This window comes from Nicotiana sylvestris, chromosome 9 (assembly GCF_000393655.2).
Source record: "Nicotiana sylvestris chromosome 9, ASM39365v2, whole genome shotgun sequence".
Lineage (NCBI taxonomy): Eukaryota > Viridiplantae > Streptophyta > Magnoliopsida > Solanales > Solanaceae > Nicotiana > Nicotiana sylvestris.
The window spans coordinates 69,310,484-69,382,572 of record NC_091065.1 but is presented as its reverse complement, the minus strand read 5'-3'; the positions used below and the strand labels follow the sequence as shown (position 1 = coordinate 69,382,572).

The following is a 72,089-nucleotide window of genomic DNA, read 5'->3' as shown; positions in this document are numbered from 1 at the left end:
ACCCATTCGAGGAAGAATAAAGATAGCACCAGTCTCAAGGGAAGTGGTATTTGAACCAGTGTTGCCCCAACATAATAAGTTTAAATGGAGGAAGTATTCCCCAGCAGACAGAATAAAGGGATGACACTTGTGCTCAGAAAAGCAAAAAGCCATTATCATCCCCAGCAGCTTCCAGAAGAATGAAGCATCGACTTGAAGGGATAAAATTCCCCAGTAGCGTTATCCTCAACAACGTTATCCCGAGAAGATAACACTTTTATCTCCAGCAGTGTTGAAAAAAAAAACAAAAAAAAAGGAAAAAAAAAAAGAAAAAAAGAAAAAAATTGAATTTGAAGGAGGGGAAGAAGGGAGACTTCCCTAGTAGTATTATCCCCAGCAATCAGGCGTCCACCTGGAGAACAAGGAAGAGCAGTTGGAGTATTAGCAATCAGGCGTCCACCTGGAGAACAAGGAAGAGCAGTTGAAGTATCAGCAATCAGGAGCCCACCTGGAGAATAAGGGAATACAATGGAAGTATCAGCAATCAGGAGCCCACCTGGAGAATAAGGGAATACAATTCAAATTTTAAGTAATCAGGAGCCCCCCCTGAAAAATAGAATGGTGATTTGTTGGTTGAAGTTGGGAGCCTGCCCATATAACAGAGGAATACATTCAGTCTTTTCATTTAAAAAAAACGAAAAAAGAAAGAAAAAGGGGGAAGTAGTTTGCAGAGGAATGAAACATCCTACTCAAAAGGAAGTAATTTTGGAAGGAGTAAGATAACATATTTACTCAGCAGAGTTATCCACAGCAGTGTTATCCCCAGTGGATCATCGAGATGTAGAAGCATCCTCGACAGAGTTTCGGGCAACCCAGAGTGGGTAAGGAAGAAAAGGAAAAGTCATCCCCAGCAAAATAATCCCCAGCAGTTTCGAGGGAAGACAACACAGGTAAGTAAATAATTCAGGAAGAAGGAAATGGTTCACGCATAGGAGAGGCATTTCCTCCTAAGTCTAGTTTCACCCATAGGAGATGCATTTCCTCCTAAGTTTACTTTTACCCCATAGGAGATGCATTTCCTCCTAAGTTTAGTTTTTACCCATAGGAGATGCATTTCCTCCTAAGTTTGTTTTAGTTTCACCCATAGGAGATGCATTTCCTCCTAAGTTTGTTTTTACCCATAGGAGATGCATTTCCTCCTAAGTTTGTTTTAGTTTCACCCATAGGAGATGCATTTCCTCCTAAGTTTGTTTTTACCCATAGGAGAGACATTTCCTCCTAAGTTGTTGTTGAACCAATAGGAGACGCATTTCCTCCTAAGTTTAGTTTCACCCATAGGAGAGGCATTTCCTCCTAAGTTTAATTTTTACCCATAGGAGAGGCATTTCCTCCTAAGTTTAGTTTCACCCATAGGAGAGACATTTCCTCCTAAGTTGTTGTTGAACCAATAGGAGAGGCATTTCCTCCTAAGTTTAGTTTCACCCATAGGAGAGGCATTTCCTCCTAAGTTTGTTTTACCCATAGGAGAGGCATTTCCTCCTAAGTTTATTTTACCCATAGGAGATGCATTTCCTCCTAAGTTTCTTTTAGTTTCACCCCATAGGAGATGCATTTCCTCCTAAGTTTAGTCTTACCCATAGGAGAGGCATTTCCTCCTAAGTTTATTTTACCCATAGGAGAGGCATTTCCTCCTAAGTTGTTGTTGAAACAGGAGTCCGCCTGGAGAACAGAGACATACTTTTCAAGTTTGACGTCAGGAGCCCGCCTGAAGAGAGGAAAGGCGTTTTTAAAAGTTGTTGAAATCTTGCCAACCTAAAGAAAGGAATGGCGATGTATTGTTTGAAGTCAGGAGCCCGCCTGAAGAGAGGAATGGCGATTATTTTCAAAGTTGTTGTCAGGAGCCCGCCTGAAGAGAGGAAAGGCGTTTTTAAAAGTTGTTGAAATCTTGCCAACCTAAAGAAAGGAATGGCGATGTATTGTTTGAAGTCAGGAGCCCGCCTGAAGAGAGGAATGGCGATTTATTTTCAAAGTTGTTGTTGAAGTCAGGAGCCCGCCTGAAGAGAGGAAAGGCGTTTATTTTAAAAGTTGTGTATTTGAAGTCAGGAGCCCGCCTGAAGAGAGGAATGGCGCTTATTTTTAAAAGTTGTTGTTGATGTGGGGAGCTCGCCCAGATAACAGAGGAATACATTTCAGTCTTTTCATTTCAAGCATTGAAGTTGGGAGCCCGCCCAGATAACAGAGGAATACATTTCAGTCTTTTCATTTCAAGCATTGAAGTTGGGAGCCCGCCCAGATAACAGAGGCATACATTTCAGTCTTTACATTTCAAGCATTGAAGTTGGGAGCCCGCCCAGATAACAGAGGCATACATTTCAGTCTTTACATTTCAAGAGTTGAAGTTGGGAGCCCGCCCAGATAACAGAGGCATACATTCAGTCTTTAATTTCAAGTGTTGAAGTTGGGAGCCCGCCCATAGAACAAGAGGCATACATTTCAAGATCAAGTCAGAGGACAATAAAACAGAGGGTTACAATAGGAATCCCCAGCAGGAAACAATAAAATTCCCCGGCACCAGGAAACAGAAGGTTGCAACAAGAGGTCACAGTACAAACTCAAGTACATGTGTCAAAAGAAGAAAAACACCGGAAGAAATGCAAGCAGACAAGGAAGCAAGGCAACAAAAACAAATTGTACTCTAGCCTAGCTTCTTGTTTTCTTTTAAGCAAGGTGTAACAAGGAGATCGGTAAGCAGTAGTAATAGCATGCAACAATAGTAACATTGCAGTCTCACGGTATTCCCAGCTACCAAAATTTCCCGAACTACATTGACCTGATTCCTGTTTAGCCCAGGATATGTAGGAAACCTTTGAAGCAAAGGTTCGGTCAAATCTTTTTCAAAAAAATGCTTCACACGGAGTACTCGGAGGGGCAAAAATCGCTCGCTTTATCTTTGCACGAAAACCCTTCGTGTCTTCGGGCAAAGAGGGGCAGCTGTAAGCACGTGATTTTTGCCTATATGAGAATTACTCCCAAAAAATTCAAAAATAAAATGATTTTCTTTGGTGTGCAATTTTGTGATATTTTGTGATATTTTGAATAATTATTTGTATTTGTCTATGCGTGTTTATTTGCTAAATTAATAAAAAATACAAAAATATGTCGCATTTTGCATGTAGGATTTAATTCTACAATTGTTAGTAATTAAATTTGTTTTACAAAAATTAAAAAAAACTACAAAAATAGGCATCGTTTGCATTTTTAGCATTTAATGTCCAAATATACAATTTTATGCTTAATTATTACTTAATTGGGCGTTAATTGATATTGGGAGTTAATTTGCGCTTTTATAACTTAATTTAATTCTTAATAATAGTTTAAGTATTTTTATAATTTAGTTTTAGAGAAATAAAAGAAGAAAAGAGAGCGAAAATATAAAGAAAGTCGGAATTGGGCCTCTTCTTCAATTTCAAGCCACAGGCCCAAAAAATGGCCCAACCTTCCCTATGACCCAGTCCATTTCGAACTGGGTCGACCCAGTCCATAACCCAACACCCCTATTATATTATAAACAAAATAAAAAAAAGGAAGAAAAAACCCTAAAAAGACCTAAGTCATCCACCCCCCCCCCCACTTTTGCTTCTTCTTCTCCAAAGTTTCTCTTTAGCATCAATGGCTTCCCCCTCAAAGCTCAACCATGGCTGCCCTTTCCCCCTCACCCTCATGCCACACACACACGTCAACACATACACACACATATACAACGGAAAAAGCACACACGCAGCGGCTGCTCTTCTTCGTTCTTCACCCCAAACGACTATCGTCGTCATGCCACTGTTGCTTCGTTTTCTTCCAGATGCTACTGGCACGCGTCGACACTGCTGCTGCTCGACACCCCACTGCTGCTGTTGTTCAACGTCGACCAAACGCCATTGCTTCACCATAGTCCGTTGACAAAGCTCCTTCGTCGCCGCTGCTTCTCCTCCTTCCTCCGTCGCTGCTTCTGCTTCTCGATGTCGTGCTGCTGCTGCTCGTCGCAGCAGGTGTTGGACGGACTGCTGCTGCTGCTCGTCGCGGCAGTAGCTGCGGGCTGCTTCTACTTCTTCTTCGTCTTCGTCGTCCTTCGTTCGAGCTTTGGTCGAGGCTCGGACAGATTTGTTTACAATCAAAGTTCGTCGTTGTTCATCTTAGGTTAGTTGTTCTAAGTTTTATTTTTGTTCATATTTTTGTTGGATATTTTCCGGATCCAAAATCGTTAAATGATAATCCTTGTCTTGTTCGTTGATTCATCGTTGAAATAATTTTCTAGTGTGTTCATGTTGTTTTGTTAAATTAATTTTCAGATTTCAAAATAGAAGTTTAATTAGTTGTTTTCATATTCATTTCATGTTTGTATTATTGTTTAAGTGAATATTTGTTAGTTTGATGTTTGTTAGATTCAAATTGAAATTTAATTAACTATTTCTTCAATTTGTTTCATGAGTTTATGTATTGTTAGAAATTGTTAATATTGTTAAGTTCAAGCTTAAGTTCATAATTGTTTATTCGTCGATCTTGTTATTTGTCTAAAAGAATTTAGTTGTGTTAAAGGAAATATATTGATTTAATCGTTTAATCCGTCATGTTTGTTGTGTTAAAATAGATTCATTCATGTTCATACTTTGTTTGGATGGTCTTGAATCCAAATTTTGTATAGTTTGATTTCTTGTTTATCATTTATGATTATTTCTTGAATTTGTCTCATAATCTTGTTTAAGTTTAATATAGGAATTGTTTGTTGTAATGTTGTTAGAATTGATTTTAAGTTCAATATGATTGAAGTTAGAAATCTAAATATACTTGTTTGTTGTAGTTGTTGAATCCGAAAATAGGATTGTTTGTTGCTAAAATATTGTTCAATCAAATTTTAGTTGTTCTTTGTTGTTCAATTTGTGTTCATGTGATTTGTTGTTGAAATGTTGTTAAAATCGTGTTCATGTGATATTGTTGTTATGATGTTCATCCGTGTTCATATTGTTGTTTGAACATTGTTAGAAATTGATCATATTGTCTATATTTTGGTTAAGTTTGATTAATTGATGTGTTATAGCTGATGGGTAGTTTGGTAATTTATAGTACTTTCGGGGGTAAAATAGTAATTTGCAATAGGGTCAGAGGGGTAGTTTAGGAATTGTACATTTTGTAATTGTTTATATGAAGCATGGGGGACAAAATAAAATGGGGTGGGTTGTGATATGGTTATTTAATATAAAGGGGGGACAAGATTTAATTTAAAGGGGGAATCTTGCATTATTTTATGTTAGGCATGGGGGACAAAATGAAATGGGGTGGTGTGATATGTTTATTTAATGTAATGGGGATGAGTGGGAAGATAATGGGTTGGGTAGAGAAAAAGTGTTGATTTTAATTAATTGAAAGGTTTATGGGATGAGTTATAAGAAGAAGTCTTGAACACAAGACAAGAGAACAGAGAGAACAAATAAGAGAAAAATACACAGATACGAGAGAGAGAAACAAATCTGAAAATAAGAGAGAGAAAAGGGCTGAACATTTAAGAGATAAAAAATTCCGAAAAATATTTAAGCTTTAAAATAAAAAAAAACCTAAAAAAAAACATTCTGCTTTCTTTGTTTGAAATCATAATTAATTGTTGTTTCATCAAAGCTGGAAGCTTTTGTTTTTTTTTGGGATTACTACTCCACCGGTCTGTTACTGGGTTGTTACTGTTGCTGGGCTATTGTTGCTGTGTTGTACTGATTTTACTGCTGCTGCTGATTCTCATATTCATTTTCTTTTGCTTCCAATATCAGGTACACAACTGAAAAGCTGGTTATTGTAATCCGAAATATGAAGCGTGAATACATATGAAGAATGAAAATTTGAAGTTTTAATTTCGTTTTTTTTTCTTTGTTCCTTTTGTTGATTGTATTTAAGCTATTTCATGAATTACTAAATAATAACTGGAATAAGAAAATAATATCATAAGTTAGTCTGTAATAAATCGGTTCGGCAAAATAGGTTAATTCACTAGTTATGAAGGCTTCAAGATTATAGGTTGATCATGAACAAGTAGCTAAATTTAGCTAAGACACGATTTTAAATTAAACATCGTAAATTAGGCATTAAGGCATGACTTGAGCTTAAGCAATATTAGAAGAACGTTTAAGTCTAATAAACTTTCTAATAAGCTTTAGTAATTATGGTTAAATTTAGTTTCAAATGATTGTGAATAATTAATCTCAATAATATTTTTTTAAAAAATAACAATGCTGAGTTTTAATCTAGCTATATTTGTTTATTTTGAATATTAGTTGTTGAATTTTTATTTAATTTATAATTTTCGAAATTAAGAATAAAATTCCTTTTTCATCAATATTTGTATTAACCAAGCAATTAGCGTGTCATGTTTTCTTAAATAATAATAATAATAAAAAAACGTAATTAATTAGGATTTTCTTTATTCATTTTAGAGACTAATTTTAAATAGCAAAATGTAGTCGCTTTAAGATTTATCCATTTAGGAAAATAAATGAGATGAGCCTCGCTTAATAAAATGTATAGATTGCGGGGCCCTCAATAAATGTACATTTAATTGCTTAGAATTAAGGAGGAGTCGTTTTAGCAAATTTCACGGCCCTACCCCAAAGTAATAAATCGCTAATTGCTTTAGGCGCGATATAATAATAATACATTCTTAAACACGGGTATGCATTTATGCGACCCAAATCCAAATCCCAAAACATTGAATAAAAATACGTTCCGGATCGTGGATGCATTTTATGTGACCCAATCCAAAGACATGTTTTTAAACGATGTTCACATTCTTTAAAAAATATAATAATGTAAGCGGTAAAAAGATAAAACTTGCACATGAGTCCATATTTGTATAAAATCAGATAATCAAGCCAGATATAACAGTTGAGCGACCGTGCTAGAACCACGGAACTCGGGAATGGCTAACACCTTCTCCCGGGTTAACAGAATTCCTTATCCGGATTTCTGGTGCGCAGACTGTAATACAGAGTCATTCTTTTCCTCGATTCGGGATTAAAATAGGTGACTTGGGATACCCTAAATCTCCCAAGTGGCGACTCTGAAATAAAGAAATAAATCCCGTTTCGACTGTCCTTTAATTGGAAAAACTCCCACGCACCCTCGCGGGGGCGGAAAAAGGAGGTGTGACAGTTCTGGCGACTCTGCTGGGGACTTTTCTAAAAACCCAGAACCACTGGTTCAGGGTTAGAAATTCGAGCTTAGATAAATTGTTATATTTGGCTTTATCTGATTTTTACATGTTTGAGCCTAATGTGCTAAATGTTACTTTTACCGCTTTGATATTGTTTGACTGTATATACTGTGCCGACACCCTTCTCTCTTCACCTCCGGGGATGTGCTTACTGGTTGAGACTCCCTATTCTGTTAGTGTCATACCCTGAAATAAGAAAGAGGTCGGACAAGTTACGAAGCCGGATGGCCTTTTGGTTCCCGGTAAGTTGCCCCCTCCTCGACTCGAGTTGTCCACTCGGGTACATAGTCTAGTACACCCAAGTTTTGAATATAGAATAACGTGACTTCATGCCGGATCCCTAGTAGGAACGCTTATTTGCATCACGTTGCATTTGACTTAGGGGACTCAACACAGGGGTTGGATCCGTCTAGGACTAGCAACCTGAAATGAAAAGACCATTCTGATGCATCATACTTGCTCTGTACATATATTTGTTTCGAACTTGCATGTTGACCGGTTTTTGAATCTCGGGAATGTTAGAAAATTGAAAAAAAGAGAGAAATATCAGTTAGGGAGTTAATTGATTATCTTAGAAATAAAAAAAAATCAATGACCAATTACTAGCGAAACTCTGCCGGAATTTTGAAAAAAAGGAAAATGTTTTATTTTGTTTTACTAAAAAAAATCAAAGAAAATAGAAAAAGAGACTTTTATTTTTGGAAAGTTGGTTGTTGATAAAGAAAAGGATAAGAAAAGTTTTTGTTCTAGTTTGAAAAACATAAGTTGTTTCATTATTTGTTGAAAAAGGAAAGGAAAAAAAAGGGTCTTTTATTTTAGTTTGGAAAATAGGTTGTTTTATTATCTGTGAAAATAAAAAAAGTCTATTATTTTTAGCTTGGAAAAATAGGCTATTCTATTTGTTGAAAAGAAAAAAAAAGAGTCTTATTTCTAAAAAATAGTTTTATTCGCTTATGAAATGCCAAAAATAAAAATGGAAAAGAGTCATGTTTTAAAATAGTTCGGTTAATTTGCCCGAACTACGCGGGTTTGATTCTCACCGGATGTGAGATACGTAGGCAATCCTCATCGGGTCCAACCCCCTTTTTTGCTAAAATAGTCAAAAACCAAAAAATAAATAAAAAACGTGTCAAAATTTTTTATTTTGTCATAAATAAGTCTAGTAGTGTCCAACCTCCCCTTTTGCTAAAAATAGCCAATAAAAAACATGTCAAATTTTAATTTTGTCATAAAGAAGTCGGGTGACACTGTTTTATCAAGACATAGCCGAATGTTCCCGAAAGGGACGCCGGAAGGCTGACTTTGCATAAACAGCCACCTTTTGGGTCATGTTTAGGATTTTTGGTCTAGTTGACCCACACAGCCTTAAAAATCTTCGTCCCCGAGGTGCTGAAGGGCCGTGTTTACAACACCCGGTTTTTATTGTAATTTGAAAAAAAAAACAAAGAGTTAGCGGTTAGGTGAATACCATTTGAATTTTTGGTCAAAATAAAGCCGAGCCAGCTTCGGCCGCGTCTTAAAACCGTTCTTGCCGAAATAACCTTAGAGTATCTTTCAATCGTCAAAAGGTTATTTTTGTAAAAGAACGGACAAGTTTGTAAAGTGTCAAAATAATCCTCCCCGGTCTCAAAATTCATGTGAGATTTGGAAGGGGGCACATTTGCAAAAATATCCGTTTGGTTGCATTTGTCAAACGGGGAAAGGAAGCTGGCCTTTTTTTGAGGTTATAAATCTTTTGGCTAGAATATATGGGTTGTTTGATTTTTGAGTTTGTTGGTCATCTTTCAACCTTTGAAACCCAGTTTATTTTATTATGAAAATTGATAAAAAAAATGTGTCTCATTGTTGTTACCTTTCATTTGGTCCGAACTACGCAAGGTCTGATTCATGCGGGGTCATGATACGTAGGCAATCTCCATAAGATTCGACCACCACTGAAAAAGAAAAAAAAGGGAAGAAAGAAAAATAAAGGAAAGCGCAAGTGCATCGCATCTCTGATAGAACGGTTTAACTGCCTAGGTGCATTGCATCTCTAATATATGATTATCTGTCAAATGCCCTGACACTAACGTGATGGCTTCCCTTTGCTGTGTTCATATATAGAAAAGTGGTTGGTTGTGGTAACTCCTCCCTGCAAAGCAAATGACACAGAACCTCAGAACAGGGTGGGTCGGTACTGATGACCGACAACAATTGGTCGAACAGAACAACGGGTTGGTAGAAGAAGTGAAAATGCTGAGACAACATGTGGCAGACATGTATCAGGCATGGATAACTGGGAAAGCACCACCCCCACCACCGCCAAGCTTTTCAAACTCTGGCATTACCCATCCCCCATACTCTCCATCCCAACCCACTTATGACAGCTTTCCTAGCTACCCGAGTAGCTCCATCACTCGTCCACGCTACTCCCCTCCCCAATGCTACTTCTCTCCACGAGATTCCCAAAGACGGGCTTCACTTTCCAAATACCCAGCTCCACAGAAGGCCTATCCACCCTCACAAGCCTACCGGAAGCCCCCTGGATCAGGTTTCCGGCCCAATCAAGCATTTAGGAACGAAAGGTTGCTGAAACGAGAAAAGGCTCTCACCCCTATCGGAGTATCTTATGCAAGTCTGTTTGAAAGGCTAAAGCATGCTGGCTCGATTGAGCCACTCCCCGCATGTACTCCAAATCCACTTGCAAGGAGCTTTGATCCGGCAGCGCGATGCGCCTACCACTCCAATGTCATAGGGCACAACATTGAGAGTTGTCATAGTTGGAGAAGGGAAGTAGAGAAAATGATCCAAGAAGGGCGGGTTGTGATTAATAACAGTGACATGGTGCACTCGAGCCCCCTCGAGAACTTGCCAACGGATGTTGATGATATTGAAGCTGGTAATGGTCTTGACAGTATCGATGCAAAGCTCAGTGGCTAAGATGCCAGTCTTGATAAAGTGGAAGGACGCTCTGTTCCTTGGTTAACAAGAGAGAAGCTTGTGGTGGCTTATTTTGTTGACATTTATGTTGTTTGGATTATTAGGGTTATAAGTCGGATATTGTCTTGTCCAGTTTGTTTTAGGATTTTGTTCTGGATTGTTTTGTTTGTTTTGTTATTTAAACCATTTCACCGGTAGTCTAATACAAAATCCGGTCTTTCTTTATTTCCAGTCATCTCTTTGTTTGGTCCTTTTATCATTTTTGTTCAGTGCCGATTCTAGTGACATGACATGCGCACACAGTTTGGGCTTAACCTTAAAAGTTAATCGTAAAACCCTGGAAAGGCGATCAGACCATTTAAAGGAAATAAGAACGGTTTGGGATTATTTGAAGCCCGAGTCATGTGGAACTGGGGCAAATTAAACACAAAGAAAACCGTTAAAATCAAGATTCTCCAAATTGGCGTGAGGGTCATTCATGATAATGAGAGTGTCGCCCAACGATGTTTTAGAAATAACAAAGGGAAAAGCAAATGTTTAACATAATTGTCAAGCCCAGCACCGTCGGAAGAGACTATAAATCTATTGTTTGTTGTGTTGTTTGCATTTGGCATGTTTTGAAGACTGGAATGACGAAGGCATTTTGTTCTGCTACCTAAACACTTTATCCTTCGTTACCCCTCTTGAGCCTTACTTATTTTTCTTTCATACCCCTCGTTCGGAATCAGTAAAAACGACTAGAAAACGCGAGCATGGCATGAAAACATGAAAGAAAAAAAAAGAGAAGAAAAAAGAAAGAATAAAAAAAGAAGAAAAGAAAACAACAAAACGAAAAAGAAAAGAAAAGAAAAATGATAAAAAAAAAAGAAAGTCAAATGAAAAAAGAGGAATTGGGAACTACGTTTGACCTGATTTCTCAAAGAGGATACGTAGGCGCCTCACGGCTCGGTCATAGGGTGCATAGTGTGCATAGTGTGCATGGTGTGCATAGTGTAACAAAAAATTTAAAAAAATATATATAATAATAAATAATCCCCAAGCAAGAAACTGGGGCAAAGGTTGCGCTTGTTGTAAACAAATATGATTTCGAAGGTTGTAATTTTGAACCCCAAATTTGATTTGTTTTTGAGCCTTTAATACCCTTTCTTTCTAAGCCTATCCAAAAAACCCACATTACGGTCCAAAGAAAGACCTTCTGACCAGTCTGCAAAAGATGCCAAGTCAGACAAATGAGAGTCTTACCGGCGAACATAACATTCTGTCCCACAGCAGAAAGGACTCTAATCTCCAGCAGAGAGAGTCATACCGGCAACACTCCAAATCCCCAGCTGGAAAGTGATACAAATGAGAGAGTCTTATCGGTGAAAATCTTCACGGACACCATAAGGCGATGAAAGCTGAGAGAAAAACCAAAATGAGAGAGACTTGATAGTGAAAACCCTTCGGGCACTACAAGTCGAATAAGATTGAGAATCAGATGGGGAATTGCCAATTGAAGGTCTTGAAAGACGATTGACGACGGAAGATAGGCCACAAATGCATGCCATGACCATTAGAGTCGGTGTCTGCGTTTGATAGGTTTTTATTTATAGTTTCTTTTGTTACAGAGTCATCTTTTTCATTTGTCTTTTATTCTGTTCCTTTTTTTATCTTTTTCCTTTCATAGAAAAACTCCCCAATAGAGTCTGTCTGGTCAAAACAAGTGTGAATTGACTTCAAAATATGCCATCAGCTTTCCAATTATGCAAGATAAGATCTGACTAGTACATCCAAGTGGTATAGTCAGCGAGGAACAAACGCGAGGCCAGTGTCAAAAAAGATATCCCCAGCAAAAGGGAATTGACAAAAGGATTGACAAGTGTCAAGAGGGATACCCTTACCGAAATCAAATGTTATAAACCTCAAGGCCAAGGCCCATTGAACAAAGCAAGGAGAGCAGTGAGCATGATTTGGGGAAATTCATACTAGACTAAAAGGTCGGGGAAATGCCAGTTTCCGAGCTATGCCACAAAAGAAGAGGGATATCCCCAACAGAAAGGGATTATCCCCAGCAAATAATATCATCCCCAACAAGTTTCGGGCAACCCAGAGTGGGTAAGGAAGAAAAGGAAAAGTCATCCCCAGCAAAATAATCCCCAGCAGTTTCGAGGGAAGACAACACAGGTAAGTAAATAATTCAGGAAGAAGGAAATGGTTCACGCATAGGAGAGGCATTTCCTCCTAAGTCTAGTTTCACCCATAGGAGATGCATTTCCTCCTAAGTTTACTTTTACCCCATAGGAGATGCATTTCCTCCTAAGTTTAGTTTTTACCCATAGGAGATGCATTTCCTCCTAAGTTTGTTTTAGTTTCACCCATAGGAGATGCATTTCCTCCTAAGTTTGTTTTTACCCATAGGAGATGCATTTCCTCCTAAGTTTGTTTTAGTTTCACCCATAGGAGATGCATTTCCTCCTAAGTTTGTTTTTACCCATAGGAGAGACATTTCCTCCTAAGTTGTTGTTGAACCAATAGGAGACGCATTTCCTCCTAAGTTTAGTTTCACCCATAGGAGAGGCATTTCCTCCTAAGTTTAATTTTTACCCATAGGAGAGGCATTTCCTCCTAAGTTTAGTTTCACCCATAGGAGAGACATTTCCTCCTAAGTTGTTGTTGAACCAATAGGAGAGGCATTTCCTCCTAAGTTTAGTTTCACCCATAGGAGAGGCATTTCCTCCTAAGTTTGTTTTACCCATAGGAGAGGCATTTCCTCCTAAGTTTATTTTACCCATAGGAGATGCATTTCCTCCTAAGTTTCTTTTAGTTTCACCCCATAGGAGATGCATTTCCTCCTAAGTTTAGTCTTACCCATAGGAGAGGCATTTCCTCCTAAGTTTATTTTACCCATAGGAGAGGCATTTCCTCCTAAGTTGTTGTTGAAAAAGGAGTCCGCCTGGAGAACAGAGACATACTTTTCAAGTTTGACGTCAGGAGCCCGCCTGAAGAGAGGAAAGGCGTTTTTAAAAGTTGTTGAAATCTTGCCAACCTAAAGAAAGGAATGGCGATGTATTGTTTGAAGTCAGGAGCCCGCCTGAAGAGAGGAATGGCGATTATTTTCAAAGTTGTTGTCAGGAGCCCGCCTGAAGAGAGGAAAGGCGTTTTTAAAAGTTGTTGAAATCTTGCCAACCTAAAGAAAGGAATGGCGATGTATTGTTTGAAGTCAGGAGCCCGCCTGAAGAGAGGAATGGCGATTTATTTTCAAAGTTGTTGTTGAAGTCAGGAGCCCGCCTGAAGAGAGGAAAGGCGTTTATTTTAAAAGTTGTGTATTTGAAGTCAGGAGCCCGCCTGAAGAGAGGAATGGCGCTTATTTTTAAAAGTTGTTGTTGATGTGGGGAGCTCGCCCAGATAACAGAGGAATACATTTCAGTCTTTTCATTTCAAGCATTGAAGTTGGGAGCCCGCCCAGATAACAGAGGAATACATTTCAGTCTTTTCATTTCAAGCATTGAAGTTGGGAGCCCGCCCAGATAACAGAGGCATACATTTCAGTCTTTACATTTCAAGCATTGAAGTTGGGAGCCCGCCCAGATAACAGAGGCATACATTTCAGTCTTTACATTTCAAGAGTTGAAGTTGGGAGCCCGCCCAGATAACAGAGGCATACATTCAGTCTTTAATTTCAAGTGTTGAAGTTGGGAGCCCGCCCATAGAACAAGAGGCATACATTTCAAGATCAAGTCAGAGGACAATAAAACAGAGGGTTACAATAGGAATCCCCAGCAGGAAACAATAAAATTCCCCGGCACCAGGAAACAGAAGGTTGCAACAAGAGGTCACAGTACAAACTCAAGTACATGTGTCAAAAGAAGAAAAACACCGGAAGAAATGCAAGCAGACAAGGAAGCAAGGCAACAAAAACAAATTGTACTCTAGCCTAGCTTCTTGTTTTCTTTTAAGCATGGTGTAACAAGGAGATCGGTAAGCAGTAGTAATAGCATGCAACAACAGTAACATTGCAGTCTCACGGTATTCCCAGCTACCAAAATTTCCCGAACTACATTGACCTGATTCCTGTTTAGCCCAGGATATGTAGGAAACCTTTGAAGCAAAGGTTCGGTCAAATCTTTTTCAAAAAAATGCTTCACACGGAGTACTCGGAGGGGCAAAAATCGCTCGCTTTATCTTTGCACGAAAACCCTTCGTGTCTTCGGGCAAAGAGGGGCAGCTGTAAGCACGTGATTTTTGCCTATATGAGAATTACTCCCAAAAAATTCAAAAATAAAATGATTTTCTTTGGTGTGCAATTTTGTGATATTTTGTGATATTTTGAATAATTATTTGTATTTGTCTATGCGTGTTTATTTGCTAAATTAATAAAAAATACAAAAATATGTCGCATTTTGCATGTAGGATTTAATTCTACAATTGTTAGTAATTAAATTTGTTTTACAAAAATTAAAAAAAAACTACAAAAATAGGCATCGTTTGCATTTTTAGCATTTAATGTCCAAATATACAATTTTATGCTTAATTATTACTTAATTGGGCGTTAATTGATATTGGGAGTTAATTTGCGCTTTTATAACTTAATTTAATTCTTAATAATAGTTTAAGTATTTTTATAATTTAGTTTTAGAGAAATAAAAGAAGAAAAGAGAGCGAAAATATAAAGAAAGTCGGAATTGGGCCTCTTCTTCAATTTCAAGCCACAGGCCCAAAAAATGGCCCAACCTTCCCTATGACCCAGTCCATTTCGAACTGGGTCGACCCAGTCCATAACCCAACACCCCTATTATTTTATAAACAAAATAAAAAAAAGGAAGAAAAAACCCTAAAAAGACCTAAGTCATCCGCCCCCCCCCCCCCACTTTTGCTTCTTCTTCTCCAAAGTTTCTCTTTAGCATCAATGGCTTCCCCCTCAAAGCTCAATCATGGCTGCCCTTTCCCCCTCACCCTCATGCCACACACACACGTCAACACATACACACACATATACAACGGAAAAAGCACACACGCAGCGGCTGCTCTTCTTCGTTCTTCACTCCAAACGACTATCGTCGTCATGCCACTGTTGCTTCGTTTTCTTCCAGCTGCTACTGGCACGCGTCGACACTGCTGCTGCTCGACACCCCACTGCTGCTGTTGTTCAACATCGACCAAACTCCATTGCTTCACCATAGTCCGTTGACAAAGCTCCTTCGTCGCCGTTGCTTCTCCTCCTTCCTCCGCCGCTGCTTCTGCTTCTCGATGTCGTGCTGCTGCTGCTCGTTGCAGTAGGTGTTGGACGGACTGCTGCTGCTGCTCGTCGCGGCAGTAGCTGCGGGCTGCTTCTACTTCTTCTTCGTCTTCGTCGTCCTTCGTTCGAGCTTTGGTCGAGGCTCGGACAGATTTGTTTACAATCAAAGTTCGTCGTTGTTCATCTTAGGTTAGTTGTTCTAAGTTTTATTTTTGTTCATATTTTTGTTGGATATTTTCCGGATCCAAAATCGTTAAATGATAATCCTTGTCTTGTTCGTTGATTCATCGTTGAAATAATTTTCTAGTGTGTTCATGTTGTTTTGTTAAATTAATTTTCAGATTTCAAAATAGAAGTTTAATTAGTTGTTTTCATATTCATTTCATGTTTGTATTATTGTTTAAGTGAATATTTGTTAGTTTGATGTTTGTTAGATTCAAATTGAAATTTAATTAACTATTTCTTCAATTTGTTTCATGAGTTTATGTATTGTTAGAAATTGTTAATATTGTTAAGTTCAAGCTTAAGTTCATAATTGTTTATTCGTCGATCTTGTTATTTGTCTAAAAGAATTTAGTTGTGTTAAAGGAAATATATTGATTTAATCGTTTAATCCGTCATGTTTGTTGTGTTAAAATAGATTCATTCATGTTCATACTTTGTTTGGATGGTCTTGAATCCAAATTTTGTATAGTTTGATTTCTTGTTTATCATTTATGATTATTTCTTGAATTTGTCTCATAATCTTGTTTAAGTTTAATATAGGAATTGTTTGTTGTAATGTTGTTAGAATTGATTTTAAGTTCAATATGATTGAAGTTAGAAATCTAAATATACTTGTTTGTTGTAGTTGTTGAATCCGAAAATAGGATTGTTTGTTGCTAAAATATTGTTCAATCAAATTTTAGTTGTTCTTTGTTGTTCAATTTGTGTTCATGTGATTTGTTGTTGAAATGTTGTTAAAATCGTGTTCATGTGATATTGTTGTTATGATGTTCATCCGTGTTCATATTGTTGTTTGAACATTGTTAGAAATTGATCATATTGTCTATATTTTGGTTAAGTTTGATTAATTGATGTGTTATAGCTGATGGGTAGTTTGGTAATTTATAGTACTTTCGGGGGTAAAATAGTAATTTGCAATAGGGTCAGAGGGGTAGTTTAGGAATTGTACATTTTGTAATTGTTTATATGAAGCATGGGGGACAAAATAAAATGGGGTGGGTTGTGATATGGTTATTTAATATAAAGGGGGGACAAGATTTAATTTAAAGGGGGAATCTTGCATTATTTTATGTTAGGCATGGGGGACAAAATGAAATGGGGTGGTGTGATATGTTTATTTAATGTAATGGGGATGAGTGGGAAGATAATGGGTTGGGTAGAGAAAAAGTGTTGATTTTAATTAATTGAAAGGTTTATGGGATGAGTTATAAGAAGAAGTCTTGAACACAAGACAAGAGAACAGAGAGAACAAATAAGAGAAAAATACACAGATACGAGAGAGAGAAACAAATCTGAAAATAAGAGAGAGAAAAGGGCTGAACATTTAAGAGATAAAAAATTCCGAAAAATATTTAAGATTTAAAATAAAAAAAACCTAAAAAAAAACATTCTGCTTTCTTTGTTTGAAATCATAATTAATTGTTGTTTCATCAAAGCTGGAAGCTTTTTTTTTTTTTTGGGATTACTACTCCACCGGTCTGTTACTGGGTTGTTACTGTTGCTGGGCTATTGTTGCTGTGTTGTACTGATTTTACTGCTGCTGCTGATTCTCATATTCATTTTCTTTTGCTTCCAATATCAGGTACACAACTGAAAAGCTGGTTATTGTAATCCGAAATATGAAGCGTGAATACATATGAAGAATGAAAATTTGAAGTTTTAATTTCGTTTTTTTTCTTTGTTCCTTTTGTTGATTGTATTTAAGCTATTTCATGAATTACTAAATAATAACTGGAATAAGAAAATAATATCATAAGTTAGTCTGTAATAAATCGGTTCGGCAAAATAGGTTAATTCACTAGTTATGAAGGCTTCAAGATTATAGGTTGATCATGAACAAGTAGCTAAATTTAGCTAAGACACGATTTTAAATTAAACATCGTAAATTAGGCATTAAGGCATGACTTGAGCTTAAGCAATATTAGAAGAACGTTTAAGTCTAATAAACTTTCTAATAAGCTTTAGTAATTATGGTTAAATTTAGTTTCAAATGATTGTGAATAATTAATCTCAATAATATTTTTTTAAAAATAACAATGCTGAGTTTTAATCTAGCTATATTTGTTTATTTTGAATATTAGTTGTTGAATTTTTATTTAATTTATAATTTTCGAAATTAAGAATAAAATTCCTTTTTCATCAATATTTGTATTAACCAAGCAATTAGCGTGTCATGTTTTCTTAAATAATAATAATAATAAAAAAACGTAATTAATTAGGATTTTCTTTATTCATTTTAGAGACTAATTTTAAATAGCAAAATGTAGTCGCTTTAAGATTTATCCATTTAGGAAAATAAATGAGATGAGCCTCGCTTAATAAAATGTATAGATTGCGGGGCCCTCAATAAATGTACATTTAATTGCTTAGAATTAAGGAGGAGTCGTTTTAGCAAATTTCACGGCCCTACCCCAAAGTAATAAATCGCTAATTGCTTTAGGCGCGATATAATAATAATACATTCTTAAACACGGGTATGCATTTATGCGACCCAAATCCAAATCCCAAAACATTGAATAAAAATACGTTCCGGATCGTGGATGCATTTTATGTGACCCAATCCAAAGACATGTTTTTAAACGATGTTCACATTCTTTAAAAAATATAATAATGTAAGCGGTAAAAAGATAAAACTTGCACATGAGTCCATATTTGTATAAAATCAGATAATCAAGCCAGATATAACAGTTGAGCGACCGTGCTAGAACCACGGAACTCGGGAATGCCTAACACCTTCTCCCGGGTTAACAGAATTCCTTATCCGGATTTCTGGTGCGCAGACTGTAATACAGAGTCATTCTTTTCCTCGATTCGGGATTAAAATAGGTGACTTGGGACACCCTAAATCTCCCAAGTGGCGACTCTGAAATAAAGAAATAAATCCCGTTTCGACTGTCCTTTAATTGGAAAAAACTCCCACGCACCCTCGCGGGGGCGGAAAAAGGAGGTGTGACAGTTCTGGCGACTCTGCTGGGGACTTTTCTAAAAACCCAGAACCACTGGTTCAGGGTTAGAAATTTGAGCTTAGATAAATTGTTATATTTTAATTGTATCTGATTTTCCTACATGTTTTATGCTAAATGTGCTAAATGTTACCGCTTTTATATTATCTGAACTGTATATAAACTGTGCCGACACCCTTCTCTCTTCACCTCCGGGGATGTGCTTACTGGTTGAGACTCCCTATTCTGTTAGTGTCATACCCTGAAATAAGAAAGAGGTCGGACAAGTTACGAAGCCGGATGGCCTTTTGGTTCCCGGTAAGTTGCCCCCTCCTCGACTCGAGTTGTCCGCTCGGGTACATAGTCTAGTACACTGACCCAAGTTTTGAATATAGAATAACGTGACTTCATGCCGGATCCCTAGTAGGAACGCTTATTTGCATCACGTTGCATTTGACTTAGGGGACTCAACACAGGGGTTGGGTCCGTCTAGGACTAGCAACCTGAAATGAAAAGACCATTCTGATGCATCCTACTTGCTCTGTACATATATTTGTTTCGAACTTGCATGTTGACCGGTTTTTGAATCTCGGGAATGTTAGAAAATTGAAAAAAAAAGAGAAATATCAGTTAGGGAGTTAATTGATTATCTTAGAAATAAAAAAAATCAATGACCAATTACTAGCGAAACTCTGCCGGAATTTTGAAAAAAAGGAAAATGTTTTATTTTGTTTTACTAAAAAAAATCAAAGAAAATAGAAAAAGAGCCTTTTATTTTTGGAAAGTTGGTTGTTGATAAAGAAAAGGATAAGAAAAGTTTTTGTTCTAGTTTGAAAAACATAAGTTGTTTCATTATTTGTTGAAAAAGGAAAGGAAAAAAAAAGGGTCTTTTATTTTAGTTTGGAAAATAGGTTGTTTTATTATCTGTGAAAATAAAAAAAGTCTATTATTTTTAGCTTGGAAAAATAGGCTATTCTATTTGTTGAAAAGAAAAAAAAGAGTCTTATTTCTAAAAAATAGTTTTATTCGCTTATGAAATGCCAAAAATAAAAATGGAAAAGAGTCATGTTTTAAAATAGTTCGGTTAATTTGCCCGAACTACGCGGGTTTGATTCTCACCGGATGTGAGATACGTAGGCAATCCTCATCGGGTCCAACCCCCTTTTTTGCTAAAATAGTCAAAAACCAAAAAATAAATAAAAAACGTGTCAAAATTTTTTATTTTGTCATAAATAAGTCTAGTAGTGTCCAACCTCCCCTTTTGCTAAAAATAGCCAATAAAAAACATGTCAAATTTTAATTTTGTCATAAAGAAGTCGGGTGACACTGTTTTATCAAGACATAGCCGAATGTTCCCGAAAGGGACGCCGGAAGGCTGACTTTGCATAAACAGCCACCTTTTGGGTCATGTTTAGGATTTTTGGTCTAGTTGACCCACACAGCCTTAAAAATCTGCGTCCCCGAGGTGCTGAAGGGCCGTGTTTACAACACCCGGTTTTTATTGTAATTTGAAAAAAAAAACAAAGAGTCAGCGGTTAGGTGAATACCATTTGAATTTTTGGTCAAAATAAAGCCGAGCCAGCTTCGGACGCGTCTTAAAACCGTTCTTGCCGAAATAACCTTAGAGTATCTTTCAATCGTCAAAAGGTTATTTTTGTAAAAGAAGGGACAAGTTTGTAAAGTGTCAAAATAATCCTCCCCGGTCTCAAAATTCATGTGAGATTTGGAAGGGGGCACATTTGCAAAAATATCCGTTTGGTTGCATTTGTCAAACGGGGAAAGGAAGCTGGCCTTTTTTTGAGGTTATAAATCTTTTGGCTAGAATATATGGGTTGTTTGATTTTTGAGTTTGTTGGTCATCTTTCAACCTTTGAAACCCAGTTTATTTTATTATGAAAATTGATAAAAAAAATGTGTCTCATTGTTGTTACCTTTCATTTGGTCCGAACTACGCAAGGTCTGATTCATGCGGGGTCATGATACGTAGGCAATCTCCATAAGATTCGACCACCACTGAAAAAGAAAAAAAAGGGAAGAAAGAAAAATAAAGGAAAGCGCAAGTGCATCGCATCTCTGATAGAACGGTTTAACTGCCTAGGTGCATTGCATCTCTAATATATGATTATCTGTCAAATGCCCTGACACTAACGTGATGGCTTCCCTTTGCTGTGTTCATATATAGAAAAGTGGTTGGTTGTGGTAACTCCTCCCTGCAAAGCAAATGACACAGAACCTCAGAACAGGGTGGGTCGGTACTGATGACCGACAACAATTGGTCGAACAGAACAACGGGTTGGTAGAAGAAGTGAAAATGCTGAGACAACATGTGGCAGACATGTATCAGGCATGGATAACTGGGAAAGCACCACCCCCACCACCGCCAAGCTTTTCAAACTCTGGCATTACCCATCCCCCATACTCTCCATCCCAACCCACTTATGACAGCTTTCCTAGCTACCCGAGTAGCTCCATCACTCGTCCACGCTACTCCCCTCCCCAATGCTACTTCTCTCCACGAGATTCCCAAAGACGGGCTTCACTTTCCAAATACCCAGCTCCACAGAAGGCCTATCCACCCTCACAAGCCTACCGGAAGCCCCCTGGATCAGGTTTCCGGCCCAATCAAGCATTTAGGAACGAAAGGTTGCTGAAACGAGGAAAGGCTCTCACCCCTATCGGAGTATCTTATGCAAGTCTGTTTGAAAGGCTAAAGCATGCTGGCTCGATTGAGCCACTCCCCGCATGTACTCCAAATCCACTTGCAAGGAGCTTTGATCCGGCAGCGCGATGCGCCTACCACTCCAATGTCATAGGGCACAACATTGAGAGTTGTCATAGTTGGAGAAGGGAAGTAGAGAAAATGATCCAAGAAGGGCGGGTTGTGATTAATAACAGTGACATGGTGCACTCGAGCCCCCTCGAGAACTTGCCAACGGATGTTGATGATATTGAAGCTGGTAATGGTCTTGACAGTATCGATGCAAAGCTCAGTGGCTAAGATGCCAGTCTTGATAAAGTGGAAGGACGCTCTGTTCCTTGGTTAACAAGAGAGAAGCTTGTGGTGGCTTATTTTGTTGACATTTATGTTGTTTGGATTATTAGGGTTATAAGTCGGATATTGTCTTGTCCAGTTTGTTTTAGGATTTTGTTCTGGATTGTTTTGTTTGTTTTGTTATTTAAACCATTTCACCGGTAGTCTAATACAAAATCCGGTCTTTCTTTATTTCCAGTCATCTCTTTGTTTGGTCCTTTTATCATTTTTGTTCAGTGCCGATTCTAGTGACATGACATGCGCACACAGTTTGGGCTTAACCTTAAAAGTTAATCGTAAAACCCTGGAAAGGCGATCAGACCATTTAAAGGAAATAAGAACGGTTTGGGATTATTTGAAGCCCGAGTCATGTGGAACTGGGGCAAATTAAACACAAAGAAAACCGTTAAAATCAAGATTTTCCAAATTGGCGTGAGGGTCATTCATGATAATGAGAGTGTCGCCCAACGATGTTTTAGAAATAACAAAGGGAAAAGCAAATGTTTAACATAATTGTCAAGCCCAGCACCGTCGGAAGAGACTATAAATCTATTGTTTGTTGTGTTGTTTGCATTTGGCATGTTTTGAAGACTGGAATGACGAAGGCATTTTGTTCTGCTACCTAAACACTTTATCCTTCGTTACCCCTCTTGAGCCTTACTTATTTTTCTTTCATACCCCTCGTTCGGAATCAGTAAAAACGACTAGAAAACGCGAGCATGGCATGAAAACATGAAAGAAAAAAAAAGAGAAGAAAAAAGAAAGAAAAAAAGAAGAAGAAAAGAAAACAACAAAACGAAAAAGAAAAGAAAAGAAAAATGATAAAAAAAAAAAGAAAGTCAATTGAAAAAAGAGGAATTGGGAACTACGTTTGACCTGATTCCTCAAAGAGGATACGTAGGCGCCTCACGGCTCGGTCATAGGGTGCATAGTGTGCATAGTGTGCATGGTGTGCATAGTGTAACAAAAAATTTAAAAAATATATATAATAATAAATAATCCCCAAGCAAGAAACTGGGGCAAAGGTTGCGCTTGTTGTAAACAAATATGATTTCGAAGGTTGTAATTTTGAACCCCAAATTTGATTTGTTTTTGAGCCTTTAATACCCTTTCTTTCTAAGCCTATCCAAAAAACCCACATTACGGTCCAAAGAAAGACCTTCTGACCAGTCTGCAAAAGATGCCAAGTCAGACAAATGAGAGTCTTACCGGCGAACATAACATTCTGTCCCACAGCAGAAAGGACTCTAATCTCCAGCAGAGAGAGTCATACCGGCAACACTCCAAATCCCCAGCTGGAAAGTGATACAAATGAGAGAGTCTTATCGGTGAAAATCTTCACGGACACCATAAGGCGATGAAAGCTGAGAGAAAAACCAAAATGAGAGAGACTTGATAGTGAAAACCCTTCGGGCACTACAAGTCGAATAAGATTGAGAATCAGATGGGGAATTGCCAATTGAAGGTCTTGAAAGACGATTGACGACGGAAGATAGGCCACAAATGCATGCCATGACCATTAGAGTCGGTGTCTGCGTTTGATAGGTTTTTATTTATTGTTTCTTTTGTTACAGAGTCATCTTTTTCATTTGTCTTTTATTATGTTCCTTTTTTTATCTTTTTCCTTTCATAGAAAAACTCCCCAATAGAGTCTGTCTGGTCAAAACAAGTGTGAATTGACTTCAAAATATGCCATCAGCTTTCCAATTATGCAAGATAAGATCTGACTAGTACATCCAAGTGGTATAGTCAGCGAGGAACAAACGCGAGGCCAGTGTCAAAAAAAGATATCCCCAGCAAAAGGGAATTGACAAAAGGATTGACAAGTGTCAAGAGGGATACCCTTGCCGAAATCAAAGGTTATAAACCTCAAGGCCAAGGCCCGTTGAACAAAGCAAGGAGAGCAGTGAGCATGATTTGGGGAAATTCATACTAGACTAAAAGGTCGGGGAAATGCCAGTTTCCGAGCTATGCCACAAAAGAAGAGGGATATCCCCAGCAGAAAGGGATTATCCCCAGCAAATAATATCATCCCCAACAAGTTGTGGTGCGCAGAGCAAGGAAGGAGAAAAGGAAAAGCCATCCCAGTAGGAGTATCACAACCAACCACCATGTTTTAAACTAACAAATTTTGTTTGATTTGAAACAGGTAAAGGAAATGGCATTGATGACAGAAATGCATGCCATAAGGGAGACTGTCAAACTGGGGCAGAAAATTTTCCTTTCATTTGGAAAATTTTCTGGAAGTCAGGTACCCATTCGAGGAAGAATAAAGATAGCACCAGTCTCAAGGGAAGTGGTATTTGAACCAGTGTTGCCCCAACATAATAAGTTTAAATGGAGGAAGTATTCCCCAGCAGACAGAATAAAGGGATGACACTTGTGCTCAGAAAAGCAAAAAGCCATTATCATCCCCAGCAGCTTCCAGAAGAATGAAGCATCGACTTGAAGGGATAAAATTCCCCAGTAGCGTTATCCTCAACAACGTTATCCCGAGAAGATAACACTTTTATCCCCAGCAGTGTTGAAAAAAAAACAAAAAAAGGAAAAAAAAAGAAAAAAAGAAAAAAATTGAATTTGAAGGAGGGGAAGAAGGGAGACTTCCCTAGTAGTATTATCCCCAGCAATCAGGCGTCCACCTGGAGAACAAGGAAGAGCAGTTGGAGTATTAGCAATCAGGCGTCCACCTGGAGAACAAGGAAGAGCAGTTGAAGTATCAGCAATCAGGAGCCCACCTGGAGAATAAGGGAATACAATGGAAGTATCAGCAATCAGGAGCCCACCTGGAGAATAAGGGAATACAATTCAAATTTTAAGTAATCAGGAGCCCCCCCTGAAAAATAGAATGGTGATTTGTTGGTTGAAGTTGGGAGCCTACCCATATAACAGAGGAATACATTCAGTCTTTTCATTTCAAAAAAAAACGAAAAAAGAAAGAAAAAGGGGGAAGTAGTTTGCAGAGGAATGAAACATCCTACTCAAAAGGAAGTAATTTTGGAAGGAGTAAGATAACATATTTACTCAGCAGAGTTATCCACAGCAGTGTTATCCCCAGTGGATCATCGAGATGTAGAAGCATCCTCGACAGAGTTTCGGGCAACCCAGAGTGGGTAAGGAAGAAAAGGAAAAGTCATCCCCAGCAAAATAATCCCCAGCAGTTTCGAGGGAAGACAACACAGGTAAGTAAATAATTCAGGAAGAAGGAAATGGTTCACGCATAGGAGAGGCATTTCCTCCTAAGTCTAGTTTCACCCATAGGAGATGCATTTCCTCCTAAGTTTACTTTTACCCCATAGGAGATGCATTTCCTCCTAAGTTTAGTTTTTACCCATAGGAGATGCATTTCCTCCTAAGTTTGTTTTAGTTTCACCCATAGGAGATGCATTTCCCTCCTAAGTTTGTTTTTACCCATAGGAGATGCATTTCCTCCTAAGTTTGTTTTAGTTTCACCCATAGGAGATGCATTTCCTCCTAAGTTTGTTTTTACCCATAGGAGAGACATTTCCTCCTAAGTTGTTGTTGAACCAATAGGAGACGCATTTCCTCCTAAGTTTAGTTTCACCCATAGGAGAGGCATTTCCTCCTAAGTTTAATTTTTACCCATAGGAGAGGCATTTCCTCCTAAGTTTAGTTTCACCCATAGGAGAGACATTTCCTCCTAAGTTGTTGTTGAACCAATAGGAGAGGCATTTCCTCCTAAGTTTAGTTTCACCCATAGGAGAGGCATTTCCTCCTAAGTTTATTTTACCCATAGGAGATGCATTTCCTCCTAAGTTTCTTTTAGTTTCACCCCATAGGAGATGCATTTCCTCCTAAGTTTAGTCTTACCCATAGGAGAGGAATTTCCTCCTAAGTTTATTTTACCCATAGGAGAGGCATTTCCTCCTAAGTTGTTGTTGAAACAGGAGTCCGCCTGGAGAACAGAGACATACTTTTCAAGTTTGACGTCAGGAGCCCGCCTGAAGAGAGGAAAGGCGTTTTTAAAAGTTGTTGAAATCTTGCCAACCTAAAGAAAGGAATGGCGATGTATTGTTTGAAGTCAGGAGCCCGCCTGAAGAGAGGAATGGCGATTATTTTCAAAGTTGTTGTCAGGAGCCCGCCTGAAGAGAGGAAAGGCGTTTTTAAAAGTTGTTGAAATCTTGCCAACCTAAAGAAAGGAATGGCGATGTATTGTTTGAAGTCAGGAGCCCGCCTGAAGAGAGGAATGACGATTTATTTTCAAAGTTGTTGTTGAAGTCAGGAGCCCGCCTGAAGAGAGGAAAGGCGTTTATTTTAAAAGTTGTGTATTTGAAGTCAGGAGCCCGCCTGAAGAGAGGAATGGCGCTTATTTTTAAAAGTTGTTGTTGATGTGGGGAGTCCGCCCAGATAACAGAGGAATACATTTCAGTCTTTTCATTTCAAGCATTGAAGTTGGGAGCCCGCCCAGATAACAGAGGAATACATTTCAGTCTTTTCATTTCAAGCATTGAAGTTGGGAGCCCGCCCAGATAACAGAGGCATACATTTCAGTCTTTACATTTCAAGCATTAAAGTTGGGAGCCCGCCCAGATAACAGAGGCATACATTTCAGTCTTTACATTTCAAGAGTTGAAGTTGGGAGCCCGCCCAGATAACAGAGGCATACATTCAGTCTTTAATTTCAAGTGTTGAAGTTGGGAGCCCGCCCATAGAACAAGAGGCATACATTTCAAGATCAAGTCAGAGGACAATAAAACAGAGGGTTACAATAGGAATCCCCAGCAGGAAACAATAAAATTCCCCGGCACCAGGAAACAGAAGGTTGCAACAAGAGGTCACAGTACAAACTCAAGTACATGTGTCAAAAGAAGAAAAGCACCGGAAGAAATGCAAGCAGACAAGGAAGCAAGGCAACAAAAACAAATTGTACTCTAGCCTAGCTTCTTGTTTTCTTTTAAGCAAGGTGTAACAAGGAGATCGGTAAGCAGTAGTAATAGCATGCAACAACAGTAACATTGCAGTCTCACGGTATTCCCAGCTACCAAAATTTCCCGAACTACATTGACCTGATTCCTGTTTAGCCCAGGATATGTAGGAAACCTTTGAAGCAAAGGTTCGGTCAAATCTTTTTCAAAACAATGCTTCACACGGAGTACTCGGAGGGGCAAAAATCGCTCGCTTTATCTTTGCACGAAAACCCTTCGTGTCTTCGGGCAAAGAGGGGCAGCTGTAAGCACGTGATTTTTGCCTATATGAGAATTACTCCCAAAAAATTCAAAAATAAAATGATTTTCTTTGGTGTGCAATTTTGTGATATTTTGTGATATTTTGAATAATTATTTGTATTTGTCTATGCGTGTTTATTTGCTAAATTAATAAAAAATACAAAAATATGTCGCATTTTGCATGTAGGATTTAATTCTACAATTGTTAGTAATTAAATTTGTTTTACAAAAATTAAAAATTACAAAAATAGGCATCGTTTGCATTTTTAGCATTTAATGTCCAAATATACAATTTTATGCTTAATTATTACTTAATTGTGCGTTAATTGTTATTGGGAGTTAATTTGCACTTTTATAACTTAATTTAATTCTTAATAATAGTTTAAGTATTTTTATAATTTAGTTTTAGAGAAATAAAAGAAGAAAAGAGAGCGAAAATATAAAGAAAGTCGGAATTGGGCCTCTTCTTCAATTTCAAGCCACAGGCCCAAAAAATGGCCCAACCTTCCCTACGACCCAGTCCATTTCGAACTGGGTCGACCCAGTCCATAACCCAACACCCCTATTATTTTACAAACAAAATAAAATAAAAAAAAGGAAGAAAAACCCCTAAAAAGACCTAAGTCATCCGCCCCCCCCCCCACACTTTTGCTTCTTCTTCTCCAAAGTTTCTCTTTAGCATCAATGGCTTCCCCCTCAAAGCTCAACCATGGCTACCCTTTCCCCCTCACCCTCATGCCACACACACACGTCAACATATACACACACATATACAACGGAAAAAGCACACACGCAGCGGCTGCTCTTCTTCGTTCTTCACTCTAAACGACTATCGTCGTCATGCCATTGTTGCTTCGTTTTCTTCCAGCTGCTGCTGGCACGCGTCGACACTGCTGCATCTCAACACCCCACTTATGCTGATGTTCAACGTCGACCAAACGCCATTGCTTCACCATAGTCTGTTGACAAAGCTCCTTCGTCGCCGCTGCTTCTCCTCCTTCCTCCGCCGCTGCTTCTGCTTCTCGATGTCGTGCTGCTGCTGCTCGTCGCAGCAGGTGTTGGACGGACTGCTGCTGCTGCTCGTCGCGGCAGTAGCTGCGGGCTGCTTCTACTTCTTCTTCGTCTTCGTCGTCCTTCGTTCGAGCTTTTGTCGAGGCTCGGACAGATTTGTTTACAATCAAAGTTCGTCGTTGTTCATCTTAGGTTAGTTGTTCTAAGTTTTATTTTTGTTCATATTTTTGTTGGATATTTTCCGGATCCAAAATCGTTAAATGATAATCCTTGTCTTGTTCGTTGATTCATCGTTGAAATAATTTTCTAGTGTGTTCATGTTGTTTTGTTAAATTAATTTTCAGATTTCAAAATAGAAGTTTAATTAGTTGTTTTCATATTCATTTCATGTTTGTATTATTGTTTAAGTGAATATTTGTTAGTTTGATGTTTGTTAGATTCAAATTGAAATTTAATTAACTATTTCTTCAATTTGTTTCATGAGTTTATGTATTGTTAGAAATTGTTAATATTGTTAAGTTCAAGCTTAAGTTCATAATTGTTTATTCGTCGATCTTGTTATTTGTCTAAAAGAATTTAGTTGTGTTAAAGGAAATATATTGATTTAATCGTTTAATCCGTCATGTTTGTTGTGTTAAAATAGATTCATTCATGTTCATACTTTGTTTGGATGGTCTTGAATCCGAATTTTGTATAGTTTGATTTCTTGTTTATCATTTATGATTATTTCTTGAATTTGTCTCATAATCTTGTTTAAGTTTAATATAGGAATTGTTTGTTGTAATGTTGTTAGAATTGATTTTAAGTTCAATATGATTGAAGTTAGAAATCTAAATATACTTGTTTGTTGTAGTTGTTGAATCCGAAAATAGGATTGTTTGTTGCTAAAATATTGTTCAATCAAATTTTAGTTGTTCTTTGTTGTTCAATTTGTGTTCATGTGATTTGTTGTTGAAATGTTGTTAAAATCGTGTTCATGTGATATTGTTGTTATGATGTTCATCCGTGTTCATATTGTTGTTTGAACATTGTTAGAAATTGATCATATTGTCTATATTTTGGTTAAGTTTGATTAATTGATGTGTTATAGCTGATGGGTAGTTTGGTAATTTATAGTACTTTCGGGGGTAAAATAGTAATTTGCAATAGGGTCAGAGGGGTAGTTTAGGAATTGTACATTTTGTAATTGTTTATATGAAGCATGGGGGACAAAATAAAATGGGGTGGGTTGTGATATGGTTATTTAATATAAAGGGGGGACAAGATTTAATTTAAAGGGGGAATCTTGCATTATTTTATGTTAGGCATGGGGGACAAAATGAAATGGGGTGGTGTGATATGTTTATTTAATGTAATGGGGATGAGTGGGAAGATAATGGGTTGGGTAGAGAAAAAGTGTTGATTTTAATTAATTGAAAGGTTTATGGGATGAGTTATAAGAAGAAGTCTTGAACACAAGACAAGAGAACAGAGAGAACAGATAAGAGAAAAATACACAGATACGAGAGAGAGAAACAAATCTGAAAATAAGAGAGAGAAAAGGGCTGAACATTTAAGAGATAAAAAATTCCGAAAAATATTTAAGCTTTCAAATAAAAAAAAAACTAAAAAATAAACATTCTGCTTTCTTTGTTTGAAATCAGAATTAATTGTTGTTTCATCAAAGCTGGAAGCTTTTGTTTTTTTTTGGATTACTACTCCACCGGTCTGTTACTGGGTTGTTACTGTTGCTGGGCTATTGTTGCTGTGTTGTACTGATTTTACTGCTGCTGCTGATTCTTATATTCATTTTTTTTTGTTTCCAATATCAGGTACACAACTGAAAAGCTGGTTATTGTAATCCGAAATATGAAGCGTGAATACATATGAAGAATGAAAATTTGAAGTTTTAATTTCGTTTTTTTTTCTTTGTTCCTTTTGTTGATTGTATTTAAGCTATTTCATGAATTACTAAATAATAACTGGAATAAGAAAATAATATCATAAGTTAGTCTGTAATAAATCGGTTCGGCAAAATAGGTTAATTCACTAGTTATGAAGGCTTCAAGATTATAGGTTGATCATGAACAAGTAGCTAAATTTAGCTAAGACACGATTTTAAATTAAACATCGTAAATTAGGCATTAAGGCATGACTTGAGCTTAAGCAATATTAGAAGAACGTTTAAGTCTAATAAACTTTCTAATAAGCTTTAGTAATTATGGTTAAATTTAGTTTCAAATGATTGTGAATAATTAATCTCAATAATATTTTTTTAAAAAAATAACAATGCTGAGTTTTAATCTAGCTATATTTGTTTATTTTGAATATTAGTTGTTGAATTTTTATTTAATTTATAATTTTCGAAATTAAGAATAAAATTCCTTTTTCATCAATATTTGTATGAATCAAGCAATTAGCGTGTCATGTTTTCTTAAATAATAATAATAAAAAAACGTAATTAATTAGGATTTTCTTTATTCATTTTAGAGACTAATTTTAAATAGCAAAATGTAGTCGCTTTAAGATTTATCCATTTAGGAAAATAAATGAGATGAGCCTCGCTTAATAAAATGTATAGATTGAGGGGCCCTCAATAAATGTACATTTAATTGCTTAAAATTAAGGAGGAGTCGTTTTAGCAAATTTCACGGCCCTACCCCAAAGTAATAAATCGCTAATTGCTTTAGGCGCGATATAATAATAATACATTCTTAAACACGGGTATGCATTTATGCGACCCAAATCCAAATCCCAAAACATTGAATAAAAATACGTTCTGGATCGTGGATGCATTTTATGTGACCCAATCCAAAGACATGTTTTTAAACGATGTTCCCATTCTTTAAAAAATATAATAATGTGAGCGGTAAAAAGATAAAACTTCCACATGAGTCCATATTTGTATAAAATCAGATAATCAAGCCAGATATAACAGTTGAGCGACCGTGCTAGAACCACGGAACTTGGGAATGCCTAACACCTTCTCCCGGGTTAACAGAATTCCTTATCCGGATTTCTGGTGCGTAGACTGTAATACATAGTCACTCTTTTCCTCGATTCGGGATTAAAATAGGTGACTTGGGACACCCTAAAGCTCCCAAGTGGCGACTCTGAAATAAAGAAATAAATCCCGTTTCGACTGTCCTTTAATTGGAAAAAACTCTCACGCACCCTCGCGGGGGCAGAAAAAGGAGGTGTGACAGGTACAGGTACTGGTGTTCCATAGCCCGCCCAGCCAGTTAGAGGTGGGGGTAGAGGTGCTAGAGGTGGAGGTAGAGGTCCTAGAGGTGGAGCTTAGGCCACCATAGGTGGAGGCCAGCCAGCAGCAGGTCGTGCCAGAGAGGTAGTTTAGGGTGGTGGGGCCCAACCCCGATGTTATGCCCTTCCAGCTAGGCCCGAGGCTGAGGCTTCAGATGCAGTCATTACAAGTACCATTCTAGTTTGTGATAGAGATGCTTCAGTGCTATTTGATCCAGGGTCTACGTATTCATATGTGTCGTCTTATTTTGCACCGTATCTGATCATGCCTAGTGATTCATTAAGTGATCCTGTTTATGTGTCTACACCGGTAGGTGATTCTATTGTGGTTGATCGAGTTCATCGTTCTTGTATTATGGCGATCGGGGGCCTTGAGACTCGTGTAGATTTGTTGCTTTTAGACATGGTTGATTTCGATGTTATATTGGGGATGGACTGGTTATCACCTTACCACGCTATCTTGGACTGTCATGCCAAGACTGTGACCTTAGCCTTACCGGATTTGCCCCATTTAGAGTGGAGAGGGACTCCTAGTCATTCTACCCGCAGTGTTATTTCGTATGTGAAGGCTGGTGTTTGGCCTATTTGGCATATGTTCGTAATTCTAGTGCTGAGGTCCCTTCTATTGATTATGTGCCCGTGTTTCATGAGTTTCCTGAGGTTTTCCCTTCAGACCTACCAGGGATGCCGCCCGACAGAGATATTTATTTCTGCATCGATTTGGCTCCGGGTACTCAACCTATTTCTATTCCGCCATATCGCATGGCCCCGCCAGAGTTGAAAGAGTTGAAGGAACAGTTGCAAGACTTGCTTGAGAAGGGTTTCATTAGACCCAGCATTTCGCCTGGGGTACGCCGGTGTTGTTTGTTAAGAAAAAGGATGGTTCGATGAGAATGTGCATTGATTACTGGCAGTTAAACAAGGTCACCATCAAGAATAAGTATCCACTGCCGAGGATTGATGATTTGTTCGATCAGCTTCAAAGTGCCAAGGTATTTTCAAAGATTGACTTGAGATCTGGCTACCATCAGTTGAGGATTAGGTCCTCTGATGTCCCTAAGATAGCTTTCCACACTCGGTACGGGCATTATGAGTTCTTGGTTATGTCATTCGGGTTGACAAATGCCCCAGCAGCTTTTATGGATTTGATGAACCGAGTGTTCAGGCCTTATTTGGACTCATTCGTGATAGTCTTCATTGATGATATTCTAATATATTCCTGCAGCCAGGAAGAGCACGGGCAGCATCTCAGAGTGGTTCTTCAGACTTTGAAGGATAGTCAGTTATATGCGAAGTTCTCGAAGTGTGAGTTCTGGTTGAGTTCAGTTGCATTCATGGGTCATGTCGTATCAGCAGGGGGTATTCAGGTTGACTCGAAGAAGATTGAGGCAGTCAAGAACTAGCCTAGACCAGCGTCAGCTACAGAGATTCGGAGTTTCTTGGGATTTGCAGGCTACTATCCTCGGTTCGTGGAGGGGTTCTCATCTATCGCAGCCCCGATGACCAGGTTGACCAAGAAGGGTGCCCAGTTCATATGGTCGGACGAGTGTGAGGCGAGCTTTCAGAGGCTCAAGACAGCTCTGACTACAGCACCGGTGTTAGTATTGCCCACAGGTTCAGGGCCTTATACAGTCTATTGTGATGCTTCCTGTATTGGGCTTGGTGCAGTGTTGATGCAGGATGGCAAGGTCATTGCCTATGCTTCGAGGCAGTTGAAGATTCATGAGAAGAACTATCTAGTGCATGATTTGGAGTTGGCAGCCATTGTTCACGCATTGAAGATTTGGAGGCACTATTTGTATGGCGTGGCATGTGAGGTGTTCACTGACCACAAGAGTCTTCAGTACTTATTCAAGCAAAAGGAGTTGAATTTGAGGCAGCGAAGGTGATTGGAGGTGTTGAAGGATTATGACATCACTATCTTATATCACTCGAGAAAGACCAATGTGGTGGCCGATGCTTTGAGTAGAAAGTCATCCAGTATGGGTAGTCTTGCTTATATTCCAGTCGGTGAGAGGCCGCGTGCTTTGGATGTTTAGGCTTTGGCCAATCGATTTGTGAGGTTGGATATTTTTTAGCCTAGTCGAGTATTAGCTTGCACGGTCGCTCGCTCTTCGTTATTGAAGCGTATCCGTGATCAGCAGTTTGATGATCCCCATTTGTGTGTCCTTAGAGACACGGTGCAGCGTGGAGGTGCCAAGCAGGTTACCTTAGATGCTGATGGAGTTTTGAGATTGCCGGATCGAGTTTGTGTGCCTAATGTGGATGGGCTTCGGGAGTTGATTTTAGAGGAGGCCCATAGTTCCCGGTACTCTATCCATCCGGGCGTCGCGAATATGTATCAGGCTTTGCGACAGCATTATTGGTGGCGTAGAATGAAGAAGGATATTGTTGCATATGTGGCTCGGTGTTTGAATTGTCAGCAGGTTAAGTATGAGCATCAGAGACCTGGTGGATTGTTTCAGAGGATTGAGCTTCCCGAGTGGAAGTGGGAGCGGATCACTATGGACTTCGTTACTGGACTTTCGCTGACTCGGAAGAAGTTCGACGCAGTTTGGGTCATTGTTGATAGGTTGACCAAGTCAGCGCATTTCATTCATGTGGCAGTCTCCTATTCAACCGAGAGGTCAGCGGAGATCTATATCTGGGAGATTGTTCGTCTTCATGGTGTGCCGGTCTCTATCATTTCGGACCGAGGTACGTAGTTTACATCGCGTTTCTGGAGAGCAGTTCAGCGAGAGTTGGGCACCCAGGTTGAGTTGAGTACAACATTTCATCCTCAGACGGACGGGCAGTCCGAGCGAACTATTCAGATATTGAAGGATATGCTCCAAGCTTGTGTTATTGACTTTGGAGGTTCGTGGGATCAGTTTTTGCCTTTAGCAGAGTTTTCCTACAACAACAATTACCAGTCGAGTATCCAGATGGCTCCTTATGAGGCTTTATATGGTAGGCGGTGTTGATCTCCGGTTGGATGGTTTGAGCTGGGAGAGGCTCGGTTGTTGGGTACGGATCTGGTTTAGGAGGCCTTGGACAAGGTCAGGATCATTCAGGATAGGCTTCGTATAGCTCAGTCCAGGCAAAAGAGCTATGCAGATCGCAAGGTTCGAGATGTGGCTTTTATGGTTGGTGATCGAGTATTGCTCCAAGTGTCGCCTATGAAGGGGCGTGATGAGATTTGGGAAGAAGGGCAAGCTTAGCCCTAGGTTCATTGGTCTGTTTGAGATTCCTGATCGAGTGGGAGAGGTGGCTTATAGACTTGCATTGTCGCCGAGCTTATCAGTCGTGCATCCAGTTTTTCATGTGTCCATGCTTCGGAGGTATCACGGCGATCCATCCCACGTGTTAGATTTCAACACTATCCAGTTGGACAAGGACTTGTCCTATGAGGAAGAGCCGGTAGCTATTCTAGACCGGCAGGTTCGTTAGTTGAGATCTAAGAGTTTCCCTTCTGTTCGTGTTTAGTGGAGAGGTCAGCATCCTGAGGCATCGACCTGGGAGTCCGAGTCCGATATGCGGAGCCGTTATCCTCATCTATTCCCCGACTCAGGTACTTCCTTCTTCTGTCCATTCGAGGATGGACGGTTGTTTTAGAGGTGGAGAATATGACTACCCAAAGGGTCATCACCTGTTTTCTTATCCATTATGAGCTTCCGAGGCCTTGAAAACCTCATTTAGAGTCACCTCGATTTGCGTGCGCAGTCCGGGCGCGTATTCGGAAAGCTTAAATATGGAATTTTGTGAAAAATGCTAAATTTTGATGTTAAAATGAATAAGTTTGACTTTGGTCAACATTTTGGGCAAATGGACCCGGACCCGTGATTTGACGGTCCCGAAGGGTCCGTAGTAAAATATGGGACGTGGGCATATGTCCGGAATCGAATTACGAGGTCCAAAGCCCGAGAAATGAATTTTTAAGAAAAATTATTTTCTGAAAATGTTTAAGGAGATTGAAATGAAATTTGATTAGAACGTGTTGGTATCGGGCCCGTATTTTGGTTTCGGCGCCCGGTACAAGTCTTATATATGATTTAAGATGTTTCTGTAAAGTTTGGTTAAAATCGGACGTCGTTTGACGTGTTTCGGACTTGAAATCTTAAATTTGAACTTGATGAAGTTTTTGGAAAAACTCTTGATTTTGAGGTTTGATTCATTGTTTTTAGGTTAGTTTGGCGATTTGATCGCATGTATAAGTTCGTATGATGTTTGTTGAGTTAGTGCATGTGTTTGGTTAGGAGCCCCGAAGGCTCGGGAGTGTTTCGGAGGTGTTTCGGAGTGGTTTTAGACTTGCAGAGAGTTATTGAATTGTTCCCTTGTCGGGATGTTTGTTGCTTTGTTGATTATCTCCCTTGCCGGGATGTTGAGCTTCATTGATATTGTTCTCTTGCCGGGATTTAGGTGTTTAATTGTATTCCCTTGTCGGGATTTCTACCATTATTTGTCTACTCCCTTGCCCCTTTGTTTGTGATTGTTGTTTGGGTGAGGAAGAGTGATAAAGCACGAAGGGTGATGTCGTGCATTGTTTGTTATTGTGAGGAAAGAGTGTAAAGCACGAAGGGTGATGTCGTGTCGTACGATGTACCATTCCGTACCGATATTCATTGACTATGTGGTGAGGAAAGAGAGTAAAAGCACGAAGGGTGATGTCGTGCACATTATTATGATACGATTGATTTGGTGAGAACGAGTGTAAAAGCACGAAGGGTGATACCGTGCACATTTTTATTATAAATATTGTTTGGGTGAGGACGAGAGTAAAAGCACGAAGGGTGATGCCGTGCAAATCGTTGAATTCTGATTCTTGTTGATATTCTGGCTTTGTTGTATCTTTCTTTTATTGAGGTTTTCTAATTGAAGTTGTTACCTCCCCACAACATGTTTCCCCTTCCCACATTGACTGATTATTTCCTGTATTTCTTTTCCGCCGTACATATAAATATTTGAACTGCACGGATTATTTGGTAGTCTGGTCCTAGCCTCGTCACTACTTCGCCGAGGTTAGGCTAGGCACTTGCCAGCACATGGGATCGGTTGTGCTGATACTACACCCTGTGCTCTTTTGCACAGATCCAGGTATTGGACAGCAGCAGTAGCGCAAGAGCCAGCCTTCAGTCCACCGAGACACCGAGGTAGCCTTGCAGGCGTCCGCAGGCCCGGCGTCTCCTCTATCTTATATTTCATTCTGTTATCTCATGTATTCGAGACAAAAAGTGTTATATTTCTTTCAAACGGTTGTATTTAGTACTCTTAGTAGTTCGTGAGTGATGTGACACCAGTTCTTGGGTAGAGGCGTATGTTGAGTTTCGCATTATCGTTCAGCTTATTTTATTCCGTTGTTCTCATGTTATCACTGATAATTGTTAAAAGAAGTAATGTGTTAATGAAAAAGGTAGTTAAGGGTTGGCTTGCCTAGCTCTCATTAGTAGGCGCCATCACGACTCCCGAGGGTGGGAAAATCCGGGTCGTGACATATACACCCCACCAAACGACCCCTTATAGTTATCAATTCTATGCCATAGCTGGCTATTTAGTAAGAATTAACCAAAAACATCATATCAGGAGTTCCTGTGAGGCCAGGCATAATCTACCTGAAAATAAGATAAAAATGAATGCAAAACTTTGAAAGGTGAACGTTTTTTCGTCCACTTGTATGGAAGAATGAAGCGAGGAAGTCAATTGTCCCTTCTCCAGCTAATTAATCAAGGTTCTTCCTCCATTGATCAAGAATTTCCATTTTATGGGAAGTATCATGATCCTCTAATAAGGGCTAGAGTTTCAACATTTTTTACACACACCAAACTCTTACACGAGGATGAGAATTAAATGCATCCTTGGATATAGTTCCGATTAAGTACTGTATAACTGGGACATGGTGCATATCTGCCAAGGGAAGCTGTCTCCTCCCAAGTTTTAATTCCCTTAGTCTCACCTTGTATACATCAAGGATCTTTCCAAGATTGTCTTTATTTTCTGCCACAGTTGCGTTGTCCTTCACCATGCCCAACAATGGCAGCTCGAAGCTCAGTTTGTAAGCTACAAGATCGAACTTTGTTGATTCAACATCCATCCACACTGACATGATGACCAATTTCTTTGGCTCCTGCCCTAACTGCTGATTTCCCTTTCTGCATACGTGTGGTCATTCTATTGGATAGGATCTGTGATGAGCCTACTTAAAGAGCATAGAAAGTCAGGACTAGAACTCCCACCAATCCAATGAGGCTCAAAATAAATTAAGTGATCCGATTACCTTCATACATTTAGCAGTAGTCTCGGGTAAAACTCGTGTCCAAAAAGGACAAAATAAACTTCTATATTATAATCTATAAGGCAAATAGAGGGGAAGGGAAAAGTACAACATTTATTTCTAAAAACCTTGTTATTACCTTGGTATAAAATGCGATCCAAGGACTAAATCTGAGAGAAATATGCACATAAAATGATAGACTCATCTTTCTCATTCACGCGTACCTCTTTCCTGCACCAGGAAAAATCACCCCGGGGAAAATATCACATAGCATTCTTTAAGCAATACAAAAAAGTTTAGTGAAACGTGCAGCTTTTACCAACATGGAGACATTGGCATACGCACATCCACAACAATGGTCTAAAGAATAATTTCCAAGGACAAAGCCAGAACTTATCTCCGGAGTAGGAGGGGCTAAAAGCAATCTAGCTATATCTGCTAATTTGTTTTGATTAAAGTATAGTTATTCCGCTACTACCAAAAGATGCTCTAGGCATTTCAACCATAACAGTTTAGCTTGGGTAGTAAAAGCTAGCCAGCTCACTCAAACCGGTACCAAAGAATTCCAGCCAAACAAAATAAACAAATATCGAAGAAAGAAGTATTAGAGCCGCTCCTACCAAGGCTGATGTATGCGGATGAAATTCCCTATTTCCAGCTCGACATCTTTACAGATTCTTGAGCTAAAAATGATAGTTAACTTCCTTCCTCCAGTACCCTTTCTTTTTTGAGGATTGCTCAGGCATTCAGTACCCTGCAAAGAAACCTAAAATTGTAGATAGCATTCACCCAACACCATAAATCTATTCTGTTTAACCAATGAAAACATCACCACCAGCCAGACTAGGAACAAACAGTAAATAAAATATTGGAACACACTTTTCATTCTTAAAAGTTCCCATACAATGAAATGACTAGCCAGATGGTAAAAAACTTATTTCTTTTCCTCCTAGACCTATGTGCTCGGGGATTGAGTACTGATTAGTGTTTGTCTGATTTTTAAGATTTCACATATTTAAACACAAAAAGTAAAACCTATATAATTCGATTTATTGAATCTGCATAGATAATCTTCCACTACAAATTATGTCCATGGATTGTAAGCGACCAGTGAAGCTCAAATAAACCATCTCAATCTTCATGCAGGTGCTATACCCAACAAGGCACCTTTTGGCTTTTTTTCCTTTACATGATGGTGGTGGCAAAAAGAAGCTGTCATGCTCTTTTGAAAATATACAGTAGACGTGAGTTGAGAGGAGCAGGGTGAGATGAGTATGTAAATATCTCAAGCTTGGACTCTGGAAAGTCAAGCTCAAGCCGTAAATACTACGAGGAATATATTTCTGAAAGAGTTTACAAGGAAGCCAACACACTAAATCACAATAAACACCATACTATTCCATGACTGCAATTCTTAAAAAAAATGAATATGCAATTCATTGAGAAATATAATTCCAGAAGCTTCCACTTATTAGACATTTCAAAGAACACTCACTTCCATATTTGTTTGTTGAATCTGCACGACCTGTTTCTTACAGTTCTTCGGAGGGTAACGGTCTAAAGAAAGTTAAGAAACCATGATAGTTCACTCAAAGCTCCTACCTAAAATGGAAGTTTTTGGTTCAGAAAGGAAGCATAAAAGTAAAATTCCCACACTCCATCATCCACTCTCCTATGCTACCTTACCTGACTTTCTATGCTAGGCAACAACCTGACTTTGACTTTTACAAGTTGCCTATTTACACGAGAAAGGTAAATGTCTTAGGTACCCTGTGAAAATTGGGCTATAATTAAAACAAGTACCAAACATTTTCTTCTTTAAAAACTAGTGAGAGCAAAAAAAAGCATGCCCATGACCTTCAAAAAGTTGAAAGGAGCATCTTATTCTCAATAAAGTAGACGTACACATATTCTTAACTTTCTGTTTAGCATACATACAATAGTTTGTCCAAGTACCTCTTCATCTCCATGTAAAGCACAAAAACAAACAGTCAGCTTGGCCTCCAAAGAACGTGACAAAATTCGCACATCAATGAAGCTTTTTGCACCTGCAATAACAGCAGAAGAGGTCAGAAACAAGCAAGAGGACAGAAGATATATAAGTTTGGCCTTTTACCACTTGAAGCATCATGTGTTTGTGACTTCTCCAAGAAATATGTATCTCTGTCCTTTTCACATTGCATTAGCTGCTGCAACTTTCCAGATAATCTGGCATAACATGTCAATGTAAGTGAGAAAAGATGACATTTGAAGATTTTTTTCGGTTTCATCTGTTCCTAGAAAACATGCATAATATGCTCATTACTGACACTTTCTAGTTCCATACTAACCCGAATTGCCTAGGCCTTGCAATAGACAGCCTCTCATTCGTAGATACAGCTCCTAATGCTAGATGAAATTGGTCAGCCATGGTCCTCTGAGGTATAGCAGGCTGCAGAATCTGGGGAATTTCCTGAAACCAAAAAAAAAAAAAAAAAAAACATTGAGAGAACTTCCTATGCAACTGATTGCTATGATAAAACAGTAAAAGATTAACTACGTATTACATCCTCGTCGGTAGATGAGTCACTATCTAGTGCCTCAGGTTGGTCGTCATTGCTCATGTTTCTGTCACCGAGCAGCAATAAGTTTCTCTTCTGTAAGAACCGTGATCCTTGTCTTTTTGTTTGCAGCTGCTGGTTAAAACATGATCTTTACATTCACGAAATAGTAAAATGGTAATACAGAAGTGCTACTAAGATCTTTAAGATAAGAGAGATGGAACAGAAGAAAGCAAACCATTCTAGAATTGCCTTGTGGTCGGGAACTTGTATGCTGAAAGTAATCCAGAAACTCGGCCATGGAATGCTCATTTGGATCATGTACAACTACTACTTCAGATGGCACCAAATGCTTCTGGAACTGTTGTATTTCATTTCCACCAAAATCCTCCTCGAACTGCTGTATGTCATTTCCACCAAAATCCTCCTCGAACTGCTGTATTTCTTTTCCACCAAAATCCTCCAATAAGTCATCCAGTGACTCTATATTATTTCTTTGCATGTCTAATTCTACATTTAGGGGAAGAACAGATAACGGTGTGCTGGTTTCACAAGTATCATGGACAACCAAAGCAAAATCCTTCTTCAGCGGCCGGGATTGGAACAAAAAATTGGGGTTAGATTTGCCCCGGCTTCCTGCAGTTGATTGCAAAAAAAATATTTTAAAAGTACAGCTTGAAAACCCAATGGATCACAGATCTCAAGTAAAGAAAAAGAGCCATCATAGATGTAAGACTTGGGGATTCAATGTTAAGATGCATCCATTTCTTTTCTATTTTGCTTGGAATCCATGAGCTCTTGTTCTTGAGAAGCACCACTACTACACATGTTATGCTAGGTAGTGACAGTCTAGTTCAAGACAACTAAACCAACTATGATTAATAATGCTTGATAAGACCAAACTTCTCATCAGTTGAGTTGACGACATCATTAGTATCAAGACAGAGGATGCAAAATAGGGAAATGAAGTTGCCAGAAGTACTAATACCTTTAGATGATCTGTTCAACTTTGATGAGGCACTGTACGACAATGAAGAACCAGCATCTTTATTCAAGAAAACTCCTGATTTGCATTCTGCACTAACTTTAGGCAATGTGCTTTTACCATCTCTTCTTAAATTTCCATCAGCAGAAGGCCTCATCTGCCAGATATTTTAACCTCAAAAAGAGCCAACTAGTATTTGTTGAACACAACATTAAGTAATCAAGTGTCAGTGACATTGATTTTGTAGGCATAGAGTTTTCAATCATACCTCATCATCAGACATAATTTCCTCTTCTGAATTAGAAGTAGGTGTTGTTCTAGAAACGTGACTAAATCTGTCATCTAAGCAGCAGGACAATGCCATCCAGTGGTCGTTTTTGTTGATGAAGTCACCACCCTGACTCTTAAAGGAAGGAACTTCAACGTCATCTTCTTTGCATAAGCCTGTTTGCTTCTGCTAACAGGAAAGCAAACAGAACTGTAAGAGGAGTTGGTCATTTGGACCTTTTATTGTTCATCACTTTTGCGTATCTCCACTTGGTAACTGATCCCTTTTGCGGATGGGATACACATTGTGACAGTACAAGCCTCCAGCCTCAGTTACTAAAGTTTGTCCCTTAAACTAGATGATTCCAGAAGAACAGGAGGAGAAGTGGAGAACAACTTTTTTCTGAACTCCCCACCAAAAAGTATTTCCATGTTGAATTCTCAACCACCATGAACCATTAACGCCGATTAGGAAATAACTCTTTAACATAAATTTAACCCAAAAAAAAAGGAAAAGAAAAAGGACCAAAGGAACAATAGAAGGAAGAAATGAAGGTAAAGAGAGCAAAAGGGAGGTAAATTCAACCAATACCAGCTGATGAGAATTCAATGTGTGGGCTGAGTGATGAAGTCTTTTAACATCTGCACAAGATTAACATGGATAACTTTCAAACACCCTTTTCTTTTCTTTTTTCTTTTTTCTTTTGGGAGGGTGATGGGTGGGGTGGGTGGGGGGATGTTGAAAATGAAAATTCAAGTGGATGAGTCGGCTGCCAGATAAAAGTTTCACTGAGAATACCTGTTAGTAGTTCAAGCTGGGAAAGGACTCCTATACCTCCCTGACAAACAAGAAACATCAGACTCTTGGGCATTATAAAGTATTCATGAGCAAATAGATACAAAAAATAAGGAAAGCAGGAAAAAATCAAATAGCCTAACTTGAAAAACTGTGCAGTAAACATGCTGGTCATTGTGATTAAAAACTAAACAGTTTATCTCAACTATAATTTAATTGCTAATGATCTAAGCCCAAACAGAAACCTAACCCCTCCAATGCATTATGAAAATTGTTAGAAAGCAAGATAAATGCGCCAAAACATCATAAAAGGAAGCACCACTTTAACAATCAATCAACCAACTAGACTACTTGGGGTTGGCTATATGACTCCTCTATATCCATTCTGCTTTTCATGCGCCCGGCGTGCTTTCTCACCACCTAATGATGATCAAATCACGATCATGGGGTTGCCCATTTTCATTCTAACAGTAAACAAATTATCAAGATTAGTTGGTCTAGGACTCATCCTAATTGTAGATTGAGGAAACTTAGGGGACGCATTAGGAAGTTAGTTGGAAGGGGCACGTGATTCTGTTATAAACAGTGCCCTTCCACTAATTAGTTAATCATTCTCTCATTTTTACACAATACACAAAAATGCTCTCACTTCTCTCTAGATTCTTCTTTCAATTCATCTGTGAACTTGAATGCATGTTGTTGGATTTAGTCTGCTCATCTGAGATTCGACAAACTAACACAAATTGTCTTAAATAAATGATAAAGTAGGGTTTCTCCAGAACATTATAGAAGGCAGCTAGCCTTTTAACCCGTAAAAGGAGAGGAATGTGAAAATGTAAGCAACAAAACACATGAAGCATATACCTTGTTTCCTGAGGGTCCACTCAGAGAATTGTCATTTGTCATCCATTTGTCATCATCCATATCCTCTTCTTCTGATAATTTCAAACAACACAAAAGCAGATTCAATTAAAAGAACAAACTAAGCTAGGTTTATAATTCCGAAGATTAATTTCTAAAGGAGGAGAAGATACCGGAAACACTCTGGTCAGAATCTTGCTTTTCCTACATTATGATTGGACAACGTTGGGGTAAGTCAGTTTAAATTTCATGGGAGACATTGAAATCTATCAAAAGTAACACAAAATTCCCTTGAAAATAGCAGATAACCCTAAACTGTAATCGACGAGAGAATAGCCGATCGTTGAGCTGGATATCGGAAATTATGAAGTAATGGAGTAGAATGAGGTTCGAAGAATTCAGAATACCTGAAGAAATCCACTAGTGGCAGCTAAGCCTCCCTCTTCCATAGCTTCTGACAGGCAAAGACGCAATTTTGCGAGCTGATTGGAGAAGTGGCGGGAAGTTTAGACTAGTAACGGAGTAATATCTTCCTAGTATTATTTTTTTTTCTTACTCCCTCAGTTTTTATTTATGGTTTAATTTATGTGAATATGTTTAATAATAATAATTTTTCAAAAATTTGGAATTATTCAATTTAAATTTTATATTTTATTTTTAATGATGAATTTTTATAGTTAAATAAATATTATAATATATTTAAAATTATAAATTTTAAAAATTTTATAGTCGTATAAATATTATGGCATGTTTACAAATTCCAAAAACTTCATTTCCTCCAAAATTTTGTGCCTAATAATTTGGATTCATATGAATCTAAACCAAGGAAGCAGGTCTTAAGCCCCGCTCGTAACGGGGGCGGGTCTACTAAAGGAGCATGGGGTGTCATGCCACCCGCAAACCTCGGCCGAAACTTATATATTTCTATGTATATATAGAAGAAATAAGCTAGATACTAGTCGATAGCACCCGGATTAGCAAACATGTGTTTGGTGCCATTGGTAAAGTGCTGGATTTTGGTGTCCAGCTTCTCGTTTGGAATCCTAATCAGTATCTGCTCCTACCTTTTTATCGCTTCAGTTTAGGCTTTTCAGCCCTAAATACTTGAATTTTTTGACGGGACACTCAAATAGTTCTCACTGACACCAGAGAAGGTGAGGTCGTCTTTCTTTCCAGCCGCGAGCTTCAATATTAGACTTTAAGCCTCATATATTTTCATCTTATGTACTTTCTTGTTTTTCTTTACCTTTTTTAAAATATAATGTCATTCTTTTCATTTTTAAACTAAAGAACTCAATTCCTTTAATCAAATAACAACCAAAAAATCAAATTTCAAACTCATACACAAAAGTTTTTTCTCCTCCTACTTTTCGCTTTTTTGAGTCATCTGTATATACTGTATGCATATTTGAATTTCGTGTTATTATTTATAGTTTAGTTTTCCCCAACTTTCTTTTGGTTGCTTAGTTAATTGAAGAAAAAAAGGGAAAGAATCAGTCGGTGTATTGGTATAAATGTGCCTAATGTATTAGCATTGTTTACAATTTGCTATATATATATATATATATAATTAAACTAGTTACAATTTTTAGGGTCATTAAATTAGTAAGCCTGCTCTTATCTTCTCGTGAATGTTATAGTTATTAATTTTGGTCCAAACTATTTTCTCCTATTTTTTGTGATGTAATAATATCTTGAAAGCTTGTACTTTGCTCTAGATTGTCATAATTATTAGAAAACTAATTATGTTCGCTTGATCGATTTGTCTATATAACTCGAAAAGATGAATAAATTCGAACTGAAACCCAAAATGGATCAAACCGGTCAAATGAAAACCTTACCTTTATCATGTAAATAGCAATTATATCTATGTTCATAAAATAGTGTGGCATCCGCAACCTCTAAATTCTCCGCCTCTGGCTGGTAATATTTCATTACTTTAATTTCAACTTAAAATATTTTTTGCATATCAATAATTTTTATACACGTTTGATAGATTATTAACTTTAATTTGAAGTTGGAAAAAAGTGGTGTGAAAAGTATTTTAAGTGAAATAGTAATAGTCTTTACTCACAAAACTTCTACTTATTTTTAAACTGATTTGTCACGACCCAATTCCCAAATACAGTCATGATGGCGCCTCTCGTGAAGACAAGGCTAGCCAGACCAAAACGGGACACCTCTTTAAGCAGTTAATTATCATAAACAGTAATAAACATAATATAATATCCCTAGGTTGCGAAAACTTTAACGATAACACCAGTGGAAACTATCCCGACACAGCCCCAAACCGGGGTGTCACAAGTCATGAGCTACTACAGAATCTGCTATAGGTCTACAAAGTATGGAATTCGATACAACAATCTGAAGAAATCATAAATGATAGAGGATAAGAGAGACAAGGGGTTACGGATGTCAACAGCTACCTCGTAACTCCAAATCACTACCTAGCCTGGAAGGAATCAACGCTCAGGTGCGGACTCTTCTATGCCTGAATCTGCACACATGGTGCAGGGAGTAATGTGAGTACTCCGACTCAGTGAGTAATAATAATAAATAATGGTTGAAAGCAAGAAAACACGTACAGGCACAAAGCATTCTATACAGAAGCAGTGAAATTACTTGAAACCAGTAAATCAGTGAAGTATCAAATGAAATCTCTTTTAAATCATTTAAAACAGGTAATTTGGCAGTAAATAACAAGTAGAAATCTGCCCCTCGGGCTCAGTATCAAAATACAAGTAGAAATCTGCCCCTTGGGTACAATATCAAAATAACAAGTAGAAATCTGCCCCTCGGGCACAGTATCAGTCAATCAGTACAGTATCAGCCCCTCGGGCTCTCTCTCAAAACAGCATCAGCCCCGCGGGCTACCTCACAATCACTCATATCAACCCCTCAGGCATAGTATCAATCACTCAGCATAATGGGTACCCGCGCTCACTGTGGGTGTGCAGACTCCGGAGGGGCCCCTTACGGCCCAAGCGCTATATCAAGCCACCTCGTGGCATCATCACTCAGCATATCCTCACATCACTCAAGCCACCGCGTGGCATATAAAGTATCTCAGGCCCTCGGCCTCATATCACTCGGCCTCACATCACTCAAGCCACCGCATGGCATAAATAGTAACTCAGGCCCTCGACCTCATATCACTCAGCATATCCTCACATATGGCCCTCGGCCTCACTCAGTCCGGAAATCATCATAAGCCCCTAGGGCATTAGTAAAACAGTAGTTCTTAGCCCAAAATATCATTTAGAAATATCATTTAAGTTTCAAATCTGTATAAAAGTGGCTGAGTTTGTCAAACAATAAGTATCAACAGGACTGAGTTCAAGTACAAGTCAAAACAGTGAGGAAATAATGATAAAAATTCCCGAAGGATTCAAATAATTGGCACGAAGCCCAAGTATGGCAATCAACCCAAAATCATGATGATACCAAATAAGTTTCAATCAAATATGCGGTAAAATCATCAATCGGGATGGACCAAGTCACAATCCCCAGTAGTAAAAGACCTCACACTCATCATCCAGCACGTATCATGCCTCAATATAGCACTATAATGTGCAATCCGGGGTTTCAAACCCTCAGGACATCATTTACAATCATTACTCACCTCGAACCAGCGAAATTTCTAGCTCGCGACGCCTTTGCCCCTTAAATTAGCCTCCACGCGCGTCGAATCTATCCAAAATCAGAACGAATACATCACAATATGCTAAGGGAGCAAAGCCCAAGCGAAAACAATCAACAAAGGGCACGATTCCCGAAATTACCAAAACCCGAGCCCCGGGCCCACGTCTCGGAATCGGGTAAAATTTACATTTTCAGAATCCTCATACCCTCACGAGTCTAACCATACCAAAATTATCCAATTTCGATACCATTTGGTCCTTCAAATCATCATTTTACATTTTTGAAAGGTTTCACAATTTTCTTCCCAAATCACGAATTAAATGATTAATTTAATGATAGATTCATGTACTCTAGCCAAATCTGAGTTAAAATCACTTACCCCAATGAATTTCGTGAAAAACCTTCGAAAAATCGCCAAAATCCGAGCTTTCTAGGTCAAAATATCAAATAAAACTCAAAACCTCGTATTTATAGAGTACCCCTCAGATTTCACCCTCCGCGGGCCGCACAAAACCAACCGCGGTCGGCACAAACCAGTGTGATCCGTACAAAAATAACCGCGGCTGCACAGCTTTCCTCTGCAGTAACAGATTTTAATATTTTGGCCATAACTTTTGCTACAGATGTCCAAATTGTAATATCTATACCTTTCTGGAAACTAGACACGAAGGACTACAACTTTTGTTTTTGAATCATCTCAAAATTTCTTGTCGATCAAAAGATATGAGCTTTCGAAATTGGACTGACGACCTACGGATCTTCATGACCGCGAACCGCGGACCATTTTCCGCGCCTAGCACTAAACCACCGCGCCCAGCACTAAATTCACCGTGCCCGGCACTAAAACTTCTTCCTCCATCCATTTTCTAAGTTCAGGAATGTCCGGACTCACTCAAAACTCACCCGAAACACACCCGAGGCCCTCAAACCTCAACTCAAACATACCAACACCTACCATAACATCATTAAAACCTCGTCGAGCTTTCGAATCACTCAAAACAACATCAAAACACCAAATCAACTTCGGATTCAAGCTTAAGAACTTAGAAATTTCAAATTCCACAAACAACGCCGAAACATATCAAATCAGGTCCGATTGACCCTAAATTTTGCACACAAGTCATAAATGACATAACGAAGCTACTGCAACTCTTGGAATTTCATTCCAACCTTTATATCAAAATCTCACCTATCAACCGGAAATCGCCGAAATCTCAATTTCGCCAATCCAAGCCTAAACCTTCCACGGACTTCCAAAATGCATTCCGATCACGCTCCTAAGTCCCAAATCACCTAACAAAGCTAACCAAATCATAAAAATTCCCATCCGAGATCAAATACACATAAGTCAAATTTTGGTCAAACCTTTCAAATTTAAGGCTTCAAACTGAGAACTGTCTTCCAAATTCATTCTGATTACCCTGAAAACCAAAAGCAACGATTTACATAAGGCATAATGTATACACGGGGCAAGTCATGCCCGAAGACTGGCGATCAAAGTGTAAAAGTTCAAAACGACCGGTCGGATCGTTACATGATTTCATATCTATTTATAAAAGGAATGTATTTTTTTCCTAACTTCATCAAATAATTTCCAAACAATAATTTTTCTTTCGAACCTCAGTTATTGGTGAATTGTGATTTTAGTCCTTCCAATATTTCCTAAGCACATCTAACCTTAAATTAATTTTATTTAGGTTCGTACTTAATTATATTTTATATTTATATTTATTATTTATGTACAAAATCTCCCTCCTAAAAATTTAAATTTCATCTATTTTTTAAAAGATTTCACATCTTATTTCACCTCCCTCATACTTATTACCCAAAATTGGTACTTCTCTCACAATGCAAACGAAAATAGCAAAAATTTTGGTTCTAAAATTGCAACAACAAAGGATTCTCCATTGACACATTAAATTTTTTTGAAACTTTGGATTTAATATTCGGATTTTTACGAATTTGTGATTTGTTTGAATTGGGTATTATTGCAAACGGAGAATATATCTTGTAGTTTATATCTCAATTTTGAGGAAAATTGATTAAGTTTAGAGGTATTTTTAGGTCAAATTTCAAATTGAAACTCGAAGAAAATGAAGTTGAAGGAATTGGTGACAAATATATCACAATTATTTTAGAATTGTGTCAGAATTGTATATTACTTGTATATGATACATGTCACGACCCAAAATCCACTGAAGGTCGTCATGGCACCTAACACCGTCGTTAGTCAAGCCAGCGGTGAATGATCATCTTAATTACTCATTTTAGTATTTTGAAATCGTAATTTTCCCTAATTAAATCATTTGAAATAGAATTTACATGGTAAATGATAATATTTTCACAACTACAATAATAAACAACCCGTAGGGACCCGGTGAATGAGCATTTTTTAAGGAGTACAATAATAATACAACATCTATCCATAATGTAAATAAGACAGGATAAAATAAATAGTACAATGGGGACTCGGTGGACTGCGATGCATAGCCTGAATTGTCATGTGATGACCCTAAAGGTCATCTCTTATTTTAGAAGTCAAATCTAAGTTTCGAGGTCTTGAAAACCTCTTTTTGTCTCACCTCAATTTGCATGCGCGGTCCGGGCACATTTCCGGAAAGCTTTTATGTGCAATTTAAGAAAAATAATAAATTTGGCCTTTAAAATTAATTAAAGTTGACTTTGGTCAACATTCTTGATAAACGGACCCAGACCCGTGATCTGACGGTCCCGTAGGGTCCGTAGTAAAATATGGGACTCGGGCATATTCCCGAAATCGAATTCCGAGGTCCCTAGCCCGAGAAATGAATTTTTTTAAAAAAATTATTTGCTGGAAAATATAAAGACTTTTTGAAATGAAATGATGTGTGTTCTTGAGGGTATTAGGCCCGTATTTTGGTTCCGAAGCCCGATACAGGTTTAAAATAATAATTAAGTCGAATCTGTGAAATTTGGTAAGAATCGGAGTTGATTTGGTATAAATCGGACCTTTAGTTGAGAAAATAGAAATTTCAATTTTTTTAAAGAATTTCATGAATTCGAGGTTAAATTTGTAGTTATTGATGTTATTTTGATGATTTGATCGCATGAGCAAGTTCGTATGATGTTTTTGGACTTGCGTGCATGTTTGGTTTGGAGTCCCGAGGGCTCGGGTGAGTTTTGGATAGGCCACGGGGTGATTTGGACTTAGGAAAATGCATTTGTGCATCTGGTATTTTTGCACAGGCCTCTTATCTCGCAATTGCGAGATCAGGCTTCGCAATTGCGAAGTGGTCAGGACTGAGAAATGCGACCAAAGTGTCGCAATTGCGAACCAGGCCTGGGCAGGCCCTCGTCGCAAATGCGACCTCAGGGCTAGAAAATGCAAAGGTCCTTACATCGCAATTGCGATGTTTCCTTTGCAAATGCGAATATAGTAGGATTTCAAAGGGTTCGCAATTGTGAACCTCTGATCGCAATTGCGATAACTGCACCTGTTAAGTGAGATTTCAGACGGGATTTTTCATCATTTTACAACTTTCTCAAACCCTAAACATCCTTAGGCGATTTTTCAAAGGCTCAAATTTCTCCAAATCATTAGGAAGTGATTTCTAACTCATCTTCTTAAATCTAATCCATCTTTTTACATAATTTCACTTCAAAATCTAGGGTTTTTCATGGGAAATTTGGTGTTTTTGGGTAGAAATTAGGATTTTAAATTTTTGGGGATTTGGACCTTAATTTGAGGTCGAATTTCAAAACTAATTGCATATTTGAGTTCATGAGTGAATGGGTAATCGAGTTTTGGTTCGAACTTCGGGTTTTTGACCAAATGGGCCCGGGGTCGATTTTTGACTTTTTGGGGAAAATAATGGAAAATCCATTTTCATGTATTAGAATTGATTTATTTAGCATTTATTGACGTTATTAAGTAAATTATGACCAGATACATGCGAATTGGAAGTGGAACCAAGAGGTAAAGCGATAATTGAGGCTTAATCTTGTCCGTGAATCGAGGTTAGTGTTTGCCCTAACCTTAGCTTGAGGGAATAGGAGTTGTGGTCTTATTTGCTACGTGTTAGTATTGAGTACGATGTATAAGTGTGGTGACGAGTATCTATACGATGGTGTCAAGCATACCCGTGAATCTTTATCATGATTGTTGTGACTCTGTTACATATCGTTCATGCTCAAATTGATGATTATCAATATTGAACAAAGCTTATGAAAGTTTCTTGGTAATTGGCTATTGTTAAGTATTAGCTCAAGTTGAGTTTCATTTTGTACCATAATTGTTGAAAACGAGTTTGGTTATAGCTGAATCCTTTGTCGGGATGTTATCGTTGATATTGTTGATTCCCTTGCCGAAACGTATTGTTTCTATTATTTGGGTGAGGAAGAGTGTAAAATACGAAGGGTGATGCCATGCACGATATTGTGAGTGAGTGTTAGTGCACGAAGGGTGATGCCGTGCTGATATTGTGAGTGTTAATGCACGAAAGGTGATACAATGATGATATTGTGAGTGTTAATGCACGAAGGGTAATACCGTGCCATGATTTGAGAGTTAATGCACGAAAGGTGATGTCGTACCACGATTATGAGAGGTAATGCACGAAGGGTAATGCCGTGCCGTTTCTGTTATTTCATATGGTGAGAACGAGAGTAAAAGCACGAAGGGTGATGCCGTGCACGTGTTACTCGTTTCCTTATTCCTGTTGATTTAACTATGGTGCTCTTTATGATTCTCTATTAGTTTATTGTTAGAACTTGATATTCCCCGCAGCATGTCCCCTTCCCATCTTATTCTATTGATTCTTGTTATTATGGTTCAGTTTGCATATGATATAACTACACATGTTTATATGGTTATCGTGTCCTAGCCTCGTCACTATTTCTCTGAGGTTAGGCTTGACACTTACCAGTACATAGGGTCAGTTGTACTGATACTATACTCTGCACTCTTTTGTGCAAATTTCGATGTCGGACCCGATGAGAAGCTGAGGTAGTTGCCTTCAGTCCAGAGAGACCAAGGCAGATCTGCTGGAATCTGCAGAGCCTAAAGTCCCCCTTCCCTGTTTTAGCTTTCTGCTGTCTCTTTTCATTCCGAGAATAGTTGTACTTTTCTTTCTAGATCAGTATTTGTAGAAATTCTTAGATGTTCGTGAATTTGTGACACCAGATTCGTAGGTAGACATGTATTAGATTATTTGAATTTGTTATAACTCTTCCACACTTTTCACCTATTTAACTTTAGTTATTGTTTATATCTGATTTGGGGTTGATGGCTAATGGGTTAAAAACCTTAATAGTTGGCTTGCTTAGCTTTTACGAGTAGGTGCCATCACGACTCCCGAGGGTGGGAAATCCAGGTTGTGACAAGTTGGTATCAGAGCTCTAGGTTGCTTAAGGTCTCACAATTCACGAACAAGCTAGGTAGAGTCTGAGGGATAGGTACGGAGACGTCTGTGCTTATCCCCCAGAGGCTACAGAGTTTAGGAATAACTTCACCTCTATTCTTCTCTATCGTGCGATTTGACTTCTCAATGCTAATTGAACTTCTACTCTGTTCTTTCGCAGATGGCGAGAACACATGTTTCTTCATCCGCTGATCAGCAGCCCGAGCCCCCAGTGGCAGCTCCTATGAGGGACAGAGGACGAGGCCGAGGCTGTGCTAGAGGCCGAGGTAGGGGCAGGGCTCAGCCCAGAGAAGCAGCACCAGCGACGGAGCCTCAGGTAGAGTTTAGGAGGAGGCTCCAACCCAGACCAATCCAGTGGGGCCAGCTCAGGTCCCAGAGGCGTTCATCTCTACCTCGGTACTCCAGGATGCTTTGGTCCATCTAGTGGGTCTTATGGAGAGTGTCACCTAGGCAGGCTTACTTCCTATAGCACCAGCCGTCTCTCATTCTGGGGGAGGAGCACAGACTCCCGCTACCCGCACTCCGGAGCAGATGGCTCCCTAGTTTCAGGCTCCAACAACTCAGCCAGTTGGAGTAGTTCAGTCGGGTGTGGTAGCTCAGACCGGTGATGGAGCAGCCATGTCTGCTGATGCTTTATGGAGGTTGGATAGGTTCACCAAGCTCTTCACTACTACTTATGGCGGTACATCTTCAGAGGATCATCAGGACTATTTGGACAACTGTCATGAGGTTCTACGGAACATGGGGGTAGTGGAGACCAATGGGGTCGACTTTGCTGCTTTCCGTTTGTCAAGTTTCGCCAAGACTTGGTAGAGGGATTATTGTTTGTCTAGGCCAGCGGGGTTACCGGCTTTGACCTGGGATCAGTTCTGTCAGCTATTTTCGGAGAAGTTTCTACCTATCACTCAAAGGGAGGACTATCGGAGGCAGTTTGAGCGCCTCCAGCAGTGTTCTATGACCGTCACTCAATACGAGACCAGATTTATTACCTTGGCCCGTCATGATCTTATTATACTTCCCACCGAGAGGGAGAGGGTGAGGAGATTTATTGAGGGACTAGCTCAGCCTATCAGATTGCAGATAGCTAAGGAGACAGGGAGTGAGATTTCTTTCCAGGATGCAGCCAATGTGGCAAGGCGAGTTGAGATGGTTTTATTACAGGGGAGTGGTCAGGGGTCTAACAAGAGGCCTCGTCATTCTGGCAAGTTCAGTGGTGCCTCGTCTGGAGGTAGGGATTCTTTTAGTAGGGGCTATCTTCCCAGGCCATTTCATTCAGCACTTCAGGTTTCTCATGGTGCTTTTAGGTGGTTGTGGTTCTCATATGCAGTACTTAGATCAGCTACCTTACATTGCATCACCAGCTCCTATTAGTGCACCTCCGCTCCAGAGTTTTCAGGGTGGTTACTTAGGTCGTCAAGGTCAACAGTCCCAGCAGTCGAGGGCTTGTTATACTTGTGGCGATACAAGGTATATTGCTAGATTTTGCCCTCGAGCCCAGAGCAACTCTCAGCATCAGGGTTCCCGTGCCATAGTTCAGGCACCGAGTGTTCCACCGCCTACTCTGCCAGTTAGAGGTTGGGGTCGAGGTGTTAGAGGTGGAGGTCAGGTTGTTAGAGGTGGAGGTCAGGCCGTTAGAGGTGGAGGTCAGGCAGCTAGATGTGGAGGCCAACCAGCAGGAGGCCATCCTCGGGATGTAGTTTAGAGTGGTGGGGCCCAACCCCGATGTTATGTTATTCCAGTCAGACCTGAGGTTGAGGCCTCCGATGCAGTTATCACAGGTACGGTTTCAGTTTGCAGTAGGGATGCTTTAGTTCTATTTGATCCAGGGTCCACATATTCCTATGTGTCATCTTATTTTGCCCCTAATCTGGTTGTGCCTCGTGACTCTTTGAGTGCTTCTGTATATATGTTTACACCGGTGGGTGATTCTATTATTGTAGATCGAGTCTATCGCTCGTGTGTGATTATCATTGGGGGTCTTGAGACCCGTGTAGATCTCCTACTTCTCGATATGGTAGACTTTGATGTCATTTTGGGGATGGACTGGTTATCCCCTTATCATGCTTTATTAGACTGTCACGCTAAGACCGTGACCTTAGCATTGCTGGGGTTGCCTTGTTTGGAGTGAAGAGGGACTCCTAGTCATTCTACCAGCAGGGTCATCTCATATATGAAGGCTCGGTGTATGGTTGATAAGAGATGTTTGGCCTATTTGGCGTATGTTCACAATTCTAGTGCTGAGGTTCCTTCTATGGATTATGTACCCGTTGTTCGTGAGTTTCCAGAGGTATTTCCTTCAGACCTGTCGGGGATGCCACTCGACAGGGATATTGACTTTTGCATTGATTTGGCTCCGGGCACTCAGCCTATTTCTATCCCGCCATATTATATGGCCCTGCTAGAGTTGAAAGAATTGAAAGAACAATTGCAAGACCTACTTGATAAAGGCTTTATTAGACCTAGTGTCTCGCCTTGGGGTGCGCCGGTGTTGTTTGATAAGAAGAAGGATGGATCTATGAGGATGTGCATAGACTATCGGTAGTTGAACAAGGCCACAATCAAGAATAAGCATCCATTGCCGAGGATTGATGATTTGTTTGATCAGCTTTAGGGTGCCAAAGTGTTTTCGAAGATTGATTTGAGATCTGGCTACCATCAGTTGAGGATTAGGGCATCCGATGTCCCTAAGACAGCTTTTCGCACTCGGTACGAGCAATATGAGTTCTTAGTGATGTTATTTGGGTTGACAAATACCCCAGCAACTTTCATGGATTTGATGAACCGAGTGTTCAAGCCTTATTTGGATTCATTTGTGATTGTCTTCATTGATGATATTTTGATCTATTCCCACAGTCGGGAGGAGCATGAGCAACATCTTCGAGTCATTTCCAGACTCTGAGGGACAGTCAGTTAAATGCTAAGTTTTTGAAATGTGAGTTTTGGTTGAGTTCAGTTGCATTCTTGGGTCATGTTGTATTAGTAGAGGGTATTCAAGTAGATCCTAAGAAGATTGTGACAGTCAAGGACTAGCCTAGACCTACATCAGCCACAGAGATCTGGAGTTTCTTGGGTTTGGCGAGCTATTACTGTCGGTTTGTGGAGGGGTTTTCATCTATAACAGCCCCGATGACTAGGTTGACCCAGAATGGTGTCCAATTCAGGTGGTCGGACGGGTGTGAGGCGAGCTTTCAGAAGCTCAAGATAACTTTGACTACGACACTGGTGTTGGTATTGCCCACAGGTTTAGGCCATATACAGTATATTGTGATGCATCGCGTATTGGACTTGGTGCGGTGTTGATGTATAATGGCAAGGTTATTGCATAAGCTTCACGACAGTTGAAGATTCAGGAGAAGAATTATCCAGTTCATGATTTGGATCTAGTAGCCATTGTTCACGCGCTGAAGATTTGGAGGTATTATTTATATGGCGTGTCATGTGAGGTGTTCACATATCACAAGAGTTTGTAGTATTTGTTAAAGCAAAGGGAGCTAAATTTGAGGCAGAAGAGGTGGTTGGAGCTATTAAAAGACTATGATATCACCATCTTGTATCATCTGAGGAAGGCCAATGTAGTGGCTGATGCTTTGAGTAGGAAGTTAGCTAGTATGGGCAGTCTTGCATATATTCCAGTCGGTGAGAGACCACTTGCTTTGGATGTTCAGACTTTAGCCAATCAGTTCGTGAGGTTGGATGTTTCTGAGCCCAGTCGTATGCTAGCTTGCACAATTGCTCGTTCTTCATTATTTGAGCGTATCCGAGATCGGCAGTATGGTGATCCTTATTTGCTTGTCCTTAGAGACACAATGCGACACGAAAGTGCCAAGCAGGTTACAGCCGGAGATGATGGAGTTTTGAGGATGCAGGGTTGTGTTTGTGTGCCTAATATGAATGGACTTCGTGAGTTGATTGTAGAGGAGGCCCATAGTTCCTGGTATTCCATTCATCCGAGCACCGCTAAGATGTATCAGGACTTGCGGTAGCATTATTGGTGGAGGAGGATGAAGAAGGATATTGTTGCATATGTAGCTCAATGTTTGAATTGTCATAAGGTAAAGTACGAGCATCAGAGACCTGGTTGTTTGTTCTAGAAGATTGATATTCCTGAGTGGAAGTGGGAGCGTAGCACTATGGACTTCATTGTTAGACTCCCACAGATTCAGAGGAAGTTCGACGCAGTGTGGGTTATTGTGGATAGGCTAACTAAGTCAGCGCATTTCATTCCTGTGGTCGTTTCCTATTCTTTTGAGCGGTTGACAGAGATTTATATCCAGGAGATTGTTAGTCTTCATGGTGTGCCCGTGTCTATTATTTATGACTGAGTTACGCAGTTTACCTCCCATTTCTAGAGGGCAGTTCAGTGTGAGTTGGGTACTCGGGTCGAGTTGAGCAAATCATTTTATCCTCAGACGGACGAACAGTCCTAGTGAACTATTCAGATTTTGGAGGATATGCTCCGAGCATGTGTTATTGACTTTGGAGGTTCGTAGGATTAGTTCTTGCCATTAGCAGAGTTTGCCTACAACAACAGTTACCAGTCAAGCATCCAGATGGCTCCCTATAAGGCATTATATGGTAGGCGGTGTCTATTGCCGGTTGGATGGTTTGAGCCGAGAGAGGCTCGGTTGTTTGGTACAAATCTAGTACAGGATGCCTTACATAAGGTTAAGATCATTTAGGATAGGCTTCATACAGCTCAGTCCAGGCAAAAGAGTTACGCCGACCGTAAGGTTCGCGATGTGGCATTCATGGTCGGGGAGCGAGTATTGCTTCGGGTGTCACCTATGAAGGACATGATGAGATTTTGGAAGAAGGGCAAGCTAAGCCCTAGATTTATTGGTCCTTTTGAGATTCTTGATCGAGTAGGAAAGGTGGCTTACAGACTTGCGTTGCCACCGAGTTTATCAGTTGTGCACCCAGTGTTTCATCTGTCCATGCTTTGGAAGTATCACGGCGATCCATCCCACATGTTAGACTTCAGCACTGTCCAATTGGACAAGGACTTGGTCTATGAGGAGGAGCCGGTAGCTATTCTAGACCGACAGGTTCGTCAGTTGAGATCGAAGAATTACCCTTCAGTTCGTGTGCAGTAGAGAGGTCAGCCTACTGAGACAGCAACCTGGGAGTCTGAGTCCGATATGCGGGGCCGTTAACCTCATCTTTTTACCTACTCATGCACTTTTTTATGTCCGTTCGAGGACGAACGGTTGTTTTAGAGGTGGAGAATGTGATGACCTTAAAGGTCATCTCTTGTTTTAGAAGTCAAATCTGCATCCCGAGGCCTTGAAAACCTCTTTTTGTCTCACCTCAATTTGCGTGCGTGGTCTGGGTGCGTTTCCGTAAAGCTTTTATGTGAAATTTAAGAAAAATAATGAATTTGGCCTTTAAAATTGATTAAAGTTGACTTTGGTCAACATTCTTGGTAAACGAACCCGGACCCGTGATCTGACGGTTTCGTAGGGTCCATAGTAAAATATGGGACTCGGGCGTATGGCCGAAATCAAATTCTGAGGTCCCTAGACCCAGAAAAGAATTTTTAAAGAAAAATTATTTGCTGGGAAATATAAAGACTTTTTGAAATGAAATGATGCGTGTTCTTGAGGGTATCAGGCCCGTATCTTGGTTCCGGAGCCCGGTACAGGTTTAAAATAATAATTAAGTCGAATTTGTAAAATTTTGTAAGGATCGGAGTTGATTTGGTATAAATCAGACCTTTAGTTGAGAAAATGAAAATTTTAGTGTTTTTAAAGAATTTCATGAATTTGAGGTTAAATTCATAGTTATTGATGCTATTTTGATGATTTAATCGCACGAGTAAGTCCGTATGATATTTTTGGACTTGCGTGCATGTTTGGTTTGGAGCCCCGAGGGCTCGGGTGAGTTTTAGATAGGCCACGGGGTGATTTGGACTTAGGAAAATGCAGTTGTGCATCTGGTATTTTTGCACAGGCCTCTGATCTCGCAATTGCGAGACCAGGCTTCGCAATTGCGAAGTGGTCAAGCCTGGGAAATGCGACCAAATTGTTGCAATTGCGAACCAGGCCTGGGCAGGCCCTCATCGCAAATGCGACTTCAAGGCTAGAAAATGTGAAGGCCCTTACATCGCAATTGCGACGTTTCCTTCGCAAATGCGAAGATAGCAAGATTTCAAAGGGTTCGCAATTGCGATAACTGCACCTGTTAAGTGAGATTTTAGACGGGATTTTTCATCATTTTATAACTTTCTCAAACCCTGAACATCCTTAGGCGATTTTTCAAAGGCTCAAACTTCTCCAAATCATAAGTAAGTAATTTCTAACTCATTTTCTTCAATCAAATCCATCTTTTTACATAATTTCACTTAAAAATCTAGGTTTTTTCATGGGAAATTGGGTATTTTTGGGTAGAAATTAGGATTTTCAAATTTTGGAAATTTGGACCTCAATTTGAGGTCGGATTTCAAAACTAATTGCATATTGAGTTCGTGAGCGAATGGGTAATCGGGTTTTGGTTCGAACTTCGGGTTTTGACCAAGCGGGCTCGGGGTCGATTTTTGACTTTTTGGGGAAAATAATGGGGAATCTATTTTCATGCATTAGAATTGGTTTATTTAGCATTTATTGACGTTATTAAGTAAATTATGACTAGATACACGTGAATTTGAAGTGGAACCGAGAGGTAAAGCGGTAATTGAGGCTTAATCTTGTCTGAGGTAAGTGTTTGGCCTAACCTTAGCTTTAGGAAATAGGAGTTGTGGTCTTGTTTGCTATGGGTTAGTATTGAGTACGACGTATAGGTGTGGTGACGAGTATATATACGTTGGTGCCAAGCATGCCCGTGAGTCTTAGATCATGATTGTTGTGACTCTATTACGTATCATTCATGATCAAATTGATGATTATCAATGTTGAACAAAGCTTATGAAAGTTTCTTGGTAATTGACTATTGTTGAGTATTGGCTCAAGTTGAGTTTCATTTTGTACAGTAATTGTTGAAAACGAGATTGGTTATAGCTGAATCCTTTTTCGAGATGTTATTGTTGATATTGTTGATTCCCTTGTCGGGACGTATTATTTCTATTGTTTGGGTGAGGAAGAGTGTAAAGCACGAAGGGTGATGTCGTGCACGATATTGTTAGTGAGTGTTAATGCACGAAGGGTGATGTCGTATCGATATTGTGAGTGTTAATGCACGAAGGGTGATGTTGTGCCATGATTTTAAAGTTAATGCACGAAGGGTGATATCGTGTCACGATTATGAGAGGTAATGCAAGAAGTGTGATGCTGTGTTGTTTATGTTGTTTCATATGGTGAGAACGAGAGTAAAAACATGAAGGGTGATGTCGTGCACATGTTATTGTTTTCCTTATTCCTGTTGATTTAACTATGGTGCTCTTTATGCTTCTCTATTAGTTTATTATTAGAACTTGATATTCCCCGCAGCATGTCCCCTTCACATCTTATTCTGTTGATTCCTGTTATTATGGTTATGTTTGCATATGATATAATTGCACAGGTTTATATGGTTATCGTGTCCTAGCCTCGTCACTACTTCACCGAGGTTAGGATCGACACTTACCAGTACATGGGGTCGGTTGTACTGATACTACACTCTGCACTCTTTTGTGCAAATTTCGGTGCCGGACGCGGTGAGTAGCTGAGGTAGCTGCCTTCAGTCCAGGGAGACCAAGGTAGATCTGCTGGCGTCCGCAGAGCCTAAAGTCCCCCTTCCCTGTTTTAACTTTCTGTTGTCTCTTTTCATTTCGAGAACATTTGTACTTTTCTTTCTAGACCAGTGTTTGTAGAAATTCGTAGATGTTCTTGAATTTGTGACACCAGATTCGTGGGTAGACATGTATTGGATTATTTGAATTTGTTATAACTCTTTCGCAGTTTTCATCTGTTTAAATTTAGTTATTGTTTATATCTGTTTTGGGGTTGATGGCTAATGGGTTAAAAACCTTAATAGTTGGCTTGCCTAACTTTCACGAGTAGGTGTCATCACGACTCCCGAGGGTGGAAAATTCGGATCGTGATACATCACGACCCAATTTCCATTCCAGGTCGTGATGGCGCCCAATACCGTTGTTAGGCAAGCCAACACTAATCAATCTAGTGGTTTTCCATTTTAAATAAGTTACTAAGTGAATATTATCTTCTCATTTGTTCAAAGGTTTAGGAGTTTGCATATTAAACACAATTTAAGCGGGAGGATATAAGTAAAAATCGAAATCACGTAAATAAATCCAAAATCATAAGTCTACTAGCGTGTGTACCGAGATATGGTGTCACAAGTATATGTGCATCTAGTAGAATTTGCAAAAGAATACTAGGCTACTGTTGAAAGAAAATAGATAGAAAATATAATATAAAGAAGACTCCAACTACTGCAGGACGACTCAGAATGCAACTCACTATGAAGTCTCGAAAGGAAAATCTGATCTACGTGCTGGAATGGTGACCAGATGCACCTGCCTCAAATTTTGTACAGTCAAGTACAGAAGTGTAGCGTGAGTACATAAAAATATGTACCTAGTAAGTATCTTGTCTAACCTCAAAGAAATAGTGACGAGGGGTCGACTCCGACACTTACTAGGTACAACAATATAATAATATGAAGTTCCAGATTTAAATCATAATGTATGTAGATCACAATAAGCTCAGAACAAGAATAATAACTGAAAAATCCTTCCATCATATTTAAGAATCCAAGGCACGTTATTCATTTAAAACAAGTGACCTTTCAAGCAACAAATTATAAAGAGCTCCAGTTCTATTATCACACACAAATACCACCAAGGACGTTCGGCCTGATCCAACATAAATGTAAACTATGCACTGCCGAGGGTCGAATGGGGCGAACCATATATGCATCTATTCACCCCACTCGTGAATCATACATGCGAGGTGGTCAAATATAAATTTAAGGAATTACCCTACTCGCAGATTATATGTGCGACGCGATCAAGTACAAATTTTATCATTTAAATCATAACCCTTTCTTGATTCTTTTAAAAATGGAGACAATTCAACTTGAAGCCTTTAAATCCTTAGAAATCATCAACTTAATTTCTTTTGTTACAGTTAGCACGTACAATCAAATAATGGTGTCCACAAAGCATGGTGTAAACCTAAAACTACCCGAACATAACAGGAATAGTAGCTACGTACAAACTCCCGTCACTTCGTGCGTACGTAGCTGCCACACCTCCTTTTTTTACTACCACTGGAAGGGTATAAGAGAGTTTTTTCCAATTTAAGTGACAATCGAAACGGGATTATTTTATTTTGTTCAGAGTCGCCACTTGGGATAATTTATGGTGCCCCAAGTCACCGGTTTAAATCCCGAATCGAGGAAAGATTGACTCTGTTTTATAGTCCGCGAACACAAAAATCCGGGTAAGGAATTTTATTAACCCGGGAGAAGGTGTTAGGCATTCCCGGGTTCCGTGGTTTTAGCACGGTCGCCCAATTGTTATTATTGGCCTATTTATTTGATTTTAAAACATCTTTGAAACTTATGTATTTTTAACTTTTTAAAACCGCTTTTATTGATTTAAGGAATTATTTCAAGGTTATTTAAAACATATCGCAAGACATGCTATATGAAATGCACTCGTGATTCACGATACGTTCTATTTAACCTTTTTGGAAGTTAGAACCGGGTCACATGAAATGCACCTCCGGATTTTAATAGTATCCATGATAATTAGATAATTAACGTGCCTAAAGCAAACTACAAAGTTCATTTTTTAATATCTAAATTAACATTTGTGAGAGTCATAGATGATTTAATATTGCTTATGGCATGCCTCAAATCTCTTTCTTAAAGTGTTTTCTTAATCTAGTTTTTTGAGGGCCATAAATTATAGGTTTTGTTGATATGGCACACCGCAATCTAACTAAAAGAGTCAGGCGTAATTAAATGGGTCTAAAGGAGTTTGAATTTTATCCGACTTAAATTTTATCTACGATACTATGTGCAGCCTACTCAAAATACTATGTTGGCCTAAGATTTGAGGGAAAGCAAATTCCAGACTTGAAGTAAGTCCAGAAACGGAAAGAGAACAACCCTTTAAAAGGGAGTTGGGCTAGAGGGAAAGCCCAAAGTTGAAATTAAAGCACGGAAGCCTCAAGGGCTAAGGTGGGCCAACCACAAGGCCCAAAAATGAAAACCATTGAGATTAATCAAAACAACTTCATTACATCACCCCCAAAAATTAAATTAAGCTACACGAACTATAAGAGAGACAAAAATCAACATTAATCCAAAACATCCCATCTTGAGGCTGGGCCAACTAGAATCTGGGCCCAATGCAACACACAATACTCAAAATCACACTATGTGATTCGAGCAGGCCACACGCCTGAGCCTACTCTTGGCCCAAGCCATTTCCTAGAACTTGTTTTCAACTATTACACATTCAAATTCTAATAAGCAAACCGCTAATCTCAATCAACAAAAGACCTATTTCTGAAATTCACTCATGGATTGATATTAAATCTACATCTATCATCATGCTTGACAATACAAACACTTGAACTTACATTCAACAAACTTTTGAGAAATAATCCCCAAATAATTACAATTATTAAGTGGCTAATTGTTAAACACTTATGAATAAGCTAAAACAACTTAAATGCTTAAACCAACCACCTATACTAAATCAGTGTTGACTGTACTTAAACAAAGCTGAGGCAGTATCAGATTCACAGTGTTGAATAACAATAGAGAAGAAGTATTTAGCCAAGTGAATAGGAGAGTTCCATTCCAAATCAACAAATTACAAATCCATCTTATCACTTCAGCTTATGGAGATACCTCGAAACATCGAAAAAATAGCCACAGAAATCCATCTTATCACTTCAGCTTATGGAGATACTTCGAAACAACGAAAAAATAGCCACAGATTTCAGCAAAGAAGTAGAAATATCAGTAAAGCTCTAAAACAGCAACAAACATCAATGATCAATCAGCTTCAACCATGTTTGAACCCAGAATGATAACAACAATTTACTCAAACTTTTATGCCCCAAGAAATATCGAAAGAACAGCTGCAATGGAACAGTGTTAGGAGATTTTCCCTCTTTTTTTGTTTTCCTTTCCAAATATAAATCCTAACAGTGCATGTATTCTTCAGCCGTTGGCTAACTCTTTTTTGGTATTCTGATCTCTGCCCATAAATGAAAGAAAATGAGCCTTTTATAGCCAGCTCCTAAGGCAACAAAATCTGATTCTATACTTCACCATTTACCCCTTCCCCAATTTTTATTTTTCATTTTGGACCCTGATCTCCTAAATTATTTAGTAATTCACCCAATCCCCACCTTCCTAGCAGCTTCCTAGGCAGTTAGGAAAGATTTACCCTTTCCAATTTCCCTAAACTACCCCTCAAACGCTTAATAATTACCTTAACAAACCAGACATTGGAACAAACCGCCCAAATATCTTTGGGCTTCTGCACCAATGAATTTCAAATAGCTCTTTGGGATTCTTACACAAGCAAGCCCAAGTTCAAGTTTAAGAAAATGAATTTCCAAGAAAATCCATACTAAACCAATTCTGAATCCTACTACCATGAAATCCTTTTAATGAAACAGAAGAAAAGAGAAGAAGAAAAAAGGAAAAGGGAAAATTAACAAATGCTAACAAAGAGTTCGATTGCTTCTTAACCTATTATTATTACCGAATTAAAATGACTGAAAAACCCATAATTTTCAAACCCAACTAAGATGGAGAGGAGTAGAAGGTTACCGGCTAGGTTGATGGCTTACAAGTGATGGTCGTTCGGCATGAAGAATCTCAACCCTATGGTGTGAACTGTAACATTGAGCACTAGCCGGAATTTCTTCAATGGTTTGTGCTCTTTGTCACAGTCCCCATCATGATTTAAGAACATAGGAGAAACATAGGGAATGGCCCATCGAAGATTGTTGACCAAACTCCGCCACCATGCATAGATCGAACCCTCATCCAATTGGCTATTCCACTCAAAACTGGTCGATTCACACGTGTTATTATCAAGGAGACGCCAAGTGAGGGAGGAATCAGAGCAGGGGAAACTTATTGGATTTTTCTACCCTCTCAGATTTGAGATTCGGAGAGATTGGGTAATTTTTGGAGGAAATCAACGGTGGATTTGGAATGGGGGAGCAAAGGAGGTTGTATGGTCAATTTTTGGTGGAGTTTGGAGCTCCACCGCCGCCGATAAAGAAATCCGGTGGTGGCGGACGGTGGTGAGATGATATGTGAGAGTGACAATAGAACAGAGATCCTAGGTTACTTTGATTACATTCTAACACTTTTAATTAAAAGGGATGAAGCCCTTATGGCCGTTAGATGATAGAAGGAAGATGGAGGGCCAAGATCTTTTTTAAACACTTGAACTCAAAACAACGTAGTATTGACTCAGTACTACGTCGTTTTAGTTGTCTCAATTCCTGAAGGATTTAGATCGGGTATAGATTGGGCCTGGGCGGAATTGCTTGGGGTTTCACTGAACTGGCCCAATTTCGGATTTTAAAACAAATTCTCAACTTTCCTTCTCTTTTATTTTACAATTATTTTCTTTTCCTTTTCAATTTTTTTTCTTCTTTCTAAATTAACAAAAATCTTAAATTACCCCCAAATTAGTCCAAGTGGTAAAATTAAACTAGTTATCAAATTACAAAATTTATAAAAATTATTTGATCCTAAATTCAAAGAGAAACATCAATAATCTAAAATTAAAGACAATAATTGTAAAAACGAGCCAATTTATGTGATTTTTCTTTTTAACAAAACAAATAACTAACTAATTAATCCTGACTGTAGGATAAAACCTAAATGCGATGCACAATATTTTTGTACTTTTTCATGAATTAAATAGAAATAAACATGCACATAGATGCAAGCAATTAGCACAAATTATCACAAAATCCTATAAAATTGCAAATAATGGATTTTTTTTATTTTCTCGAATTTTATAGGAGTAATTCATATAAGGCAAAAATCACGTACTTACAACTGCCTCTCTTTGCTCGGAAACACGAAGAGTTTTCGTGCAAAGATAAAGTGAGTGGATACGAGTGATTTTGCCCGTTTGAATACTCAGTGGGAAGCATTTTTGAAAGATTTGACCGTACCCTGCTTCCGAGGTTGCCTACATATCCTTGGCTAGAAAGGAATCAGGTCAGTGTAGCTCGGTAAGTTTTGGTAGCTGGGACTACCAGGAAGCCGTGATTTCACTGTTGTTGCTGCTGCTACTGCTTGCTGAACCCCTTATGACACCAAGACAAAATAAAAGAAGCTAGACTAAACTTATGATCTATGAATTACAAGAATCCTATCTACACTTCTTCAAACTTGATCTTGCAGTTTCTGCTGCTTTGTTGACTTGTACTCTCTAGGTGAGCTTCCTTTGTCGCTGACTTGAATTGTATTTTGAGGTGCTTTCCCTTTGTTCTCCAGGTGGGGCGTCTGATTGCTGAACCGTCTTCCTTTGAACATTGATGCTTTCCCTTTGTTCTCCATGTGGGCGCCTGATTACCAATATTTGAATTATCTTCCTTCCTCCAAAACTTGGCTTGCTTTCCCTTTGTTCTCCAGGTGGGCGCCTAATTGCTGAACTTGAATTGTATTCCTTTCCTCTGAAACTTGAATTGTTTTCCCTTTGTTCTCTAGGTGGGCGCCTGATCTCCAACACTTAAACTGTTTTTCCTCGAAACTTGAACTGCTTCCCTTTGTTCTCCAGATGGGCGCTTGATTACCAACACTTGAATTGCTTTTCCTTTGTTCTCCAGGTGGGCGCCTGATTTCCAGTACTTGAACTGCTTTTCCTCAAAACTTGAACTGCTTTTCCTCAAAACTTGAACGGCTTCCCTTTGTTCTCCAGGAGGGCGCCTGATTACCAACACTTGAATTGTTTTCCCTTTGTTCTCCAGGTGGACGCCTGATTTCCAACACTTGAACTGTCTTTCCTTGAAACTTGAATTGTTTTCCCTTTGTTCTCCAGGAGGGCGCCTGATTACCAACACTTGAATTGCTTTCCCTTTGTTCTTCAGGTGGGTGCCTGATTGCCGAACCTGAATTGTCCTTTTCTTGAAATTTCTTTTTCTTTGAACTGTCCTCCCTTGTTTCTCCAGGTGGGTGCCTGATTGCTTGACCCTAGACTGCTTTCTATTCTTGAAACTCGTGTTGTTTTTCCTTGCTCTCCAGGTGGCCGCCTGATTACAACAGAATAGATAAAACAAAGAAAATTTTCTGCCCCCGTTTGGTAGCTGGGCACATTTTTGAGTGTTAATTGAATCGTGTTACCCAATATCTCTAAGATTTTAAAAACTAGGCTTCATTATCTAGGAGGGTCCTGAAAACTTCAAATTAAATATGATCTAAAGGGTGACAACTTTAAAGCTAAATCATAATTCCTAAAGGTAGGACTTACGCTAAATCTTGCTATCTATGAAGGTCTTAAAACTAAATCCCATTATCTAGGAGGTTCTTGAAAATTTCCAAGTGAATCTCATCCTAAGAATGAAAACTTCAAAACCAACTCATATTTTCTAAAAGTAGAGCTTACGCTAGATCTTGTTGCTCATGAATATTTGAATTTTAACTAAGTCTCATTGTCTAGGAGGGTCCTTAGAACTTCAAATTAAGTCCCGTTATCCAGGCGGGTCCTGAGAATTTACGGTCGAACCTGTCCGCTACATGCTTTCCTTACGGAGGGTTTCTCCGAAACAAACGAAATTTTCTGCCCCTGTTTCAATCAAAGAAAAATCTTGTCAATTTAAAAATGTGGTGGTTAGTTTACGACATTCTTGCTGAAGGTGGCCCTTTTACTACCGTGCTTTGCTTTGACTAGCTGCCTTAACTGGCCAAGAATTATTTGCCTATCTGACTGAATCTCAACCGCCAGACCCTGAATGTCCCGAGTGATCTACACCCAACCCATTATTTTACATTTATCTCCTTTATACCTGAACCTCCGTATCTCCCACAAGATTCCCAAACCATTCGCCCAATGGAGCCTTCACTGACACCTTATTTTTCACTTTGCACCATGATATCTCTGGTATATTTTGGCCGCACTTTGCTTTGTGCAATTTGGAAGTTGGTAGTAAGCTTTGAAATCCTTTCTTACTTGCTTAAACAAGGCTGACATTGGAAGAACCTTAGAGAAATAAAACCAAAATAAATGAAATGTAATGATTTTGAGAGTTAGGAATAAAGAAGAAAATCCAAAACTGGATGACTGTTTGAGGGAGAAAAGGAAAAGAAACTTATCTGAGTGAAACAGCTGGTACCAATGATCATGACATGCATTTTGGATTAATCAGCCCAACCTATTCAACCAATCACCTTTCAGTTGTTATACTTTATGCCCCGGGATTTCTATAACCCAATCTCTTCGCCAAGTCACTGACCTTGTTCGGCTTACTATGCCCCGAAGGGTTTTCACCGGCAAACCTTTCTCATTTATTCATCTCTCAACTAACCATCGCCTTACGGTTCCAGTGTGGGTTTTCACTAGTAAGACTCTTTCATTTTCCAAATTCTCTCAGCTTTCCATCGCCTTACGGTGCCCGTGAGGGTTTTCACCAATAAGACTCTCTCATTTTTCATTTTCTTGCTCAGAACAAAGTGTTGCCCCTGATATGAGTTACCTATACTTGCTCAACTTGGCATCTCTCAAAGGTTGATCGGAAGGTCTTTCTTTGGACCGTAATGTGGAATTTTGGACAGGGTTAGAAAGAAAAGGTATCACAAAGGCTCAAAACAGCTTGGATGAGTTCAAAATTACAACTTTTGGAATCAGATCTCTTGCCACAACCACAACTTCTGCCCCAGTTTCTTTGCTTGGGGATTTTTGAATTTTTATTTTGATGGGACCGAACCGTGAAGCTGCCTACGTAGCCTTAACAGAAATCAGGTCGAACGTAGTTCATGACATAGGAATTGCTTTGCTGTTGTTACTTTCCTCTTTTATTTTTCTTTCTATTTTCTTTTTCTTCTCTTTTTCTTCTTCTTTTCTTTCTCTTTTTCTCTTATTTTTCTCTCTCTTTTATTCTTTCCTTTTGCGTTCGTGTTTCCGAATTTTGCTACTGATTCTAAAAGAGGGGTATGAAAGGAAATAAATAAGGCTCAAAGAGTTGTCAAGGGCTAAAGTGTTTAGATAGCAGAATAAAATGTCTTCGTCATTCCAATCTTCAAAATATGCAAAGTACAAACAACAATTTAGACAAACCAAATAAAGCATACATAATATCTTTTGACGGCATCAGAATTGATAGCCATATCTACACATTTGCCTTCTATATCTGTTAAATACAAAGCATCATTGGACAACACTCTCGTTACGATGAACGGCCCCTGCCAATTTGGGGCAAACTTGCCTTTCGCCTCAGCCTGATGTGGAAGGATGCATTTCAATACTTGCTGACCCACTTCAAATTTCCGCGAACGCACCTTCTTGTTGTATGCTCTTTCCATTCTTTTCTGATACAACTAGCCATGACACACTGCTGCCAATCTTTTCTCATTAATCAGACTCAATTGGTCCAGACGGGTTTTGACCCACTTATCATCATCAATTTTGGCTTCAGCAACAATCCGAAGGGATGAGATTTCAACCTCCGCGGGTATCACTACTTCTGTGCCATATACCAATAAATAAGGAATTTCACCTACTGAAGTGCGAATAGTAGTGCGATAACCCAACAAAGCAAAGTGCAACTTCTCATGCCACTGCCTGGAACCTTGCACCATTTTCCTAAGTATCTTCTTTATGTTCTTGTTAGCTGCCTCGACTGCTCCATTCACCTTGGGGTGGTATGGGGTGGAATTGTGATGTGTAATATTAAACTATTGACACACTTCTTTCATCAGATGACTGTTAAGATTAGCACCATTATCTGTGATGATCACCTTTGGGATTCCGAATCGACAAATGATATTTGAGTGAACAAAATCGATCACTGCCTTCTTGGTCACAGATTTGAAAGTTTTGGCTTCAACCCACTTAGTGAAATAATCAATGGCCACCAGAATGAACTTGTACCCATTAGATGCTGCTGGTTCAATTGGTCCGATGACGTCCATACCCCAAGCAACAAAGGGCCATGGTGCGGACATTTTGTGCAATTCAGATGGCAGAGAATGAATCAAGTCTCTATGTACCTGACATTGATGACACTTGCGCACAAAACTGATACAATCTCGCTCCACGGTAAGCCAATAATAACCTGCTTGAAGAATTTTCTTTGCCAGAACATATCCACTTATATGCGGTCCGCAGACTCCGGAATGCACTTCGGTCATGATAGTCGATGCTTGTCTAACATCTATGCATCTTAACAATCCAAGATCTGGAGTTCTTTTGTACAAAACTCCTCCACTGAAGAGAAACCCACTTGCCAAACGTCAAATTGTTCTCTTTTGATCCCATGTGGCTCGTATCGAATAGACCCCCATTCTGATGTACTCCCTGATATCGTGGAGCCAAGGTTCACCGTCAAGTTCTTCTTCCACCATGTTACAGTAAGCATGCTGATCGCGGACCTGAATATGCAAAGGGTCAACATAAGCCTTATCTGGGTGATGTAACATCGATGCTAGAGTAGCCAAAGCGTCAACAACCTCATTGTGGATCCTAGGGATATGCCTGAACTCCACTGATCTGAACCGTTGACAAAGATCATGCAGACATTGTCGATACGGTATAAGCTTTAAATCCCGTGTCTCCCATTCTCCTTGAATCTAGGACACCAGAAGGTCCGAGTCTCCCAAGACCAAGACTTCCTGGATTCCCATATCTACAGCTAGCCTTAGTCCTAGAATGCATGCCTCGTATTTAGCCATATTGTTGGTATAGTAGAAACGCAGCTGGGCCGTAATAGGGTAATGATGCCCTATTTCAGAAATAAGTACTGCCTCTATCCCGACACCTTTCATGTTAGCAGCTCTATCAAAGAAAAGTTTCCAACCTGGTTTTTCAACCTACTCCACCTCGTCAATATGCATCACCTCTTTTTCGGGAAAATAAGTCCTCAAAGGTTCATATTCTTCGTCCATCGGGTTCTTGGCAAAGCTTGGACTTTCATCGTTGTCCGAGTCACATATACGGCGTCAAACTCTATGAGCAAGATCTGCCACTTTGCGAGCCTTCCTATGGGTATGTGCTTCTGAAAGATATACTTCAAAGGATCCAGGCGAGAGATGAGGTAAGTAGTGTAGGATGACAAATAATGCTTCAACTTCTGTGCTACCCAAATCAGGGCGAAACATGTTCTTTCAAGGGGAGAATACTTAACCTCGTAAGATGTGAACTTCTTGCTGAGATAGCAGATGGCTTGCTCTTTCCTGCCAGTGATGTCATGCTGACCCAACACACAACCAAATGAGTTATCCAAGACTGTCAAATAAAGAATCAAAGGTCTTCCGGGTTCCGACGGGACCAACACATGTGGGTTTGACAAGTACACTTTTATCTTATCAAATGCTTCCTGACACTCGTCAGTCTACTTGACCGCAACATCCTTCTTCAGCAACTTAAAGATAGGCTCACAAGTTGTCGTGAGTTGAGCAATAAACCTGCTGATGTAGTTTAATCGCCCGAGTAAGCTCATCACCTCAGTTTTGTTCCTTGGAGGTGGCAATTCTTGGATAGCTTTGATATTTGACGGGTCCAACTCAATGCCTCGACGACTGACTTGAATCCCAATAGTTTTCCAGATGGAACTCCAAATGCACACTTTGAAAGGTTGAGCTTAAGATTGTATCTGCGGAGCCTCTGGAAAAATTTCCTCAAATCTTTGACGTGGTCAGCTGCTTCCTAGGCTTTGTAATCACATCATCCACGTAAGCCTTAATATCTTTGTGTATCATGTCATGGAATATGGTTGTCATTTCCCTCAGGTAAGTTGCCCCAGCATTTTTCAAACCAAAAGGCATGACCCCGTAGCAGTATGTTCCCCATAGCGTGATGAATGTCGTCTTTTCCGCATCTTCCTCATCCATTAAAATCTGATGATACCCCGCATAGCAATCCATAAAAGACCCAATCTCATGCTTGGCACAATTATCAATCAAGATGTGGATATTCGGCAGTAGGAAATTATCCTTTGGACTTGCTTTGTTGAGGTCACGGTAACTAACATACACTCTGGTCTTACCATCTTTCTTTGGCACAGGCACAACATTGGCTAACCACGTGGGATATCGCGTGACTCGAATGACCTTTGCATCAAACTGCTTTGTGACTTCCTCTTTAATCTTTACGCTCATGTCAGTTTTGAACTTTCTCAACTTTTGCTTAACGGGAGGGAATGCTGGATCAGTTGGCAATTTGTGGACCACCAAGTCAGTACTCAAGCCTGGCATGTCATCATACGACCATGCAAAAATATCCTTATACTCAAACAATGCTTTAGTTATTTATTCCCTGATTTGCAGTTCAAGATGGACATTTATCTTAGTTTCTCTGACATTAACTGGGTCCCCTAGATTGATTGCTTCCGTATCATTCAGATTAGGCTTGGGTTTTTCTTAAAAATGACTTAGTTCCTTACTAATCTCTTCAAAGGCCTCATCCTTATCATATTCTAATTCATCATCACGCTCTATTTCTTGGATTATAATTTCAGAATTAGATTGACTTTTAAGACTTGGCTGAAGATTCCTCATGCATGTCATGTCATTGAAATCAGCATAAAAAGAACTGTACAAAGAAGAAAAGAAAACAAAAATAAGAACTATCAAGAAAGATGGAAAAGGGAAATTGCATTTCATTGAAAATAAAGGATAACAGGGTTTGTACATCAACAAGCAAAAAAATAAAAATCTGTGTCACAACCCTGGAATGAACCGAATAGAAAGGAAAACAAAACAAACTACCAAGACTCCTTCCGGGTAGGGAGAGGAGTAGTCATACAATTGTTAAGCTTTACATTCGGCCCGACGAACTGCACGTCTGCTTTGCTAGAACCTTCTCCAACTTCCACCATGTTCACATTATCAAACAACCTCTGGAACCTTTCGATTAACTCCTTATCAATGGCAACCACAGAACTTGGAATTGTCGTCGCTGGGCGTTTCCTATCACCGGTCTTGACAAAAGACCTGGAGAGACGCGGAATAGCTTTGGAAGTACTCATGCCTTTTGTTTCAACCTTTTAGCCCTTTTCACATCTGCCGATGTAGGTTTGAATCAAAGACCGAACGTACCCAAATTTTCAGGAAGGGACACTAGATGTATGATACCCTGCAAAGATGTACTCAGACCTTTACCGGGCACAAAGCCATTCTTCAACATTTCAAAGGCCACCATGACTGATACGTAGGTTATCTTTGGAGTTGGAATACATTTCCCTGTTAGAACCTTCTCGACCGGCACCATTTCAAAAACTT

General features: G+C 39.2%; 2 protein-coding genes across 8 annotated transcripts; both read right to left on the bottom strand.

Annotated features, from left to right (window-relative positions):
• Positions 1–36,543: 36,543 nt before the first annotated feature.
• LOC138877721 (glutathione S-transferase-like) lies at positions 36,544–37,067 on the bottom strand. The gene is made up of 2 exons (XM_070157351.1): positions 36,795–37,067; positions 36,544–36,576 (listed from the first exon to the last, which is right to left on the bottom strand). Exons 1-2 carry the CDS (start codon positions 37,065–37,067, stop codon positions 36,544–36,546), a joined length of 306 nt encoding a protein of 101 aa, XP_070013452.1.
• LOC104213798 (uncharacterized) lies at positions 36,681–43,212 on the bottom strand. 7 transcript variants are annotated; one of them, XM_070156621.1, is made up of 15 exons: positions 43,092–43,212; positions 42,858–42,888; positions 42,688–42,758; positions 41,827–41,866; positions 41,620–41,669; positions 41,029–41,217; positions 40,764–40,917; positions 40,014–40,411; positions 39,782–39,910; positions 39,566–39,687; positions 39,352–39,443; positions 39,174–39,283; positions 37,856–38,001; positions 37,375–37,466; positions 36,681–37,160 (listed from the first exon to the last, which is right to left on the bottom strand). In XM_070156621.1, exons 1-14 carry the CDS (start codon positions 43,131–43,133, stop codon positions 37,400–37,402), a joined length of 1,641 nt encoding a protein of 546 aa, XP_070012722.1. In that variant the 5' UTR covers positions 43,134–43,212; the 3' UTR covers positions 36,681–37,160; positions 37,375–37,399. The 7 variants fall into 7 exon arrangements, with proteins under 7 accessions (XP_070012722.1, XP_070012721.1, XP_070012726.1 ...); XM_070156620.1 differs by having other exon boundaries at positions 36,681–37,157; XM_070156625.1 differs by having other exon boundaries at positions 36,681–37,157; positions 39,192–39,283.
• Positions 43,213–72,089: the final 28,877 nt, after the last annotated feature.

Excerpts from the sequence above, each read along its gene's own strand:
- LOC104213798 (XM_070156621.1), bottom strand. The coding sequence starts at position 43,133 with ATGGAAGAGGGAGGCTTAGCTGCCACTAGTGGATTTCTTCAG. Across the intron at positions 42,759-42,857 it reads TTCTGACCAGAGTGTTTCCG|AAGAAGAGGATATGGATGAT; the intron begins GTATCTTCTCCT and ends TGAAATTATCAG. Across the intron at positions 40,918-41,028 it reads AAATTATGTCTGATGATGAG|ATGAGGCCTTCTGCTGATGG; the intron begins GTATGATTGAAA and ends AATATCTGGCAG.
- LOC138877721 (XM_070157351.1), bottom strand. The coding sequence starts at position 37,067 with ATGTCAGTGTGGATGGATGTTGAATCAACAAAGTTCGATCTTGTAGCT. Across the intron at positions 36,577-36,794 it reads CATTTAATTCTCATCCTCGT|GTAGATTATGCCTGGCCTCA; the intron begins GTAAGAGTTTGG and ends TCTTATTTTCAG.